Source organism: Aythya fuligula, chromosome 6 (genome assembly GCF_009819795.1).
Source record: "Aythya fuligula isolate bAytFul2 chromosome 6, bAytFul2.pri, whole genome shotgun sequence".
Classification (NCBI taxonomy): Eukaryota; Metazoa; Chordata; class Aves; order Anseriformes; family Anatidae; genus Aythya; species Aythya fuligula.
Window position 1 is genome coordinate 25,217,467 of NC_045564.1, and position 60,948 is coordinate 25,278,414.

Genomic DNA, 60,948 nt, shown 5'->3' on the forward strand with positions numbered 1-60,948 from the left:
TGAATATTCTTGTACTTCTGCTGCCACCTAAAGGAAATTTCTCAAAAATGTTCTGAAATGTTGTGGAATAACCATACGTACGTTTCCATGCTGGGGCAGGCTTCTAGCTGGAGAAAAAGAAAAAGAAAAAAAAAAAAAGATCCATTTGGAAAACAAAATATTATGTTATGTTACGTTGTTATGTTATGTTATGTTATGTTATGTTATGTTATGTTATGTTATGTTATACTTCTCTCTTCCAGGAATCTGCTCCAGTGTCCTGGTAGGCCTGGTAGGTTTCGGCACGACCACGATTGCCAAAGGATGGGGCCAGGGTACTTGTAGTGCCAGCACTGCAAGGACTCCAGCAGTGACGGTCTTAATGGCCATGGTCTAAGGATACAGATAAGGGAATGTTCATAAACAGACACAATATCTTTAATTACACAAGCTGACCTAAACAGTAAACAGCTTAGTCAGAAATATTTCTTCATCTGGGGTTCAACACATAAGTTCTTGTTAAATGGATCCTTCTGAAATAGTTTTCCTTAAGGCACTCAATTCCTATGTTTGAGTTTTCCTCATTATTCAGGGGAGACATTGGGTCCTTTGCTGCCTTTGAAGAGACGAGAAGGTCAGGCAAGCTTTAGAAACCTGGCACCATGGCCTTTCCCTGACATTGGCTTCCTTTAATGCAGCTCACTTGGTCGAATCCATTCTTCTGGGATTATTTTTTTTCCAGAATTGGGCATATTCCAATGGTGCTGCTGGTAGCTGGGCAAAGCAAAGATTTCTAAAAGGAAATGTTGTTCCCATACTGTGCATAAAATAGCAATAACTTTGTTTAAGCTTCTAAGCTGAATAAATGCCCAACACCAGAAGTTCTGTACAGTCAGCACTAGTGAGCCCAGGGAAATATTAAATTGCCTCATAAACTGGAAGCCAAATGGAACTATTACTTAAATGCTCAAAAAGTATAATTTGCTGCTGCAGATCAACGAATTGCCTTATTAAATAGAAGGAACATTACTATATGAGTGAAATTGGCTTTACAACTTTAACTGTGGAGTTCACATTTTAATAACCTTACGTTTAAGGGGTAACATAACATAGCCTATTTAGCTTTCCACCACGTATGCACATGAGGGCATGCATGGACAAGTGCTCATCTGACATTCAGAGTGGTCAGAAGTACAGAAAGTTCGGAGTGGCCAGAGTACAGAAATAGCATTGAAATGTATCAGAGAGTAAGAGCACTTCTCATGAATGGGACCATACCTCTAGTTCAGGACACTAGGGCAACCAGTCCAGGATGAATAAGTAGATGCTTCCTGATATCCCAGTATGAAGTGGCATGTTTGTCAAGAACTGGTAGCTGTGCATAAGCTTCAGTGCACAGCGTGCCTTGATGTATCACTCCATGACGTGAATGTCTACTGAACTTATTACCTTCCTCACATATTTACTTTTCGGGACGACTGAACACTGTGTTGTCCTTATTTCACAGAGAGTTAAGCTGAAATGCATATGCATTAAGCAATTTGCCCCAAAGTGTCATATTGCCATGTGTCATTTGATGAGAGCTGCTCTACCCTGGTGCTATTCAGGAAGCCGTTTGACTCCCAGCCTGTGACTAATGTCTTGCCTGAGCAGTCTTGTCAGGAGATGTAATTTCTACATATGCTTTCCTTCTCCCTGCGTTCCACAGAAACTGCATTTACCCAATTTGGTCTAATACTTTCCCCATTTATCCTCACTAGGGACTTTTAGCTTGTCTCGATACTGGAAACAGAAGCTATCTAGGTCACCAGCCATAGATGAATATGACCTTTTAATTAGCTGATCTGAAACTGCTGAGGAATTGGGAATGGGAGACAATAAGGATGATTTTGAAAAAGAGAATGAAATAAAGAAAATAATGCTTCCAAAAAGGATTGTCTCCCTGTGATGCCTTGTCTTGCTTTCCCTCCCAGAGCACACCACAGGTGCAGCCAATATCCCCACGAATCCTCAAAGCAGAGGCTGTACAGGTACGCTGATGTGCTGTGCTCTGAGGCTCTGGGCAGCATTAACTCCCCAGCCAGCAGCTCGCGTGACTGACGTCAGAACATGTTTCAAATCAGAAGATGAAAACCAACAGGGAAATCAGAATGATGGGATTTTATCATACCATTTTACTCCCCAAATGCCTGAATTGGAAAATATTTTTTTCTCCTGTACTAATGAGCATGTATTTTCAGTTCCTTGCAATGGATGGTATTCATGCCTACCCCCAGTTGCCCTCGAGGAGTTGTCTGCAGAATACAGGAATTCCCAGAGTCTGCAAGTATGGAAGCAAGCAGGTAACTCCCACTAAATATCTGTGCAAGCGTGATCACAGCCATGCAACACCTCTGACTTCTCAACCATCCAGAAGGTGAAGCTTGCTCAGCATACATTTAGGTGGCTTGCAGGCAGGGGAAACGACTCCTGCCCCAGCCGAATCAGGAGGCTGTGTGCTGAAGTCCTGCTGAAACACAGGCATGGGGGCTACTCAGAACACTCCCCACCTCTGTTTTTGTTTCTTCCAGAAAGGCAAAATAAATAAATAAATACATGCACGGATAAATAAATACACAGATAAATAATTAAGCAAAGCAAATAACACCACACACACACACCGAGACAGGAGTATGCATTTCATATTCTAGCGATCCAAAATGTGTCCCTGAGGCCTTGGGTAGCATTTACCTCCCAGCCAACCAAAATTAATTTTGCTTGCTTCTAACATCTCATGAAACAGTGTCTCTAATTCTTTATTCCACCATGTGTTCTTACCTACATCTATTAATTTTTGTAATGGCAACCAGGAAAAAAAAGCAATCAGGTTTACTTGCCATGCTTTGACTTTAAAATCAAAAGTTCCCAAGAGTTCTCAGTGGGTTCTCCTCCCCAAAGCAAAAGCCCTCACTCTCTCTTGTGTTATGCCAGAACCGTAATTACTGCAACAGCACAGCACTTGGTCTGAGTCCCCTCCACTTCAATGCAAGCTTTGGTGCTCCAAAATTCAAGCAACAAATCAGAGCAATACTAGGCACAAGATGCGCTGTGTACATACCAGCACTTAATGGGCCTGAAAAACACATCTGTAACTTCTGAGCACCAGGAAGATGTAGTCACATTGGCACAGCTTTCTTGGCTTAAAAAAAAAAAAAAAAAAGAAAAAGGCAAAAAAAAAAGAGAGAGAGAGAGCCATAATTGCTCCTCAAGATCTTTGCCCTTCTGAATAACCTCAGAGTATTTCAGCTATCTGGCCTTTCTTGAGTCCCCAGCAGAAAGTTATCCTGCTAGCATCATTATTGCTGCAGACAGAAAAGCAAGACAGGAAGTTAGGTGACAGATCAGAGACAAGAAAAGCACTTTATTTTGGTTCAGCAATGTGAAGGAGAAAGGTCTTTTATTTTCACTCAGTTAACAAGTTGCTTGTGGAGATGTTCCCTTCCTGTTAGCAGCCCTGTGTCCGGATGAAGAATTTCTGCACTGCATGTAGAAATATTTACGTGGAGGTAAGCCAATGTATGGATCAGAGGACAAGTTCTCTGCCTGGGATTAGAGGAAAATTATCTGTGCTCTTTATTCTCTGTTTAGCATGGCTTGCTGTGAGGTGCCTGCAGGCAGCAGCGGGAGTGATGCTGAACTGGATGAGGGTCTTTTTGGCATCCCCAAGCGGTGTGGTACAGAGCACACCCCCAGGCTGTGGGCCAGCAGAGCCAGGCTGTGGTTCACGGGGAGTGGCTGCAGCAGATCTGACACAGGCACGGGCTGCAGACTGGGGTGTGGGATGAAATCCTGCTCGGATTTGTTCCTGGTACTGGAGGAAAAGAAATTGTGTGCATACATTATCACACTTCACGTGCTTATCCAACCGGGATCAGTGACAGCTGCCTAACACCAGGCTGGCACATATAAGCAGTGACACCAGATACGAAGAGGTCCATGAAGCAGAACAGACCACCACGTGGATTCAGGCTTGCTTTGGAAAGGCTGATCTGCAGAACATGCTAGTATCCTCCGCTATCCACTTCCATCAGCAGTAAATTTCCTTGGATTCCTCACATCATTAGTGCAATACTGGCATAGCTTCTGTTCATTTATTATTTTTTTTCTAACGCACACATTTAAGGTTGGAAAAGGGATAATGTAGAGAGACCTGTGCTCATTTTCATGTGCTTCAGAGCCCACAGACAGATTCACCACTCTGCTTCCACTGAACTGGCATTGGACCCTCTGAAGTTATAAGCCCACTAACGAGAGAGAACAGCCTTTTAGTACTTCCAGCAAGGCATCTTTCCTGTCTGCAGGTGGGAGACACCCACACGCCCAGCTTCACTGTAGTGAATGCCAAACAAGCCTGATAAGAGACAAAGTTAGTGCCTGAAATAACAATAGGCCATGGAAAAGGAAAGCTTGTCTGGCATTGTGTAAGAGGAGCCTTTGGAGCATCAGTGGCAGAGACAGTCTGAGGAGCAGAGAAACCAGGTCTGTGCCCCTGGATGCCCTCTCACATGCACATGTCCATGGGCAACTCTTAAAATTACTGTTTCACCTGCTGAGAGCTCAGTGTTAATTACAGGAGTCTAGACTGAGAGCAAAACCCAAGGCATTAGAGGCCAATGTGTTTAGGCCAGAAGGTAGAGGAGTACAAGCAATAAAAAGAATTGTATTAAAGATATGAACAACCTAGCAAGGGGACTGGAAGACCTATAAAAACAAGGAGAAGTGAGTTAGGAAGATTATTAAGGAACCAGAAAGAGATATTGAGTATCAGACTTACAGAGAGGTTCCCAGAAAGCACTGTGCACTGTGGACAAATCTGCAGCAGACAGAAAGTAAACAAGACAATTACTCCAGTAAAAATCATAGGGGGGAACTGGAGTCAGCAGGTGTTGAAATGGGGGAATTTATGAAGCAATTTTTTTCCTGCTGCCTCTTTGAAGGGAGAGGAGGGGCCCAGTGCTGTGACAGGGGCTACATCTCTGGAAGGGAGAGGGCTGGATAATGCACGGACAGTAATAGAAATGGTTTGGGAAAATATAGGGCATTCACCACCTCCAGATACATGAAACACCTGCTTAAAGGAGAAAACACACCTAGCAGCTGTGCGGGAAATGAAGGTAACAGCCAGAGAGCATCAGGTCTGAGGAAGGAGCACAATGGAAGTCACATTTTGATTAGAGTTAGAAAACACTCCTACTGCATTAGCACAGCACTGAGATACCCAAGCTGGATCAGGGAAGGAGCTGGGCAAGCCTGTGCCATGCCAGCAGCAGGCTGTGAGCATGGTGCCGTGACCCCATGAAGCCCCATTTCACTGGCACTTAGAGCTCCAAGGTACGGCTGATCCAAGCACAAACAGAAAGAAAGGCAGGTCCAGAGCACAGAGGAATTGGCAATCTGCACGTACCATTACCCTGAGGTGGTCCTGGACAAATGGGTAAAGTCTTTTCCCCTAATTCATAATATCCAAGCAGAAAAAAAAAGGATGTGTTTTGGATGTGTGTGGCAGCCTTACGGCAGGACAGCAAGAAGGTCTGTGCCTTATCCTCTGGTCGTGACTCTGAGGAATCTGCCATTAGCTCTGCCCGTGAGCCGCAGCAGTCCCACTCAGGGAAACAAGGCTGTAAAGGTGGGACAGGAGAGATTGAGGCACAAACCTGTTACAGAGGCTTGGCCTCTTCCTTCACACAGGGAGCCCATGGAGCAACTGGTGATTCCTTCTTTAGATCTGTAAGAACTCCACTCAAGCCAGAGCAATTACAGGAGTTAAAAAATAATCCAATCCACTTAACTAGATCTCCTGGCTTCCACGCCAGATCTCAAAAATCCATTTTCCAGTCTGACAGCAGATTTGCAGGGCAGTAAGACACAGTATAGCAAATGGCTGTGATTTTACCTCTTCCTTAAACTCAGTTTTCTGGGCTGTAAGCCACAGGTGCTGGGAAATGATGATACAAAAATACCAGATTATTCTCAAAGGAAGAGTCCCTCGCCAGTCTCTGCTCTTACAAACACATCTGTGTGGGGTGAGCCCTACTGAACAACTCAGCCTTGGTGAAGGTGTCCAGCAAGGAAGAAGTGCAGATATCCTGAGGCCTCGTTTCCCGCTCACTTTGTGCCTTATCTCAGGTAACGCCTGTATCCCCACGTCCACACAAGCAAGGCTTTCCTTAGAAACAAGGCAGGGTTGTTTTCCAGATCAGCTCTAAAACGTCAGCAGCGCTGTGCTTCCTAAAAGCTGGGGGGGCACCTTCAGGTCCGTATGATCAGCAAGGCAATGAATGCCCAGTGTCGTCATGCCTATTTGGTAGCTGGTTCATTTTTCCTGACCCACAGTTAGCCTCTAATTAGTACTTACCTAGTCACTAGTGGTAGGGATTAATAGGATGAACTGCCACTCAGGAGACCTAATTTCCTTCCTGCTTATTCTGCTGTCTCTATATGGACAGTGCCTTCATTACAGACTGCGCAGAGTGTGTCCACCTATTTTCAGTTTTTGTGCCCATTTCCATGGCAATGCTGTTCAGGCTCAATTTTCCAGGACAAATGAATGTTTTAAATCGCATTCCCCATAAGCATTAGCTCTGGGGACCGTATGTGGCAAATTTACAACTCTTTCAATTTGTCTACAGGAAGATGAGGAACATGACTGCTTGTAAATAACAGGTTTGAGGATATAAATCATCGCTCTGCTTCCATCCATCTGTCCCGCAGACTCTGCAGCTAAAAATGCACAGTTCATTACCACCTAGTTGTTAGCCAAGTTCCAAGCGGTGTTAATACGCATCTTCGTGCATCAGTGGCAGACGAGGTCGATCAGCTCAGCCCTGCTCCGAGCACGGCAGAAGCGGTAATGCTGCCTGGTGGAGAGACTTTGCAGGTCCTGCGTGTGCTCAGGACAGCCTCTTTCACCCGTTCCCCAACGTGCTGAGGCTCTGAGCATTGATTTGTGTGGGGACGAGGGCAGAGCAGACGCTGCTCGAAGCGCAGAGCAGTGTCTAGCAGGCGCGGGTAAGCAGCTGAGTGATGGGTGCTACAGGAAGGCTTGCAAGTAAATAATATATCTGTCTCTTCTCTGATGTATGTTGCACAGCAACTAATTCCTTCCCCTCTGCATAGCTGCCGCTGAAGTATGGTGGCTGACTACACTCTCGGCGATGGCCTGCCCCTGAACATGGGGTAGCAATGCGGAGCCCCGCCACGCTATCTTGACTTTGAAGAATATTACAGTAGCTTTAAAGCTCTCAGACATTAAGAGACCATTACTCACTGTCTCCTCGGAGCTGATGGAGTCCTTGCCCTATGTGTTCTCCATTTAACAAATGTCACCGACTGTTTTACAACACGCTCCGCCGAGGAACAGAGGGATCTTTCAATTCAAACAGAACGGCGATAGATTTAAGCAGCAAGGAGCGCTTCGTGCTTGCTTGGGAGCAAAGCAGTTCTGCAGGCAAAGGGGAGGGTAAGAGGTCCCAAAAGAGACTGTCCTGAACACAGAGGCTTTCTGCAGGCAAACCCTGTCCCTTGCAGGCTGAGAGATGCACCCAATGTCATGCAGCAAGTCTGTAGCAGAATTAGGGCTCGTGTGCTTCAGCTCTCACCTAACAGGGCAGTGCCAGGCTTCACGAGTTCTGGATACAGCAGCCAGGCCTCCAAGGTGCCTGAAGCAAGCAGAGAGGACAACACGGAGCTGCCAGGTGCTTCCCATGTGGGCAGCAGCAGCTCAGCAGCGCTGTTGTTTCAGCCTCCAAGCTGTGGGAGATGAAGTTGACATCAAATCTTCATCAGTTCAGACGATAATTAATGCTTCCCCGTGTTAACCCAGGAGATAATGTGGAAGTCTATAAATGTAGTCAGTGGTAATCATCAACCTACATCCCAGTAATGTTGTGAAGGAGAATTAATAATTGTACTCTTTTTAATACAGAGAAAATGTTATATTATAGCTAAGTATTTTTTTTTCAAATCTGAACTGGACAAAGATAAAACAGCACAGCCACTCCACACTATCATAATAGCTTCCATTCCCTGGGCATAACGGATTTAATATCATTATCTAGAGATAGTATGTGTTCCCATTCTTCTGAAATCACCTACTCTTTGTCTATGGTTAATTACTTTGTATGAGAGCTGCTTAAAAATTATTTCCCCAAGTGGAAAATTTGGATGAAAATGAGAACATTCTGGTCTGGAATCAAAATTCTCAGCGGAAAACTGATGTGTTTTTCTTTCTCCCTAACTGTGCAAAGCATTGTATTAAAAGTTTTAAGTTTGGGTTTTCTACTGAAAAGCATCTACTTTCTCTGGTTTTGTTTTTGTTTGTCAAAGAAAGAAGATGCCTTCCATGAGCTGCTTTTTGCTATGACAAAACTAATTTATTTTATTTTTTTTTTGCTTTAGATCTAACCATTGAATGGGTCTTGCTGCTACAGCAGCTAACAATTACCCCAAAGGACTCAGTATCTCTGACATATACTTATTTTTTTAATGTTCTCACACTGTGCTTTGCACCAATGCCCCGTCTTGTGCTCACTGGAATAAGCTCAGCACAGGGGAAGTGGATTTCCAGAATCAAACCCAGGGCCGGAGGCGGGCGATATTATTTTAACCTACCTCCTTGTTCCTTCAGGACCATGCCAGAAGCAGTCTGGCAGTTCTCAGCGCTTGCTTCTGCAGGCAGAGCGAGTCTCTGCAACCACAGCTGGAACAGCCTTTTTCACCTTCTACCCTAGGACCAAACAACCTTCCCCCAGGCCTCATCAGAGCCAGCCGATTGTGAAATGGCTGTGCAAGAGGGGTACGAAAGGCAGGAGGAACTTGGACGCTGTTCCAGCCTTAATGTAATAACAAAGGTGCTGCTGAGGAGTGATGTATTCTGTGTCCCTCAGTCCCTCCAAGATCCCAATTAATACGATTCCATTAACTTCAGAAGGTGTGCTAAGTAGTAATGCTCTGGGCCATTAATTCCAACAACGTCAGCATGCTCTTGCTATGACATTTGCCTTAATTAGTACCATAACCCACTACTTGACTGCAAGCCTTGCAGGTAATAACTCATACGCCAGGCCCCCATAAACAGAACTTTGGGTGCTCTCTGCTAGAAGCTGTAACCAACCTGTACATGTTAAAAAGAGGTAGGCAGTGGGACACGGGGTTTACAATGCGGTAAGAGAAAAGAAAGGGGTTGAAAAGGATGCTGCTGAAGTTATTGTAACTCTATGGGCCTTGGTTCCCCCCTAGGGGTCTGCAAGGCTTCAGAACTGACTGTTTGTGATGTTCTTCAGAGATCCACCAAAAAGCAATAGGCTAGAGGAAGTGTCCTTGGATGGCATCAGTTTGTAGTAAGCTCTAGGCAGCTTGTAAAATCTTCAGATGGATTAGATTTGGCTGAGAAGGATTTGGTCCCTTGAAAATGAGAAGCGAGGTCCTTATCCACCCTGTAAACAGTCCCTGAACTAGTCAGACTCTCTGCTGCCAGAAATCAGTATGAGGCATCTTGCTTTGTTTCTCCCTCGGTGATAACAAGGCTGTCCTTGGGGAGAGGAGGGGAGTGGAGGGGGGCAGGATTTGTAATTTAGAGTGGGGCAAGAACACTTAGTGGCAGAGAGAAGCAGCTCTCAAGGAAACTGAAGTACGTTGTGCCTCTTAGAAGTAATCTCTTTTCAGATGACAACGTATTTCCCAATTCCTAATGAAGCAGGCTGCAAAGCTCCCTTGAGATGTGTTTTTTGAACACGTTTTATCTCCAAGGAAAGCCAGATGTGCAGGGAAGGAAAGGAGCCTATCCAGATCGCCTATTTTTCAGGGACAGAGCTCAGACTTGTGTTTTAAATAGGGGACAATTACCTGTTCCAGATTATCTATAGCTTTGCAGGTGGAAGGTACGACATACACCTTGGAGAAGAGCACACAGGGATCTTCTGTGGTCACTATTGCAAGAGTAATAAGCATGAGCCCCCCACCCAAAAGAAACTATTTGGGCACTCTGCTGGCTGCCACAGACAAAGGGTTTGGAAGGACAGAAAGCAGAATGCAGTGAGGACCACCAGATTTGTTTGCTTTCCAACACAGCTTCTAAAACTTAATAAGTAATTCGCACTGACAACAGTCAGCAAAGCAAACATCATTCTAGGAAACATTTTCTGGACGAGCCAACCACAAGTAGCATGGGAAAGAACTGGTGATGCCCCGAAATATCCATGCTCTTGAGGTTGGTACATTTTGGCCAGAAGCCTCCCAAGAACAAGCAGCCTTGTTAAGGGGTCAGATCTCCAGCAAGGCACACGGGGAAGGTATCAGCATGGGATGGCAGTGATGCTAGTGGGCATGGACCAGTCATGCAGAAAAATGCAGGTTGCTGGAAGGACACTGAATATCGAATAAAGGCAGGAAATGTAACCAAAGATGTCATCTCCTTCAGACTGGTCCGTTTGGGATCAGCCCTAAAAAGCAAGAGATTCTGATGCACAGAGTGTCTTCCAAATGTTATCTCATTCTCCACCTAGGCACGACAAACAGATGTTCCCAGTAACAACACCTCTTGCAGCTAAATGAGATAACACAGTTGGCTGAGAGGTGCCAGAAATGTTGTTCCCAGCCCATTCATTCCTTGTCTTTCCAGCTGAGACTGACAAGAAGAAAGGCGCTGACTGCCAGTTAGAGTTTCTGAAGGCAACGCTACTCCAGAAAGAATTCAGATGAGACGAAACCACTCATTTCCCCCAGGACTTCATTTTCATCAGCAGGGAAGAAAATGTAATACATCCCTGCAGGCCCTTGACACTGAAGTCTGCAGGCCTCGATCTGATCTCTATTATACTCATGTAAATCAAGGCCCGCTTGTACCACAGAGCCGGTGACACTTCACCACTTCAATATTAACAAGGCCCCAGATATCACTCTCCCTGTCATGCAGTCTGAAAGGAGGTGGAAGATGCCTTGATTGCGATTCAATGCCCTTAATTTCCACGTGTGAGTTGGCCAATTGCTAAAAGAAAGGAGAGAAAGTGCTGAGGCCAAAGGGGAGGTCCGTGCTGGTGCAGTAGCTGGAGCAGGTCTCCTCTGTGCCAGGACAGCGCAGTGTCACTGGGGGAAGATGTTAACCGAGGGGAGGAAGGGCAGCAGTCCCCACGAGGGCAGCATCACCCACCAGACTGACATCCCCCCATGCCCACACCTATCCTCTGCCCCCTGGACTCTCAGAGTCCCGGTGTGCTCGGTGCTAGAAAGAGCTCTGGGTGAGGTTTAAGCCACAGGATTTCCAAACAGCTCCAGCACACTTCAGGAAGGCTGAGGCTGGCCTTTGTGGCTTGACTCTTACTGCCAAAGAGTTTTTTCCTCAGAGGCTAGTCCAAGTCTGGGGATGGTGCAGCCTGCAGGACCGAAAAGCCCCAACAAACTGCCACAGCACTCCCCACAAGGGCAAGGCCCGCTTCCTGGCAAGGCAGGTCCCTGAATGCTGCTCGTGTTTAAAGGGAAATGGCTGTGCTGTCTTTTTGAAGTTCTCCTTCCACTATCTTCCTCTGGGGAGAGGAGAAAAGTGGAAGCATGGGAGGAGCTGCTGGGTGTCCTCACTCAGTGCTGGGCTGAAAGGCAGGCTGCTAACAGCACCACCAGAGGGCCAGATGCCCGATGGCCAGTTAGAAGGACCTACAGCAAACCCACATCGAAGCTCAGTAATTGATCCTGGTCAAAACCACCCGCAGGAGCCAGGAAACTCTGCCTGTGTTCTCAGGAGTGTGGCAGTGGCCCCATTATACAAATCTGCACATCACTCTGGGAGCAGCCTATCTGCTAAAAAGAGTCACTGAACAGAGGAGCCTCTTGTTTCAGACACACGTTGCTGGCTCGGGAAGATGTCAGCTCACATAAATTAGTCACTATAAAATGGAGAACCCAAGACTGGGAAAAAATGGGAGGAAATAATATGAGAGGCTTTTCTTGGTTCATGACTGGAACAGCTACTGTCATTTAAATTTTATTAGGAAAGATTAAAAGGAGCCTTGGAGTGAAGCTGCTGTGATGAAGTGGTCCCAGGGTCTCTATAACTGTGATTGGCACCATACTGATGTGTCAGCCTGACAAAGTTATGGTAGTTATTACGCTGGCCCTCAAACAGACCCTTCCACTTGAGGCGAAATAATAAAAAATGAGGGAGAAATCTCCAGAACGCAGGAAGACTCGATCCAGTTGGGCAGAGATATACACATTTACCTCAGCCTTATTTTTTTCAGAGGTGATATAAAGTAGACAATCAATACTGGCAGATCTGTGCAGAGCTGCCTCTTCCTGGAGATGTCATCGGAGCCTGCCCCGTGGGCTTGATGTGTGCCTGGTCCATACCTGCCCTCCCCTACAGCCGTGGGGTTCCTGGGACGCAGGAAGCAGCAGGCTGAGAAGCCTCTGGTCAGCTCAAGGCAGTGGCTGCCTTGCTTATCCTGGCTGTTTCTGTGCCCCCAAAATGGCACTGCACCAAGCTCTGCTGCTGGCTAAGCAGCGCCTCTGGTTTTACACCCACCTTTACCCTCAGCCATCGGTAAGGGACCTGCCAAGGGTCTGGTGCCGCCGCTCTGAACCTCTCTGGAGCGAGCTGTCACCTGCAAGTCACAAATGCCCACCCCTGTTTGACCAGCCCTGGCAGTGCAGCTGTAAAAATCCCAGCTTCTGCAGGCTGCTGCCTTTGAAAGCTCTGCCTGCCCTCAAGATATCTTCTGACGCACGCAACCTCCTCGCTGACCATATTACAGCACACACCCAAGCCTTATCTCTGGCCCCAAGAGACACGGTCTGCATAAGCACAGCCAACAAACAGGAGCATAATGAGCCCTCCTCACCACCCCAAAGCTGAAGGTGAGATGCCTTTTTAATAATAGGGTATTTGGGAGGATTTATAGGCGCTGGCTGTTTCAATACACAAATGACAGTATCAATCAGAGCCAGACAGCAGAGGAGGAAAGCAATATACCTGCTAGGTGAGGGGAATGCTGATGTGAGGCACAGGCGGCAGGGGCTGTGGCCAGCAGGAGCTGAGGCTGGTGTCTGTCCCTTCCTGCCTGGCAAGAGAGGTTGTAGCTAGCAATAAACCTGAACGAAAAATTGCATTCTGCATCCTAAAAATGTTTGGGTTGTACCTGAGGACCAACTGAGCCACTTTGGTTCTGTCCCTTTCTGTCTCAGGGACTCTCTACTTGTTGCCTGTGCAAACCAGAGGAGCTCACAGGCCAGGGAAGAAGCTTCTTCCAGGTCTGTCTGCACCCCACAGCCCCTCGCTGCTGCAGAGGTGGTAGATGCAGAGGGATCATCACACGCTGCAAAATGGACACACGTCTGTATGAGAGACCTGGTGCCAAGTAAAAGCCCTACGATTCCTCTACCAATGTAAAGGCCAAACATGCCAGCCCAAATCCATCTTCTTGTCCAGAGGCTGGAAGAGCAGAGGAAGTCTGGTTGCAACATTCTTTAAAGACACCTCAAGGAAAGAAAAGTGATTTGAGGCAACCGGTGATGTGTGAGCAGGTGACAATCCCCCGTGGCTGCATGTGCATCCTGTACAGTACTGAACACGAGTTCAGGCAGCCTGGGGCAGTGTCTGAGCTGACAATCGAGCCAACTGGAATCCACAGGACATCTGTGCTGGTCCGCCAGCCTTTGTGTCCTGCACACGGGAGGGGAATAGCTGTAACACCAGCACAGGGCAGAGGATGCTCTGACAAGGGCCACAAGGTTAGAGACACTGTTTGTTTTCACAATGCTTGATCGGCAAAGCCAAGGCAGAACAGAAGCCTTCCTATCCAGCAGGATTATTTTAATTCAGATTCACCCAGAGAGAATTGTTTAATTTGAGCAGGTCAGGGGTTCAGCTCTACTCTATGCTTGCCTAGCTATTGAACAGATAATAAATACCAAATACAGTTTGAAAGGAAAAGTTGCATTCATGTATTTTTAAAGATTTTCAGCAAGTCTTCTAGGCAATGCTCCCAGTTTGGGGCTTACCTGGAGACCAGAGAGAGCTATTAAGTTGTGGGTTTAATTGTCTTGCTCCATTAGCTGTGAACACCCTGCACAGTAACCCTTGAGTTCCACTCCTGTGGCCACTCTGCTGAAACAAGTGCTGGTAGGGAGTGGGCTCCCAACACACTGACTCTGTTATGACTTTGAAAAAAAACATTTTAGAATAAAGCCCAGGCCCTCTCAACTGCTTTCTGAAAAAAAAAAAAAAGAAAAAAAAAAAAAAAATTATGTGTACCCTGGTGGCTGGGGGCTATCAGCTGAGAGAGACTCTTCAATCCAGGCTGACCTCACAGGTCTCCTGCATGCCACTGCCTGCTGGAGCCTCTTCACACTCCTTAAATATCAGCACATCAGCTGAACAGTGACCTGAACCCAGCCCTCTCAGGGCAACCAAGTACAGCTTTTCTACAAAGCGGAACAGCTCCAGTAGGACAAGTTGATAAAACCCACCCCAAAATTGCCATGAACCTGGCGCATGACGTAAGAACACATTCATCCCGGCTCACGTTCAGCAATCTCCCACATTTCCTGATGCCCAGACAAGTGCTGTAACCCCCATGCTATTCACTGTAACAGAGCACGCAATTGTTTCTCTGCATGTCTCTGATCCAAGTAGAGTTTAATCAAAACCACCTCTCCTTTTTAGAAGTATTTTCTGAGCAAAACTATTTCATCAAAATATTTTCAGCCCCTTCAAGTGCAGCAGCTCAGACCCATTTGCTGCATTGTGCATACTCTGCAATTTAGCAGATCAATAGGCAATCTCTGCCTTTGTCGCTAGCTACAGTGAGACCCTTTGCTGCTGCAGACTCCCTTCTTTCTGTGTCCCTTTAGCAACATTTCTGCCTCCAGCTTCTCTTTGCTTCCATGCACTTCACTCACACTCATGAGCAAAGTCGGCATCTCATTCACAGGACAGATGAGGGAGAATAAAAAGAGGGCTGAAAACACACCTCTCTTGTAGAAGGGAAAGCTGAAGTCTCTGTCATTCTGCCGGGCAAACAAAGAAAGCACCAAAGGAACTAACTTTCCTTTGGTAACAGCCTCAGTGAAATACAGCTCCAAGCTGGGACACGGGGAGCACACTGTGAGCAACTGGGTTAACAGAGCCAGCTCCCAAACGGTGCAGGGCTGCACCTGTCCCCCGGTGCTCTGTGAATTGCACCTGATGAATTCCTTCCACGGTTCCCCTCCTTTCTCCCAGCAAGGTGAGAGCACCTGTCCAGCACCCCCGTGTAACCAGCACAAACCTTGCCAGAGCTCATCTCTGAGATTTAGCTGTGCTTTCAGTGCCACTGCATGGCCAGACAGGGGACTGGCATTAGCTCCACTAACTTTGCATCCACCCACTGCAAGATGTTACAGATGTGCAGCCCAGTTCGCAGAGCTCATCGTGAGTCACTGCTGCGTCAGGGACACAGTCTAGCAGGCAGCAGAGACTCCTTCTCCACGGACGTCTGCAGTCTGATGGATGAGCCAGGCTCTGAAGATGAGGTTATTCATGTTTTCCAGACATTTGGTCACTCCTGGCCCTAAATAATTAAGTCCTTACAGAGAGATACCTCAGTTTCCCCATCAGCACAGTCAAACACAAATTACTGTAGTCACCACTCTCCCTCTGTTTCAAGAAAAAGAAAAAAGAAAGAAAGAAGAAAAAAAAAACTTGTACTATTTCCCGGCATAAAGACCTTACAGTCACCTCACAGATCTTGGGAAAGAGCTGCAGCAATTTCTCCCTCTTCCTCCAGGGCTTTAGGGCTCATTACCAAACTAACAGATAGACTGGGTTCGCACATTAGGAGCTTTTCCATAAGACAATCTATCTGCAATTCAAACAGTTTAGAGCACAGCATGAACAGAACACAATTTATCTTAATTGAAAATGGCTCCAATCTGGCACTGTTTGTCTTAGAAAGTGGGTCTCCCTCCCAGGGTTATTCAAGTTACACAAAGCTCTGTGTCACCGCAGGTGTGTGGAGCCTGATGCTGAGCACTTTCTACTTGAGGGGAAAAGCAAAGCATGCAGTCCTTCTGAAGGGTCACTTGTAGGACACCACCAAATCCCTTCTCCTGAGCAGCTGGAAGACAGAGGCACCAGCTTTAACCAGCTCTCTGGCTAGAACATGCTCCTCCTCTGCGCTCCTAATGCCAAGGCGCAAGACAAATTCTTCCTCTTCGGTGAGAGCAGCAGCAAACTGTAACTCTGAGATAAGGGAAGCATCAGAGACTCCTGTCATCAGCCCAGGTTTATCATGCTGAAGACCCAGAGGCTTTGGATGATGGCAGTACGAAAGATCATAGCAAGCTGTAAAACATCCTGACCCCGGATAATTTGAGGATTTTTTTCAGGATTTTTCTGTCAACTCCAAGACTTCTCCCCTGCCCAAGTCACATTAAATGCCTTGTTTCCCTCCCTATAATTTATAATGTTTTTAAATACATATCACTTTCTAAAAAATGCATCACATTTTATTCTGAGCTTGTCAAAGCAAAACATTTCCTGAAAAATTTCTTCCTCTTCATTTTTGGCCCAAACAATTCACTGAACTTAGGCAGGTTCCCAAATTTCTTTCCATAAAACTACTTTTCAGTGAATTAACTATTCCTCAAAAGGCATTTCCCCCTCTGCTGATGGAGTCTACCATTTTCTTCTTTGATATGGCAAATAATAAAAGACGATTAAGTGAGAACAAAACACTCTTTTACCACTACAGAAGCAGTTCCACTGCTGACCACTTTTTCATGTTAGGCACAGGCTCCTCTGGCTTTCAGAGACCCAAAGGTTCTCCAGAGAGAGGAAATTACTTGCCTACAGCCACACAGAGTCAATGGCAAGGCAAGAGAGATCTCTTGCATTGCAACACTCTGCTTGAACCGCAAGACACCCTTGAGAGGAAGAGATTTATTTCTACAGTTTCCTGATTTGCAACAGAAGTACCACCACAGGGGTTAGCGAGGAACAATCGTTAGCAGAAATACCAGAGCCTTGCCTAAAAGCACCAGTTACGACAAGTGCTCTGTGCAAGATGTCAGTCCTGCACCTGGTGAGAGACAGGCCTTGGCACGGAGGGCTTGCAGTCTGCGAAGATGAGTGAAGGATGCAAGGGGAAGCATTAGCCCCCTTTGAATGCGGACAGACGCACTGACTCTGGGGCTGCACAGCATCCACAGCATTCATTCCACATTCCCACAGCAGCAGCCCAGCAGTTTATCTAGGCCAGACTTTCTCCCCTAATATATATTAGCTGGGAAACTGCACTTCATCTGTGCAAATCTCCCACTTCTCCCTAGCTACCACTGAGACTCCCATTAATGCATCACTCCGTGCAAACTGCCTCCTTCCGTGCAGACTGGCAACGATCGGGGTGAGGTTGTGTGGAGGATATTTCTTTTTAACCCATCAAATAAAAAACAAGGAAAGCTCTATAGGCTAACCATGATGGGACACAGTACATCACGTCTGTTTCTAACTCCTACAGCTCTGTGAAATCTCATCATAATTGTTCAGCCTCATTCCCCAGAAGCCCAACACCAGTCAGTGCTCAGCAATGACTGAACGTTATGCCCCTTGCCTCGGTGGGGACCTCAGTTCAGGCTGCTGTCACATGGAAATCTCACCAGAATCTGCCCAGATGGACAGATGGCCACCAAGCTCCAGCCAGCCTGGCACAAACCCATTCCCACCTGGAAACATGGCAGAGCTGGCACAGAGCTGCCCCGCTCCTGCTCATGCTCGAAGTACCTCTGTTTGGCTTTTTGCCACTGTGCTGCGCAGATATATAACTTACAGATGACCTTCCATGCTGTGTTAATGCTGATAGCTTTTGGCAGCAGTGTTAAATTGGGCACCCAGATGCCTAATAAGTTTGTTCCCTCATTGGGTTTCGTTGGTCCAATGCACAAGGACAAACAGAGCTTTTCCCCCTTCCCTTCCACCTTTCCTTAGCTGTAACAGATAACAACCTATTATCGTTATTTCTCTAGACTCCGATTAGAAACACAAATAAGACTGGTATGTTTTCTGAACTGCTTTTTTATAATTAACATTCTGCTGGACATTCCAAGCCCGAGGAGTTCCAAGGACACGGGGACGACACAGCACCGCAGCTGCACATGAAGCCTCATCACACGAGCGCCAGCACGTAGCCAGCAAGCACGATGTATCACTCTGCCCATGAACTCTTTGAGAAACACAACTCTACAAAGGATAAAAGCCCGAGTTATGGAGCTATCAGCGACACTTCCCCGTGGCTCCTCGGCCCCGTTTTCTGCCCCCTCCTCAGAGCCCAGAAGATGGCGCCGGCCCCTCAGCCATCGCCGCCCGCAGCGCAGAGGGAGCCACGGGGCGGGCACCTGCGAGGCGCTGAAATAAAATATGACGGAGGAAAGCTCCTTGTCCCCCGGGGCAGCGGTTAAAATAAAGCAGCCCCTTCCCATGCCCGCGGGGGAACAGGAGCCATCGCCCACGCTGCTTTTCTTGCAGGTCCCCTGGGTGAGATGCGCCCGTGAGTGCCAGCCGCCTGCATAAACGTGAACCCGCTGACACCCCGGGAGGGCCCGGTGGGGATGCTTATCATTTTAATTTTACATAAAAACGTGCTAGTTGGCACTTGAGGCGCCGTGTCAGCCCCGAGGTGGCCGCCTCCAACGTGGCCTTGGCTCAGCAGCACTCCCCCAGGCCCAGCCAGCAGCCAGGCAGAGCCTCACCCAGGCCCCCATGCAGGAGGAGGTGAAAGAGGAGCATAGAGAGTCAACCCCTTGAGGAAAATGCCAGTTTTTCTGTTATGACAGCCTTCAGCTGGCAGGATTAAAGCATGACCTAAAGAGATCAGGATGTTCGCCAGCTACGGAACAAGTTTTCTGGCACCAGATGGAACAGTTCGGGGAACCAGCAGTGAGACGGCCTACAAACGCCTAGGTCTGGATCTGAGACTGGGCAAATTTATCTTTGCTTTGGATCTGGCTGCAAATGAGTAACACACTTTCCATGGCACTGTCCTCAGTCATCACCACCTCGAAATTGCCACTGAGGATTGCCAAACAGAAACACTGCAAATTTGAGTTGCCAAGTTAGCCAAAACCAGGCTGGTGCTTTCAGGCTGTGACAGGAGCTATGTCAAGGAACACTTGATATGACAGCAGGGATTAGGTGCTTGCGACAGACCTCAGGAAACACAGGAGAAGACATCCACTTGCAAACAACACAAATGCAGCATAAAGGTGTTTTTTTTTCTACACGACTGGTTCTTTGGCACAGCTGCTCTTGGGAAGGTGATCCTTGGGACTCATGGCGGTCTCTGGTGGAACTGAGGGAAGGAGATGGTTTCCTCCAGGAGCTATTATCTCATATATACATAGATGTATACATACAAATCAACAGCAAAGACTGATTTTTCAACAGTGGCAAACAACATCACAAGTGCGGCTGAAATACTGAAAGCACTTTTAAAAGGAAAATCAGAGATCTGAGATCCTAAACACCGGCTTTCTTCAAAGACAACAAAACTCTGGGCAGCTGTCCCAAGTCTGGCACCTGGCCTAAGTGCAAGACCTTATCGCTGCTGGAGGAACAAAGCAGGGGAAATTCCTTGAGTAGGAGCTGAGGAGAAGAAGAGTAATTTCTTCTCTCTCTTTTTTTTTTTTCCTCTTTTTTATCCCAACTTTTAATATACTTCAGCTCCTAGATGCCTAATACCCAGCATCCTGATTAGAGGATCTGACAGCACCTTCTTTCCCAGGCAAACATTAAGAAACCCATTAGTAAAAGGTCATGGTCTGGACTGCTCTGCGGAATAACCCTGTGAAACCCTCTGAGTTCTGACAGTCCTAATCGATACCTAAATCAGCTTTCATGGTGCTGGTTCCTGTCCCAGGCCTTTCCACTCTCAGTCTGGGGTCATGGAAAAACTGCCTTCCTCGGCAATTATCAAACTGTGGTTGCACAAGCAAAAAAGCATGGAACATACTAAAATAACAGATGTAAGGCTAGAACGTTGTGGGAATAGGCCCCAAACCAAATTGCTTCAGATTTCCTGGCAGAACAAGAGTCCTGGTAATCAAAACATTCCTGAATGCAGCACCGTCTTCTGTTGTGCACACAAATCCCTCAGTGCCATGTTATGCACAAAAAGTTAGGTTTGCCAGCATTCAAATGTATCTCTCTGGAGAAAGACAAACTCCTGGGAAAAGGTGTGTAACTGCAGAAACTTGAACTTAAATAAATGCTTGCCCAGAGAGGGTACAAATGTGTGCTCAATCTGGTCAAATTGGTTGAACTATGTGGGAGGCCAAGTTCAGGTTTTTTAAACCTGCAAGCACATGAAATGCAAATATTTTTACCAGATGACGTGCCTTTTAATTTCAGTTTAAAAAAGAAAAAAGAAAAAAAAAAAAAAAAAAAAGACACCTGCTTGTCCTGAGGACTAGTGAGGAATGCCTGTTCCTCAGGGTACAGGGAACTGAGAGCTGAGTGTGGTAACACAGCTGGGAGAGATGGCAGCCTTGTCAGTGAGGGCCTGCCTTGCTGCCAATCCTTAGAAGAGTGAAGTGCAGGAAGACCAACCAAACCACACCAGTCATTAGGAATAAGCTGGGAAAGGGGACTGCAGACATCCTTGTGCTTGTGGAAATGCCTTTTCAGTGCCCTGAAGAATGCCACTTGGATATTTGTAAATTCAAGTCATAATTTTGGTCACGTTGAGGTGAGTTTGAATTTTGCAATTAATTTAAACGATGGTCAGAATTTACATTCCATATTATTACCTTAAGGCATTTAAAGCCATTGTAAATAAAAAATGAAAACTATCAGCCTACTTCTCTCTTACACTAACCAACTGCCCTTTGCTGAACAATTGCTGTGTAGCAGTTGTGTTCATCCTGTTGAAGTTGAGACCAGAATCTACTGCACCAAACATTCTTTCTTCAGAGCTATCTGTACCTCAGCACATGTACACAAGAGAGAGAGAATTAACAGCAGGCCTTGCAGGCACATGGTTTTATCTTAACAGAGCTAATGCATTATCAGCTAATTCTTGGAAATTCAAGGCAGCTGGGTCTCGGACCCTGCTCACACATGTTGCTTGTGATAAGAAGCCACACTTCTGTATTTGTGTATGTTTGTCAGTGTGACTGAACAGGTAAGCTGTTTTACTGCTAAATGTGTCCTGACAGTCTAATTTCCTCCAGCCTTAAGCCTGCATCTCTGAAGAGTTATCTTGGCACTGCTGTTCACTAACAAACAGCCACCACAGTCTAGTCTGGGGGAAGCTGAATTATGGCTGAAAATTAGTAAATCTTATGCTATCCATACAGGGCCTCACAATTAAATGCTTAATTGTATCATATCCTTAAAGCCTCAGAAGAAGCTATTTGAGAAAGCAGTGCTCTGATTTCCAGCCATTTTCTTGTTTAAGAATTAGAAATGCTGAAAGAGGGACCAAGATTCTAGTCAGAAAAATGTGTCTCTGCATATCTCCAGAGATACGCAATTAATACTAAACTATCATTAACCCTGTGTACTGCTTTACAAAGCAGACTGTAAAGTAATACGAGATTGTGCCCTTGCCAAATTCATCAGGACATGCCTTTTCAATACAAAGACACGGTTTTGAAACAGCTCCTAATGAGTCATTTTGGGACACAGATAAATTGTTTCTGCCTCAAGGGATTCAACTCATGTATGTCAGATTCAACAGTAGCAACAACATATTCCTGCCTGGCTTTTCATGGTAGATGGGCTGATTTTGTGCTCACACCCTGCAAATCCAGCCAGGCACGGGTCTGGGGAGCCATTTGGGCAGAGTGGCCGAGGATCAGAGCTGAGAGGTTTCTGCTCCAGCAGCCCCTTCCTCCAGCACCAGGCTTCAGCACAGCCAGGCTCGCTTCCTGCGGGACAAAATGGGAGCAATAATTGCCTGCTGCTGGGGTAGGTTAGTCAGCAGAGCCTCGCCTAATCCTGCTCACCCACCCTTTGTTTGTGACTCAAACGTTTGCATTTTATGCTTTTTCTTTCCTCATGGATGGGTAGTGCTGGAGGCTGGGAGACCACGCAGCTGGGTAGGTTATGCCCTGACAGGACTGAGGGCTTGGATGTGTGACTAACCCCGTCCCCGAGGGAAAAGGCCTGCCCAGCATGGCTCCCACGGCTTGGCTCCCTTCGGAGATGCTCCTTCTTTCTGCTTTGAAAGTGGCACGTTTAGGAACACTGGGCCTTATTCCCTTTTGTCAGAAGGGGTACAGCAATGATGTAAAATGCTATTGCATCAACTGGACCAGAAGGCTCTGGGGAGAGCTTACAGGGGCTTCCAGTACCTAAAGGGGGCTGCAGGAAAGCTGGGGAGGGACTCTTTGTCAGGGAGTAGAGCAGAAGAACACGGCATAATGGCTTTAAACTAAAAGAGGGGAGATTTAGATTAGATATAGGGAAGAATCTTAGGACGTGCTACCTGCCACAGCTGCAGGTCTGCAAGGAAGCAGTGCTACAGAGCTTCCCTGGGCCAAGTCAAGGAGATAGGGGGGGCCAGGGAGGGCACACAGGAACTCCATTTTTCTTGTCACCTCACTGGAGGCACCCCGACCACATACCACCATGCAAAGTAAGCCAGATTTTGCCTTGTGTCTCCAGCCTGACTCACAGAATAGTCATGCTTCAGCTTGCAGAGATGGGACCCGATGTAGTCCTTGCTGCTGAGGTTGAGGGACAGGAGAGCCATCTCCACCTCCCCTAGTCAGAGGCAATGGAGCAGCTGCATCCATGGCAAACCTGCTTTTAATTTCCTCCCTGAATTCAACAGGAAGATGGATGGGAGGAACTTCAGCTCTTTACACCATGAGACCAGGCTAAGGAGGTCCCTGCAAAGCAAGGAGTGTATTATCACTGCCCCGTACCAGATTCAGTTAGCACCATCCTAAATACTCTCTCCCTTGAGAAGAGAGGAGCGAAGCCCACGCTACTCCTGCTGCCCATAGTGAGGAATCATTGTTCCTTTGGGGCATCTCCTTGCTCTACCTGAAGCAGCTGCTTCCTTAGGTAGCTGGTGTTTCATGGCAGGAGCAGTTCAGGCTTTGCCTCACTGAGTTTGGAAACTGTATGTATAGAAGCTCCGGGGCAACACACAGCTGAGGATGGAGCACAGGATGAAAGGTGTTGACCATGGCCAATGTCTGTGATTTGTGCAGCGTTCACCTCCCTTAGGAGCTTGAGCTGGGGAGAAGCCTGTGAGATGGTGACCTGATCTCACTGGAGCAGTGACGTGTGCCAGTTTGGGAGGGCTGTAGCAGCACAGCAAGCTGGCAGGGTGCTAAACTGCGTGGTTGTGTCACCTGAGCAGGGTCCAGCAGCAAGACATCCTGCTGCTGAGCAGCTCTGTGGCCTTGAAGTCACATCACCTTACTGTGGGATGACCAAAATATTTCCCTCCCTGCTGAGCACCCTGCCACTATCCCTGCAAACTGGAAAGCCCTGAGAGCTGCCAAGGCAAGCACACTTGAAATTACAGTTCTCATTCGGCTTGGAAAACAAATTCACCATTTGTACAGCCCCTCCTCCTTGTCAAAGAAGACCAAGTTGAAGAAAACCCAGCTGCGAGGCAGCCTCTTGCAGCTGAGCATCTCTATCAGGCAGGAGGGCTCAGCGTGGTGTGAGCTGCTGATAAGCCCCAGGAGGCTCAGAAGCTACCGCAGCAGCAGCAGGGAGCCGTCTGGCATCTCTGCCCTCCCAACAACCAACACACCTGCCTGGGGTTGCTCGCAAGGTCCCAGGAAGTGTCAGATCGATCCACCAGCACCACATACACATCCGATGGACGGGAGCTGTTTGCCAACCCCCCGTTGCGGAGCTGATCCCATCTGACAGCAGCTGAAGTTACCCGACCGTGATCGCTCCCCAGCGTAGCGCAGACAATCTCACACGTATTTGTGTTAGGTTCAGAGAGATTTGTGCAGCATAAGCACTTCTGGTTTCCAGAACAGAGGTCATTTGGATCAAAGGCTCTGATGTAACGTGGTAACTTCTTTGGCTCGCTCGTCTCAGTCTCTCTACAGAATTACAAATATAGGCAAGACATTATTAAAATGTTAACAAGTTTCTCTCTTGGGGACCTCAATTATTCACCTGTGAGTAGCTGTTGTTTCATCACCAGGAGGGAGTCAAATGGAAAGTACACAGGCAGGGATGGGTTCTAAGCTTTTAGCAGTAGTTTTGTTTTACAAATTAACGGGGATAAAAAGTCCCCGCTAAGCTCAGTGCGCTCCTTCCAGGTGGTACTTTCTAAAATGCACTCATTGTGGCAAGAACTTCTTAAATAGCCTAACGGTCCTGCATCCTCAGCTAAACATAGCCACGGCCACTGAGCACCAGCATCCTTGACAAATACCGTATCCGGGGGAAGGCAGCTAGGCAAAGTCTGGCTGTGTTTGGTAGGGGGAAAGTGGCTCAAGTATGGGAGCCACACAAGTGTGGCTGCTAATCTGCAGGGAGCTTTCCCCACCTACATGCAGGTCACATTTGCCTAACATTATTTTTATGAACATTAGTTATATATATTTAAAAAAATACGAAATGTTAACTACGTGTTTCCAACGGTAACTTTTGCACAGGGCAAAAAGAAAAAAAGAAAAAAAAAAGTTATCATGCAGAACTGGAGTGGAAGTTGTTCCACAGTGTGATGGGAGAGCCCACAAACCTCTTCAGAAGAGTTGCTGAATTAGGACAGCTGACTCCAAACTTTCTTCTGACCCTAATGCCCTGAGTGGCCCATTACGTTGTGCTCCTGCTGGTGTGCCCATCCATTGTTGGGATGAGAAACTCCTTGGAGCAGCTTTTTGCCACAGGGTTAGGTGTATCCCTGTGCAGAGGTGTCGGTGTTACTGTGAAGTAATGTGATAAGCAGCCTGGCTGTGCCCATGTCGCAGGCTGCACTCCAGGGCTTGAACCATCTGCCTCTACTCTCATTATTCCAGCAGAATCTGAAACTGGCACAAAACCTGTTAATTTGACGGGGAAGTCTCAATCAGACACTGGCCTTTAAATGTCCTTAGCTTTTATGAACTGTGGGGGATTTTTTAACACTCCCATAAATATTTGGATCAAAACCCTGGTAAAAGTATAGCTCTTTTTCATTAATTGTCAATGTACATCACATCAGGTGTAAAAAGGAAATTGGTTAAGAGGTGATTTGGCATTTCAAGCTGCATCATCTCCCATTTCTCTATGAAAACTGTATATGAGGACATCTGCGTGTATTTATTCCAAAAGTTGTGGCAATGAAAAGGTGCAGGAAAAAATGGGGGTTGCAGAGTTTACTGGAAACTCAATACATCGAGGATCTTAGAAAAGGTACAGCCAATTAGGTGAGCTCAAGCTGAATTCTGCTGGTTGTTACGAGGAAATCATTGTGCAACTGTTTTGCAAGGGCATTGAAACTGGTAGAACAAGATACACGGCATGTGGAAGTGAAACTGAAGAGATTAAAGAACAGTTTGGGTTGTTGCTGGGTCTTCTTTAATTACCTTTTTAAGACACTCCACTTTTCTTTAAATAACAGCATGAAGAAGGCCTCATCTCTGAGAGGGAGCAAATAATCCTCTGTCATGCGTAAGCACGCTTATGAGAACAAGCCGGATATGAATTTTCAGGAGACAAACCAAGCTGCACAGAAAGGACAGCACACGGGAGATGAGAGATGGAGAACAGGTTCTGTAACAAGCGCCCCTGTTTAAAGCGAGTCAGGAGAGGTCTCAGCAGCTAGCTCACCGGGTATGTGTTGTACATCAACAAAGCCTGCTCTGTTGAATGAAAGGCTCCTTCATCTTTGCCTCTAACCTCCATTCCTTCCTCGCCACAGCAGAGGGATTTGCTTTTCAGAGAAGGAAAAATCTGAGAACACACTCATTTCTTCTATGGATTCAGAAAACCACAGAAACAACTAGAGCCCAAGCCTTTGCTGTTCCCAGCAGGCCAGACCCTTCACTACAGCAAACATAGCATGGTTTCTTATGAAACCCCTGTATGAAACTGGTATCTCTACTTAGGAGCTGAATAAATCTTCCTGCTGACACAAACTGAGCTCTGAGTCCTCCATTCAGGAGCTTTTCTCCAACACCAGAACCTGCAAGCTGGAAAGTAAAGGCCACAGCAACATCCTGTTAGAGCTTTCCACCAATTCAGCCCGTTCCTGTGTGTAGTTAGCTGGTAGCAGAGAGCTCCTGCCTGCAAATCCCCTAGCCATCATGAATTATTCTTATGTAGGGGGCCCCATGATCATGTGGGACGGAACTGCTGGGCAGTTAACAAACAGTTGACGTTGTCACAATGAATTTATTTAACTGAGCAGAGTCATAGCTGAAAGATGAAGGTCTTCCAATCCTTCCCTCCACAGTTCAGATTTCTCTTGGGTATGGATGACTGCCCCTATCTAGTTTTAGGTCTCGACTATAAAATAATTCATCATTTCACACTTTTTCTCCTCATTTCAGTAAATTTCAGCATTGTTATTTCATTTCCTCTACCTCCCCCCAAGACAGCAGGAATATATATTTTAACAAATTGCAAATACTCTTATTCAAAACATCTCTCTTCTTCATTCTTCTTATTAAGGCTCTTCAAAAAGCTGGTCTGAACCTCATATCCTGCTAGACAGTCCCCAGTGCTTCCCATGGTTAGCTGAATGCCTCAAAAAGTGGTGAGAGTAGGATTTCACATGTAGACAAGGATTCAGCCTAGGAACCATTGCAAGCCAAGTCATCTCTTTCCTCCTCTGGGCTTTCACTTCTGCCCAGCCTAGGCATCCTCGTCTCTGATGTTTAAGAAGGATCCAAGAATCTCTTCTTTAGCCGTTCTCAGAAACCTTTGTGTAAAAATTCTGAAGAAAATCAAAAGTGTTGGCCAGAAATTATACAATAATTTCTGAGCCCAAGATCTTGAGAACCAGAGCAAACTGTTATCTGAGTTGATCTGTTCATGTTTGGTTCCTCAGAAATCAGTCAAGAACGATCTAACGAATAATTCTTCTTCAAAATACTGCTGCTGTGTTCTCAAGATGATTCACTGTCTGTCAGCATGGAAGTGACTAACTGAAGTCCTTTAATCTGAAAAATTACCTCCCATTTACCTCAAAAAAAAAAAAAAAGAAAAAGAAAAAGAAAAAAAAGGTTCACGTAATAAAGCTGATCATATCAGGTACCTTGACAATAAACTCCACAGTGAGCTCTGCTCTAGCTGATATCGATCTCAGGATTTTGATGGAGCAACTGCAGTAGTCCATGCTTAGATATCACGATGATTTTCAGAGATTATGCAGGAAGTAAGGTTATTGCTTACCAAACAGCTCCATGGACATTATATTGAGACAGATGTTCATAAATTAGAACTTCCTGAAGGCACATCACAGCATTATGGGCAAGGATCTCAAGAGTGAATTACAGACAGACATAAAACCACAAGTAAATGGCAATCCCAGTGTTAGTCGTGGAATACAGCAGTGCCAAGGCTGCCCTAAAGAGATCACCTTAGCTTGTCCCTCCGCCCCAAGGCAGGGTTCATGGAAAACAAGAGTAGGGCAAAGACCTTACAAAAACTGGAAGCTGTCAGGCAAGATAGTTACAGCTGGCAGGCACGCACTGTCACCATTTCAGGATTTAACCAGGGTTGAATGCTGCAACCATGAAGAGGTAGTTCCTGGCAGAATTGTGCATGCATCAGGTGCTGTGCAGAGGGAAAGGCTCGGGTGAGCTGTGCTGGCAGTAGTCCTTAATGCTGCAGTAGTCACAAGACCAAACAATTCTGAAGTTTCCAGTAGCGTTTGGAAGATTTTTTTTATTGATAAATGTAAATGATATGCAGATGTGTCCATAACCTGGGGGCAGTACCCTCTCACTCTACTCTCCATCCAGCAACCTTATACAGGTCACAGAACTGTAGAAACACAGAATGGTTTCTGTTGGAAGGGACCTTAAAGACCACCCAGTTCCAACCCCCTGCCATGGGCAGGGACACCTCCCACCAGCCCAGGCTGCCCCAAGCCCCATCCAGCCTGGCCTTGGGCACCTCCAGGGATGGGGCACCCACAGCTGCTCTGGGCAACCTGTGCCAGGGCCTCACCACCCTCTGAGTGAAGAATTTCCTCCTAACAACTAATCTAAATCTCTCCTCATTCATTACTAGTTAAACTGACATGACAAATAAAAATGAGTTTAAAGGAGAGGAATAGGATTTTTCAAATCAGGAAAAAAAATTAAAAAAATCTGTTTTCCTGTTGCTAGAATACCTCCCTTATTCACACTTCTAGAAGTCAGCCCAGCTACACAGGACAGCTCACAGACCAAGCCATAGGGGAGTAAATACCCACAGCAGGTGAGGAAGGAGACCCAAGCCAATCCCCTCCATAGTGACAGAAGCAGACAACCTCTTTAGGTTACCTGACTGCCTGATACGTGAACAAAGGGAGTCAGATAACACACATTTGGGCTTGATCCAGCATACAGTACTTTTTTCTTCACACATTTAAGGTCTGTTATCTTTTTTCCCCTTATCTCTATAGGAACTCTGTTCCAGAATCTTATCTCCAGCCCTAATATTTAGAGGGAACCTTTCCTGAATTATTATCACAACCGTGTGTTTAACAAAATACACCCATTTAAGTCACAAAGTCACATACTTATTTAGACTGGGTAGTGACTGACTGGCATCTAATCACTTTGCAGTGCTGTACAAAAGCTTAACTGAAGCTCTTCCCATCCTAGAAAGCTTCTAGCTTGAAGACCAAATCCTAAAGATAGCATAGGCTTATTTACAGCCCTGAGTCTCAAGAACTTGGAAAGCTGCTTTACCCCCAGAGCTATATTTAAGCACCTGTATACATGTGAGTTCAATTATGCATCAAATACAGGTAGGCTGCACTTGCCAGGGTTGTTTTTTGTTTGTTTGTTTGTTTTTTATCGTTGTAGGCTTTTTTTTCCTCCTCTCTTCTGAGGGAGAGGTGATTATAATACATGAATACAGACACTTGCTCTGTGATTTAGATCCTAGCCTGGTCAGTGCTTCCACACACCTGCTTCTTCGCATGCACCCCAAACGCATAAATGCTCAGAAAAATCAGTGGCATTCTGGCTGGCATTAGATTTTAGCATTGGCCTAAAAGAAAGCTTTCATGCAAGCCATCAGGGACAGGGGGAAGCTGAAAAGAAGACATTTCACTTTAGGACACTGATTTATCATGAGTCTCTTTCTATTTAGTACTCAGGGCTGCTCCTAAGATCCCTTGTAACACATCTCAGAGGTCCTCATGCCACAGAGCAGACTTTATTAACAGCAGGTGCCAAGAACCAAGCAGTCTGGTAGAGCTCCCCCAGCAGCAGTTATAATGCATCAGAGAACTCAATCTCAAAAAAGTTTGAGGAATCTTTATCTACACAGCATCCTGTCTTGAAGTCACCCCTTAGCCCTTTTCTTCTCAAAGACCTGCTTATCCATGGTCATTAACTTGAGCTTTTTACTTTTAGTACAAGCAGTTTTGCTTCTTATGATCCCAACTTTAGGAAGCTGGGACACTATAAAGCTGTTACCGGGTGTAGGCCATGGCCAAGTGCCATAGTTTGAGGGTAGAATGCGCTAGGTGGGGAAGGATGAGGAAGCAGCACTTCCAATATTTCATTCCTGCCCTGTGGTAAGGGGCAGACATTTGGCTTCAGTCTGTCTAGAATAAGTATGGGCTGGTACTACCAGCAGTTGGGAGAATGAGCCAGTCTAGTACCATCTATTGTATACGCTGAATATGCATGTCATGTCTTCACATTCAGGCTTACATGTAGAATGCAATCTTCATGATTTAGACACAGATGTGTGATCCAGTCACTGCAATCTAGAAAGTGAGACTTCTGAGCAAGACTGAGCAGATTTATCTCATCAGAATTCATCCCACGGATACTTCCCATTGTTAGTTAGGAAACTGCTCAGCAGTGAACTTCAGCATTAAATTTTTACCCTTACCTGGGGTTCACAAATTCAAATGTGGGGAAAAAAAGACCAAGCAAACACCTTCTCTTCTGTAGCACAGTATCACTTACCCACTGCATCTGGATATAATCCTCTATAAACGTTCATTTACACACTGGTATCACTAAACTTTCAAGACGCTCTTACCTGGACTTGTCCCAATGTATGGAACAGCAATAAACACCCAAGTCTTGCATGCTTGGTGGGGAGTGCTTATTAGCTACCAATTTTACTATTACTTTTTTTTGCCTGACCCTTTCAGTGGCATGCCTACTGTAAGTAGAATGTGGAGTTCTTAACCAGTAAAAAAACAAATCAGACAAAATGATAAATATTGCTTTATTAAATTACTTTTATACTTCTACAAAGAAAAATTTCTGATTTCCGTTATAGAATTACATGAAGAAAAATCATTGCTGTCTCCACAGTTATCTAAATTTAGATACAAAAAGGTTGTAAAAAGACCGGCCTATTCAAGTTACATTAAAAAAAGGCAGAGAATAGACAAGTTCCCTCAGGAATCTTGAGGCTCAGAAATATAAAGTCCTATAATACAATGAAATTAAGGATTCAGCAATGTGTTGAACAATTGTAAACTATAACTGCACTAGTGGACCACATTATTCAGCAGTTTCCTTAAAGGTATGAACTGTGAACTGAACAAAAAGTGTAGCTGACACAGCAGACCTCATTTAGTTGCTCTCCCTTTTACACCCTCCAAGTTAAAGCTGTAAGATCAGCATTCAACATTTAAATGATAGGAAGGAAACTTGCCTCCATAAATATCAGAAATTCCTCCATTTCATAAACTATTTATATAAAGTAACTAGCTGTTACAAATCAGTTTCAAGTAAAACAGGTGGCTGAGGCAAAATAATCAAAATCAGATCATACACAATTTTACTGTAAATACAGTAATTTGAAAGGTAAACACATAACCATAGCACTGACAACGTATCAATGCTGCTGTGTTATAGACACGATGTGTCAGTAGAAAATTAGGATGTCTTTATTATCAAAATCGAGGACATTCATTCCAGTCTCTGGTAATTTAATCTTAGTGCAAAACAGATGCTAAGACATATTTAGCAAAAAAGGTGATATGTTTAAGGCCAAAACTTTGTTCAGTCATCACTATCGCTTCCAGATTCACTCAGCTGCAAGTCATTTCCTAAAGAAAAAAAAAAGAGAGAAAGAGAGTCATCGTATTAGTCATTTTCAAGGAAACACTTTTCTTCTTTCGAGATTTTTCCCCTTTACCGATTAAAGGCTTACAAAAACTAATACCAGGCAGGCTGAGAGAAAATAAATAGGTGTCGATCCTAACTCCTCGGTGACAGAGCCTTAGAGACCACATTTCTACAATTTTAGAATCTTAGCAGGAAAGACATTAGCATATTTGCCACAAAAGCATTTAATACCACTGGATAACAACAGATGACACCTAGCTATCCTTGCTAGCCACATTTTCATGTTTCATAAATGGGAACACTGCTGGTGAATGCAGCCTTACCAAAAAAAAAAAAAAAAGTAGGTGTGTTTTTGTTTGTTTTTTTTTTAAACTTCTGAACGCACTCAGCTGTGCTGGAAAACAAAGTGATGTCTCAATCAAGAGCAGCAGTTCTTTGATGTACCTTTTAAAGATGTATCAGTGACCTACTATTTCAAACAGGTTTTGGAACAAGCGAACAAACAAAACATCAAAAGCAATTTTACCCAGCACTTTAATTTGGAGGCTATATATATATTTCAAAATGGGAAAGCAAGAAGAAAGACTACATTGTGCTCGCAATGGCTACCCATAAGCTTAGTGGGGTGGGAGTGAAGGAATCTTTCCAGGATCATAGATAATTAACAACAAAAAAATCAGCAGCATGCTATAGAGAATCTACATCGTATCAGCAGTTTCCCACATATTTTAAGAATTTCTTCCAGCTAGTATGCTTTTCTTCACCCCTCCCTTGCCAAACAGCCATGAAAAAAAAAAAGAATGCATCTCTTTCATTGAACAGAAGTGGCCTAAAAACAAATAAAATGACTAAAGCTGAGTAGGCACTGTATTTTTACATGCTCTTTCCTCAGCTACAGCACCCTTCACAGATCACTTTTGCAGATGGATAAAAGAACAACCTCAACAGGGTAAAACCAGCGAGACATTCAGATCATATCTTTTATTATCAAGCATATCATTTCTGCCAGAACACTGAAGTCTTTAACATGGCTGCATTTAGCCTTCCTTTGTTTTCCACTATGTCATCACTAAAGCTTTGAAAGTGGTACATGAAGCTCTGCAACAAAGCAGAAAACACTGTTTATATAAGACAAGAAGAGTGAAGATGGCTCTTTCCAGCAATCCATGAAGTACTACAGTAGTCTTTTTTTTTCCCAATCCTAAAAAACAAAACATTTACAGCCATATTATTTTATATTAAAAAAATTTTGAAAGACATACGATACGGTCAAGAACAATTCAGGACAACACATTATCCTGAGAAATAATATTTGAAGGCAAATAATGGCATTAGCAAATTAAACTTACGCATTTATCACTCAAAGGAAAACAAGCAAAGAGTTCTTGGAACTCCCAACCCTATTATTCACTACCTGCTCTGGGAGATGGCTGGAGTAAGAACAAGAAGATAACCTTCCAAAGAGTGACTCTGCAGCCTTCTAAAGTTATTTCAACATAGTTAATAAAAATTACACAAACTGTGTAACACTAGCCAAAAATACCAGCGCTTGTGAAAACCAGCAGATGGGAAAAGCCAGTACTTCGAGTTCCAGAGTTAGAAGTAATGCATTGGGATATATTTCAGGGTTATGAAAATGGGCCAGAAAGTTTCCCTCTCCCTAAAAAACACCTTCAGAGAGGTGGCAAAACAACAGAGCCTGCAGTCGGGAGTTTTCAGGTGGATTTGGTGCAAGAATAGAAATTTCATTTAGCTAGGGCTCTGAAGAAGCATCTATGCTCAACTGTACTTTGCAGGCAGCAATAAAGTGGGGGAAAAATGTGAATTCAGTCTTCCACAGTGCCAACTGCTTATTAGCAATATCAGTTTACCACAGAATGGTTTGGGTTGGAAGGGACTTCATAGATCATCCAATTCCAACCCCTCTGCCCTAATCTGATGAAAGAGATTATACTGCAAATTATGTTTCCTAAACTTTTAGATCAGTGGCTGTAAAATATTTAATTGAATTCATGAGTTTCCCTGTCCCCAATAACTTGCGTAAGAGCGATCGGTGTTTCACAGATCTCATTACACCAACACCACAGAAATACAAAGCAAGTTTCATGACCAGCTGCTGTACCAGCACCAACTATCAAAAGAAGTGAAGTTGTATTGAGTGCTGTGTACATAAAACTCTGCCCCAGAAGAGTCTGTGTTGATTTTTCTTGGGAAATAAAGCCTTATTTAGCTTTTACTTCAACTAAAAGTCAACAAAGCAACATATGATCAAATATCTACAAAGAAGAGATTCATCAGTGCTACCATTTACAAACTGTTCTAAGGCAAGTCGTGAGCTTAAATGATCAGCTTCTGACAGGAGGAGGGAAGAATCCAGATTTTGGGGGAGGACCTTGCTGCTGAAGGTGAGGGGCAGCTTTGAGTCCTACCTCCTCAGGAATCCAGATGATGTACATCTGACAGAAGTATTTGGTTACCGTGCCCTAGGACACCACCTCCTGTGTCTTCCAAGTTCCACAAAAGCTCAGCTGTATGATTTCTACGTGTAAGATGAAACTCTTCTCCCTAACCCTTCCCGCAGCCTTCTGCCTGCACGCAGCAAGCCAAAGGAGAACTTCACTAATTACCCAGCACAGCCCTGATTCTGCAGAGGTGCACAAAAACAGTCACGCACAGAAGCGGACCAACCTCCAACAGGATTAGACAAGCAAACTGCTTGTGCTGACATTTGTTGCTTCAATATTTTCATTTTTGTAAAACATTTGAGATGGAAGAGATGACCGCACAGGACCCCAACAGAGAACTCCTGCCATTCAAGCTGGAACCATGAGCTATTCATTTATATTCCCCAGGTTTTGCTGTTATTTTCCCTCTCCTGCCAAATTTCCTCAACAAGCGAGCTGGAGAAACATTCTCCTTGGAAGTGGTTTTTTTTTGGTCTTTGTCTAGTTGAAGTAGGTTTTAAATGTTAAAAGTACTCAAGTTATGAACAGATTTTTTAAGCAGTAAATAGATCTGTAACCATGACAGAAGTAAATGGAATTAAGAATTAAATATCTGTGCAAGACAGACAAGCCCAAGGCTCGATGCTACAAAGGTTCCACCACAAGCACCATCAAGTCACCATCTCCCCCCATAATAGCTTTGATGTTGTCATGTTTTATGCAGCATTTTCTCACTATGACTGTTGAAACTAGAGGAGTTGGCCACCTGTACTTGTGAGTTTGTTTCTCAGTTGAAGTTCTGTCAGCTGGGATTTTGTCACTGGGGATAGAGCTTAATCTCGTTTTCATAACAGCTTTAAATAAAGCATGAAGAACGGGAAATCTCATTTGTGAGTAAGGGTTGAAATAAATGGCATGCTGAAGTTATGCAAATTATGAGCATGAAGACATTGTTCTTCACAGTGACAGTAAAATGAAGACAATGTTTAGTTCTTTACCCATGAAGTCACAAGACCTTTCCATCTGATCTTATCTGTTAATGCAGTACACAAATAACCAGCACAGATATTTGAGTATTTAAATACTAGCTACAAAAAACACCAAACCTGTTCATGCTATCATTAAGCACTGAAGTGAAAGCAGACTTGCCAGAGTCTAGAATGTCAGTATAATCAGTTTACATATAAAAGATAAACCCTGAAGTTCTTAAACAGCACACCAGGCTTTATGGGAATCTCTTCATGTTGTGACCCCGCAGCTAGGCATCTAATTAAAGATGTACTCACTTTCAAAGCATCACCATAGCTGAATACTCACAGCTTCTACATCTGAACACTCTGATTTAGGTAGCAAACTTAAGACCCCACCTACTGTTCTCACCCCTCCTTCTCTGTCCAGACTCTCCTCTCTTTGGACTACACCGAGCATCCAATTCCAAGCTGCACAGCGACCACCTGAACAACATAGCAGCTCCTCTTCGTATCACATTTTTAGTTCGTTGAATTGGTGGAGTAAGATAGCATCACCTGAAAGCAAACCATCTCCTCACTTACACACAGAGGAGAGTTCGTTCTGCTATGCTGTCTGGTGGAACAGTGCCATGAATAATAGTAACTAAAGTAGCTAAGAATATACTATCTCTTCTGTAATTCCAAGTTCTGCCAGCGTAGTATCTTTCCCGTAGTTTTAACCAAGAAATTATAAGCATATGTTCTGGGAGTGCCCTGTTAGCTCAAGTATTTTCATTACAAAATTACTGTTCTGCAGTCCCAATGTATATAGCTGGGAGGAAGCCAGGAAGGCTTAGGAAATATTTTCAACTACCTCAGCTTTAATTTAGTATCTCCTGGGACCAAGAGCCTTCTAGTCCAGTGCCTAATTCAGACCTCTGCTGAACAATCAAACCCTAGCATCACTTCCCACAGTTTTAATTATAACAGAGACATACTTAAAAACAATATGGTTTCCTTTCAGCATCTCGATGTCTGGAATTGTGTACTAAGAAAAGAACAGCCTTTGTACTTACGTAGTGTATTCATCATATGACCACTGCTCTCTTGGGATCTGTTATGACTGGCATCTTTGTCAGGGACAGCCTGTTGTGGTATGGCAGACACAGTAGGCTGTGGCTGCAAATACGGCATGGACAGAGGAAGAGAGGGCTTCGCTTCCTCGTCTTCAGAATCACTGGAACTATTTTCACTACTGGACGAAGAGGATGAAGAACTTTTAGAGTCAGACGAACTGTCAGAGCTGCTCAGCTGGTCCATGATACTGGCTTCTGCCTTTAGCTCTGTGAACGATACAATTTGTTTCTCAGTTAGCAGGCATCATAGTTGAAATATAAGAAAGATTAAAAAAAATAACAAAAATCAACAACAAAAATCAGGTACGTCAGTCAACACATTACAGCAACTCAAGAACAAAAACACTGCAGAAAACTCCAGAACAAAGAAAAGGGTACAAGCAAACATCTAGCCTGTCATGTGGTTGTCTTCCCCCAGAGCTTGGGCATTTTCTCCCTTTCAAGCCAAGCATTAGAACAAGAGTAACTGTGCACCCAAATGCTAACACCACATTAGCCTTTAATTTCTGCAGCTGGCAAGTCTTCTGTATTTTCCTCAGCACCCTGAAGATGCCTTTCACTGAGTAAGCACTACAGTTACAATCACACAGATAAGTTAGCAGCAAGACGTCTGGAGCTGCACCCAAAATGCCTCCCAGCAGTTCAGCAGAGCAACCAACGCGCGTGGACATTACGACATTTTGCTGAAAATGCAAAGCACACAGGATATCCAAGGGAGCCATTTACAGTTTGCTATTAGGAAAATTTCACCAAATCCTTACTCTCTTTATAGACTTGTGAAAAAAATAAAGCTAGAACAAGAGAAAGACAAGAAATACTGGAAGTTAACACATCAGTCTGACTCAAATTGCATTCTTGGCAAAAAACTCACCTGACTCTAATATTTAGGATGGCATGACTGGTTAGGTTGTGTTGCACAGTATGCATTTCTGATATATAGTAGCTGAAGTGCCACACAGAGAGAGTTATGTTTTGCAGAAACTGGACACAATAATTACACAAAACATGGGTGCTGCTGAGGGAAGAAATCTGAAACAGACCACCGAACCCTGCTGGATTGAGATTTTATACAGCAACTTGAAGAGTTATCCAGAGTGCAGAAGTTCATCATCACACAAAACCGTAGCTACCCAGCCAGTTGCTAAGACAGCCCTACAAGCACTCAGAATACTTCAGGAACAGCTTTGATATAGCAGACATGAAAAGCAAATAGGAGGGGACCTCATCTCGCTTCAAATCTCCCCAATACAGAAGAACAGGTTGAAGATGAAAGTGATCGAGAAGAAAGATTGTTCAGAACTTAATCAAGTGAAGAAAGGAGAACAAAAGAATAAACTTCAACACAAACTTCCATGAAGCCTCCTAATTCTGTGTTATCAAAGGCCAGTCTAAAGGAAAAAAGGTGTTCAGGAAAACTGGAATAGCGTGGCTGTAAGTACAAGGAAAAACTAACCTGATGCCAAGGAAGAACAGAAAGTACAATAAGGCACCATATTGGCCAACTGACTCGAACACAAGGAAAAAAGAGGTAAAAAGCTGGAAGCATCCTGCAGCTAGTAAGGGATGTAGAAGAGAACATAAGCTGATAAATCAAGCTAGAAAAGCTAAGGTGAAAATTAGGATGCAGCTAGCACAAAGATCAAGAAGTCACTTCAAAATTAGTTCTAGAGGACTGATCTACCACCCAGCTGGGGCCATAAGCTCATCAAAATGTAACCCAAATCCTATGCACTTAATGCCTCTTCCTCCCTGCTCTCACCTGTGACCAGTAATAAAGGAAAAAGCTTCAAGCAAAAGACTAGCAATTAATACCAAAAACTGAGGAATGGGATCTTTGCCTGGAATTTTGAAAGAACTTAATTCTCACAGAAAACTTAAATATTTTCAGTAAGGGAAAGAAGGGCTATACATACACCGGAGGACAAATGCAGAATGACCTTCCCCCCGCCCCAGAAAATGAAGATAGTAACAAGTTCAAAGCAGTGTACTTAAACAGGAATAGTCAGTTACACAACCACAGGATGAAGCATGATTAAGCAGGCAACACTTCTGAAGAGCCTGCGAGTTACAGTGGGTCGCTGAGCACAGTCCTGCTGTATCGTGCTGGTGCAGAAATGGCAAGCATTAAACTGGGACGCGATCCTATTTGGTCTTTTCGTATGAAAATACATACTGCCTGTCAAACATTCATCTTACTCGACTCAGCACTGCTAAAACCTTAGATAAAACTAACTCATTTTGGGCGCTACACTTTAAGTTTTTGGACTAGTTGGAAGACAGGAGAGTGACAATGATTCAGGGATCTAGAAAACTTAGCTTCTAAGGAAAGACTGAACCAGCTGGCATCACTTTGCACAAAGAATCAGAAAGCCATAGCAGCTATTGAGCACCTGAAGCACTGCTTAAAAGCAGCAGAACAATCTGGCCTATACCTGCATGATTAATATTAAAGTAGCAATGGACTTACTGTCAGATTTCATTTATTAGGAATAACCTGAACTTTAAGGAGAGCAAAACTTGGATTAGATGCCAGAGGGAACACATGATCTGTCACCAGAGAGCTCAAAGAGCACATTAAAAAATATGTTAGAAATCTGACTTTAGGACAGAATGATGGTCTAGATGACCTTAAAAGGTCCCTATCAGCCCTGTTTTTCAGTTACTCTGCATTCTTTAGTAACCATCAAAATCAGACTGGCAGTACAAAAGAGTTTGATGTGTTTTGGCAGCCACTTTGGTGCCTTGCAACGTTCAACACTCCCACTCCCCCCAAAACAACCAAACACCAAGAAAAAGCATCATTTTATCCCAGGCACTCAGGTTCTTTGTCTTTGCAACTCAGGATGCATCCTAGTACTCTTCTGTAGTATAAAAATTTCTGGCCAGAGTTTAAGCCCCAAATGAAAAAAATCTTTATAATGACACATCTGAGAAACCTGCTTAAAGGAATTCAAAGCATCTCGGGAGATAGACATCAATTCTGATCAATGAAACTGCCACCTGGTCGTATTTCTCTAGCAAGTAATTACCACCTGCCATTTCCCTTGTCCTCCAAAGTAACAAGGCCTGCTCCTAAACAAAACACGAGTGTCTCACCAAACCAGTGTCTCAAGAATGCCGTACACAGCACTGTTCAAGGGTTGATTTATGCAGGCTTTTAGCTGTCTTTTCCACTTGAACATCATCTTTCACAAGTCCCATCCGGTAATTTACAGTTGGAGATGTAAAGCACCACAGCCTGTATGTTTGCTGAGCGCAGAGCACAGAACGAGGAGCGATGTCAGAACGGGAAGCGACTGGCTTGGTTTTGGGTTTCTGGGCTGCAAAACTACATGCTCGGTTAAAGAAGCAGCAGAAGAAAATCTATAAGACAGCAGTGAAACCCATTAGCTGAACAGTCCACCTGATTTTTAACCTTAGTAAGTCTCAAATACTCCTCAGTTATCATTTGAGCCAGAGCAATCACTTCCATACACTGATAAAGTGCTTATATAGTCAGCTTCTGGGACAAACCTCCTCTAAAAAACAAAGCTTGGCTCTTAAAAACTAATTGCTAATTAAGAGCTTACCTCGTTCAATGTCATCCATAGGAGAAGACAGAAACATCTTTTCTTTTGGCGGAGAATTTTTAACGTTGTTTGGAGTCTTGGTTGCATGTCGCATTTGCTGCTGTTGCTGCTCGATACGAGACTGGACCTTGCTGCTTCCTTCAGCTCTGTGTGAAAAAATAAAATCAAGTTACTCTAGATGACAAGACGCAAGGAAAAAGGCAGGAATACTGTACCTTAAGTTACAGAATTATTTGTCTCACGCTTTTCTAAATAGCATCAGTAGATTTCTAAGTATATTATTTTACTGGCATGTAATTAGATTTATTTTATTTTTAAATACGGTGCCAATAATTTGTAAACTCTTTGTTAGTTGATTTGTTATAATACCCAGCTACCCAGGAACACTTCATAGCAATTCTGCTGAAAGCAAGTTCTGTGGATTCAGCAGCAGAGAAAAAATAACAAACACGTATGGGGAAAAAAAACAAGCCACTACCATTACTGAAAACAGTCAATTAAAAAAAAAATTGCAAGTCAGGATAACTACTGACTACTGGAAGTAGGGAAACTACTTTTCCAAAGAGATTTTTTTTCTCCTCTGTGTTCATCAGGTAATTGTTACCACCTCTTAATAACAAGACATCTTTTAGTCAAAGAAAAAAATCCTATTTCTTCCGCTGGTCAGCACTCAGAAGCTGCAAAGTCAGTGTGTTGAGCAGAGGCCTTTTACCCTGCTGAAGAAGGCTGGGGACCTTCTAAAAATGCTGCTTTGATAAGAACAGTCATGGGCTGCAGCATCACACAATGTAGACCTAGGAACAAACTGATTTTCGTAATGATTAAAGGATAGCTGCTGCTCCTGTAAATCACCCACCTCGTTTTTTTCACAGTGATGTTGCTGCTGAGTTTCTCTAGGCGACATTCTCCAGTGTCATGATTGATAATTAAGATACATTCTTTTAGGTAAGGCTTCTTTGAGCCCTTGAACACAGTCACTGGTGGAGTTGAGCCCTGTTAAGTCAGAAGAGCCCAGCGAGTGTTACTACTGCAGTCTTTTTTTTGTTATCATAAACAGAAAGCAATCCATTAGTGATGACAAGTTCATTATAAGTAATCACTGCTAGCTTTTAAAAACTTTATCAGTGAATTCAAATTAAACTCATCCCAGCCAAAAGCAGCTGGTGACTGACTGGAGAGGGATTTCACCTGGCTTAGCTGAGCATTTAATCAGTTTCACACTTATTTCCAAAGGAGAGCACGCTCACTGTAGGGCTCCTTTTACCAAGAGGGGTTTCAGTAATCACATCAGCAGAGCAGTAAAGCATGGCAGGTAGTAAATTTTCCCTTTCCAGTCTTTCCTGCTTTAGAACTGCACTACAGCAGTAAATACCAAGGGGAAACTTGCAGTGCCAACATCCACACGAAGCTCTGCTGTGTACGCAACACTTCAGGGTCATCCTACAGCATATTTCCAATGCAGTGAGTACACTTAAAGCTACAGCACAGCTGCCCAACCTGTAGGTCCTCTGCAACTTCACTCTTTTAGAGCAATTATTTTTATACTCTAAGTGTTACACTGTCAGCTGTGAAACAGCATTAAAGCTTCATCTCCTTCTGTACTCGGCACGTATTTATTACAAAGTCAGCCCTCCCCCTATGCCTGCCATGCCTCAGCCACCCCACTCACCTCGATATTTGGCAACGTTATCGTCACCTGTTCCCCCTTGCCAACCTCCAGGTCTCCTTCACAGGATGTATCGATAGACGCAGGCTTAAAGTCATCTAAAGAGACAAACCAACTTGGTTATTTGCAGGCTTTTCAGCAATCTTATAAACGCAGACACCTTCTGAGCAATAGAGCGCTTGGAGGCTATTAAGCTAAAACCTTTTTTTTGCTAGCGTGTCATCTGCCATTCCCCCGAACAAATCACTCCACAAGTCAGCAGAACTCTGGGGCAAGCTGGTTTCTCTCCCTGTTCAGTGTAAACGCTAACTACCACCTTCCCGATAAAATTAGGAGAGTGCTTTTGGGTGTTAATGGACAGAAAGCTGAACTAGCCCTGTTCTACTGCAGAAGATAAATCCTCCCTTCCTTCCAGCAAAGCAGTAAGTAGCTCTCGAAAGGAGCTACTCCCCCCCTCTGCTCTGCTCCTGTGAGACCCTCCTGGAGCCCTGCATTCAGCACCAGAAGGACGGGGACCTGCTGGAGCCCCTCTGCTGTGGGGTCAGGCTGGGGGAGCTGGGGCTGTGCAGCCTGGAGAAGAGAAGGCTCCGGGGAGAGCCTACAGCAGCCTGCCAGTGCCTAAAGGGGGCTGCAGGAAAGCTCAGGAGGGGCTTGAGATTAGGTATAGAGAAAAAACTCTTCCCTCAGAGGGTGGCGAGGCCCTGGCACGTCTAAAATCAGTGGAAACGCACAGAACGCCGCGAGTTGCCAGCCCCACTGCCTGGTTTCACTACATGGGGCTGCACCTCGGCACGGCCCCATAGGGAAAGGGCTGAAGCAGAGCCCAAACCCTCACTGGGAATGAGGCAGGGTGCTGGCTGGCAGCTCCAGCAGCGGGTGGGTGACGCTTTGGGCCGCCTTCGGGACCCCGCTCCCCGCTGTCACCCAGCGCCCCCCCAGCCCCATAACCCGCCCCAGAGCCTCCCCCGGTACCACGGGGGCCGAGCCGAGCCCCGGCGCGCTCACAGCGGACAGTGTGGAAGGCGCAGCGCGGCTGCTTCTCGAAGGTCTCGCCCAGCTTCAGCACCCGCTCCTTGGGCTCCAGGAGCGGCGGCGGGGCCGCGCCGTTCATGGCGGGGGGGGGGCAGCGCTCACACCATGCCCGGCACCGCCACCGCCACCGGGACCCGCACCGGGACCGGGACCGGGACCGCCACCGCCGCACAGCCCCGGCGCCGCGGGGGCGGGGCCTCGCCGCCGCCCGGCCACGCCCCCTCCGCGCCGAGGCCACGCCCCATCTCACTCTAAGCCACGCCCCCTCTCGGCTCGCTGCCGGCCTATCCCCCGCCAGCCGGCAAGGGGATATGCAAATGAGACCCCTCCTCCTTCTCTCTGATTGGCGCGGGGCGGCCGCGACCACGCGGCGGGGAGGTGGAGGGGGGTGCCGCGGGGTCACAGCGGGCGGGGCCGCGCTCACGCCCCCTTCACCCCCTCCCCTCCCCCCCTGCCGCAGGTGGGGCGACCCCGCGCGGCGCGTTGGGCGGGAACGCGGCTCCCCTCAGAGCGCCGCCGCCATGTTGGCGGCTCCCCACGGGGACCCCGCGGCTCCGCTCGGCGGCCCCCGGGCTCCGCGCCGCGGGCCGGCCCCCGCCGCCCATGGCCGCGGCGGATCCCCGGGTGCTGGCCGTAGCCGCCCGGGTCGCTGAGAGCAGGGAGCGGGACGTCCCGGTGCTGCTGCTGGCCTTGAAGGGTAACGGCGCTGCCGCCGCTGAGGGGTGGCAGCGGGGCAGGCCTCTCGCCGCCTCAGCGGGCTCGCGAGGCCCGTGCTGGAGGGGCCGGGAGCTCGGGCGCAGCTCCCCCCGCCTGCCCTGCCCCTCGCCACGCAGCCGTCGCTCGTGGAAGTGGCCGGGACAAGCCAGGGCCTGTGCTAAATCGGGATGTAATTACAAGGGAGCCGTCCGTGCCGCGGCGGTTGTGGTTTTCTCTCAGCCTAGGAAGTTCGTACAGATGGGCTGTGTCCCAGATAACGCCTGTCTTACTGCCCAGCGTGTAACGAGGCAGTGGAAAGCCCAATGCAGCCACCCTTCCCGATTGTCACGGGGTCTAGCGAACAGGTTGTACCTGTAGGATAGAAAATCACCGGTGGGATAGTTTATGTTGTTGGCACTTTCAAAATTACTTCATATTTTGAAAAAGAAAAAATACCCAAATTGCACCTCAGAATCTAATGCTTCCCTTCGCCACTCTCGTGCTTTCTTCCCACAGAAATTTTAAATAATCCTTCTTTGGGACGTAAGGAATCCGAAAAAGTTAAGCAGGACATATACTACTATGATCTGGCTCAGTACTGCGTGCTGGTCCTCAGACAAGACTTTTCTCGAGTGCGTGGAGGCTGGGCTACTGCTGCCCAGCTAGCAGAGATACTGAGGTAAAAAAAAAAATCGCCAAGAAGTTTTCTTCTTGTTTTCTTGCAGGCCTTTCATCTTGCTCTTTTTCTTTTGAAGCTGTAACGCGTTGGCTTCCATCCAGAACAAGGCTTGTTGTTCAGGAAAGGCCAGGGTTAAAGTGCAGGGAGCAGTCAAGAGCAGAGGGGTCAGGCATAGCCTAATTGGCCCTGTTTAATTCATTCTCATTGTGTTTCGTTGAGCTGGGTAAACTGTTTGGTGGGAACGGTTTTTGTGTTGGGTTTACCTTTTCTGTGGTCAGTACTCACACAGGTCTCAGTTTTTGCCAAGAAATTGCTGATTTTGAATTGCAGTTACTTTAAAAGAAAATCTATTTAGTTTTATTTCATCCTGCAAAAATCTGATTGACTCACAGCTTGGCTTGGCTCCATTTAAATATCTATTTTTAAGTATCTGTTTACATTTTCAACATAATAGAGGGCACAATTCATACAGACTAGAGAGCTTGATGTAGTGATATCGTGAGAATGGCACGATGAAGTTTAATTCATAGCTAGTAAGTAAGACAACTGTAAACCCCCATCCCCAATGACCCAAACTCAATTTTTAATGTCAGGAAAAATAATACGTTTTAAAATTTCCCCACGTTGTACTTGATTTTGGCTTAACTAGGAAGCAAAATTCTAAGGCATGAAGCAATTAGGCAACCATCTTTTATTTATGCCATATCTGCAATGTGAATTTTTAAAGTGAGGAATTTCACCAAGAGATGCAAGATTTATCACCAGAGTTGCATGAGACTTAAATAATCTCTTATTAGCTACTTCAGTTTGCAGAAAAAAAAAATGAAATTTATTTAGCTGTAAAAATGTCCTTTTGCAACTTGTTCAATCTCAGCTTTGTGCTTAGATTGTGCTGTCGCAGGGCTTAGGTAAGCAGAGCTTTACGTGTACGCATTCACAAAAAGCTAACAAAGATTAGATAAGATGTCAGAAAGCAAAATTCATAAGAAGCTAGGAAAATACTTTTGTTGCACTTGTATCAGAGTGGAGCACAGAACTGAAAATCTTTCCAGTTGTAAAACTTGCAGTTTCTTGTAAACAGCCTTCCAGAAATGACCAATGTGTCTGTGGTGAGTAAAACAAGAAAACTGAGATCTGAAAAACTGATTTCTAGCCCACATGTATTCCTCAGTTAGGGGGAAGTTGTAGACAGACTCACTCCGTTTTTTGTAGTGAGTAATATTTTTATACGTATTTTTGTTGCCTGATCTGGACTGCCTTCATCAGTTTTCCCTTATCATGTTTCTGTTTGCCTTTGCTTTTTTACCTTATGACCATCGGAGTCCTTCCCTAACATGTGGAACAGGCCTGAACAGATCCTATGAAGCTAAAGGCAAAAGTGCCTTGGATATGTTTTAAACTGAGACGTGCTCTAATAAGCGGTATTACACTTGCTGTCTCCAGCCTGCCAGTGATAACTCTTCCTTCTACCTCGGAGCTAGTCACAGCAGTTAACTGTTGTTCGGTGCTGAATTGTCCCATTGCAGTGAAGCATTCCTTCTCTGATGACATGACGTTCATTCAAAACTGTTCAAACAGGCCCTTGAGTATTCAGTTTTGTTTTGTTTTTGTTTTTCATTTCAGTCATTGTTGTGTAGGACTAGAGGTGAAAGAAGATCCCGAGGAATTTTACACAAAATTTCTTCCTTCAGCCATAGACAACCTGCTGCTTTTGGGAAGACGCCTGCAAGCACGATTTATCCGAGCAGTCAAGGTATTTACATTTCATAGTTAAAAGAGCAGAGAATCTCTGTAAGCTTTCCAAGCTCATGTGCTGCATAAGCAGGATATTATTCTAGGGATGCTGTATTATGAACATGTATTTTGCAGAAATTACTTTTTCTTTATGCCTTGGAGCTTTGAAACTGAAATTTGTCATTGTGGAGCATTCAGTCCATTACATGTGCCAAAAGTAGTTTGTTACCATAAGTTTTTTTAGAGAGTTTGTTACTACTTGTAAGAGTTTTTTAAAGGGGTTGGGAGATTGCAATTAGGCGTAGGACAGAAGAAATAGAACAGCAAGGTAGAGAATACAATCCCAGATGTTTTTTCTTACAAAAGGCAGCATCCCAGTCACGGTAGTGTCTTTTAACTTTGCATATAATTAGTTCAGTCTTTGTAACTGCTTTGTTCTCGCTGCTTTACTCAGCTTTACGGAAAAAGAAAGTATGGTTTAGGAAGGCTTAAGACTTTAAGTCGGATATGTTGAAGTTTGTTTTGCAACAGAACTTCTTCAGTGGAATTGGCAAAAAATTCCAAAAATGCCTACTGCTTCTGAACCAGCATGTCAGGATCCCTAAAGGCAGGCTTTGTGATTTAGTGGATGTGAACACTTTATCACATTACTCTCTATCTTTGCAAAGAAGGATTTTGCCCTGCTATTTTCCCTCATGTTTTTGAGACATTCCGAGTTCCAGAACAAACCCCCCAAAATGAAAAAATAAATACCCAATTTCGTGGATTCTGATAGTTTCTCTTATTATGCCTGTTTCGTTTCGTATCTCATTTCCTGTCTCACTGACTTCTTGCACTTGCTCATAGTTTTCCTACAGACTCTTGTTCAGGACACCACATACACAATCACTTCTCAGAAAGTATCAGCAGAGTGACGTATTTTCTGTTTGTTCAATACTTTGTAAGTGCATTTAGTGCTTAAGAAGCAAGCTTCCTGAATGACATCCCAGGAGACTCGAGTCTTATCTGCAATATGTAATTTCCCCCACACTTTCTTATTATGTCTCAGCCTACATGCTACTTGAGTCATGCTTGTGGGCAAAGATTACTTTTGAATGCAAATGCAGTCCATATTATATAGCTAGTATTTTGGCTTTTAAAACTTGTGGTCTCAAAGGTGACTGGGCAGCCAGACTTGATGCTTGCTCACTAGAACTTGGGAAACCCCACTCTGCCAGTGGAGATTTGCAGTTTATTCTGCCCTCACTTGCTTTCTGTACAAGCTTTTGAAGTCAAGGGAAGTACTTAAATAGCTTTTAGAAACTGGTGCTCTGCCAAAACACACAACAGATAATATTGTGCCTTAACTTATTACTGTTATTTCATATCTCTCGTTGTCAGTAAGTACCAAACACAGAGTTAAACCATGACTGATGGCTGGGACTTCCAGCACAGATCAAGGAATAGACTTCCCAGAGTTTCGCTGGTGGAGGCTCAACAACATGGGAGTTATCACACCCAAGTGCCTTATAATAATGTTTATCAGCAGTGTAGTACTGTCAAAAGACACTTTGCTGTCCACACAGCGAGATTTTAGATTTCCAGTGGGCTGTGGATCTTACCTGGAATACAGTCTCCAGACTGTGTATGTGTGTGTGTGTATTCACATATCAAAACCTGGATTCTTCCTGGTCCTTGTGTCCGGTCCAGTGTTAGCACAGCAAGCACGAATACATTCGGTTTGGTGTTTGCTGCTGTTTCTCCAACTAGGAGGTGCTTCTGAAACCTCACCATGGCGGTTCATAGGAACCATTTCCATTTTAACAATATTCTTGTCCACTTCGTACCTGTGGTTTCTGTGTTTTAATCTTAAATAACGTATTTCCCATTTTGTGATTTGCATGCAAGTTGGTTTTTTTTGACTGGTTCCTATGGTTTGACCAACCTCATTTGGGAAGTTGATGGGGTTGGCCTCCAAATAGCTGAAGTATACAAACCTCCCACTGCATCAAGCTGGAGTCCTCAGTGAGGATGCATACGCGTGCTTTTACCTACTTCTCTTGTTTTGTTTAGGATGAAGAAAACCAAGATTTTTTACGCTGTTTCCGAACAGTAACCGATGCCATCTGCTGGCTGTTTGGTGGGCATATTCAACTGACAAAGCATGGTAAGGTGAAAAGTAAATTCATAAAACACCTGAGTATTTGTCTAGACCAACTACAGGTATCAAGAATCAGTCACAAGTCAACCTGCATCTAGTTTTCCAATTCGGAGTAGGTGTTAAAGCAATCTCTTAAAATATTCCGTTCAGCAGAAACAGCAATATTTAAATTGGAAAAGATCCAGTAAAGGGAAATATTAAAGAGTTCCTTTTCGAGTCTTGGAGACAAACATTAAAAGTCTTCTGCAATTTCCATTTGTAATTATGTACCTTTAAAAAAAAGTTTGTTTGTTTCTGATAAAATACTGTTGCTCTTCTTACCTGTCAGTGGTTAATATATGCAGAAATTTGACCAATGTGCATTGCAAGCCCTAATGGGTAGAACTGAAAAAAGTGGATTTCTCGATTTGTTGTCATGCCAGAAATTTCTACAAGTATCTAAGAAATTTCTCTAGCAGTTTTGACCAAAATAAGCTTTCAGTTAAACCAACTTAATATTGGCACATTGATTTTTAGTTAATAATAAAAGACAGAATTTGTTTTTAACAGAGAATAGTAACTTAAGGATCGTAAGATACGTAGCTAAAAACACAAATGGCTAGAAAAATTACTGAGTAGGTAGTCACTGAGTATGTAGTCACTGGTATTCTGGAATAAAAAAAATGGTGCTTCAAGTGGACTTGCGTTAAATGAAACTGGTTTAACCAATTGTCAAGGTTGAAGTGCTTATCTTTTCTGGATATTGTTGCCCCAGTGATAATTCCGCTGCTGTAATAAGAAACTGGTGCTGGTGTAACAGAGAAGCTTTTAAAGTTTTTATTACATGGCAGTGCCAGTGCCTAAGGGATATCCAAAGGCAGAAAAACAGGACTCAACGTGTTTTTTGGATGTTGAAGCAGTTTACTTGTTCCAGTAAGCTTCCGTGTAAAAATTATAAAAGATGGCATTTGTTACAGAAACAGTATTTGGTTTTACTTGCTATGGCTTATGTTTCATAATAAAGTTTATTTGTTTAATGGTATTTTTAAGTCTGCGGTTCTGATTGCGTGACTTCTTGTTTGTTTTTGTTTTTTTGCAGTGCTGCAAAATGATCACTTCCTGCAGCTGCTAGTAACAGACGATGTTGAAACAGCAGTTATAATGATGTCTGTTTTACACAGTATTTTGGGGGTCAATAGGTTAGTTGTTTTTATTATCACTGATTTTTCTGAAGTTTAAATATAAAACTCAATTCATTACTGCTTTGTAAAATAGAACATTTCATGTACAAGGAGTATGGCGTTTTTTTTTTTTTCTAGTCTTTGCTGTAGAAATGGAAAAATAGGGCTATTTTCTTTATCCTGTTGTTAAGCTGAGGGAATGGGAATCAGTTGAAACAGTAGGAATGCTTCTGCCACTGAGTCAGTAATACTTGTTTTTTCATTTTAGCTGGAATAAATGTGGAAATACCAATTCATTGCAGGAAAAAAAAAAAAGCAGCATAGAACAAACATAACTATTCAATTCCTTTTCCTTCCACTGTGGCTCAGATTGCTGGTCCAGCTAGCTGGCCGTGTTGACTTGCTGAATCTTGACCTGACATCTATAATAGGAAGTCACTGTTAAAAAGCTCAGTTTATAACTAATATTTCAATTCTATCCTCCTCTTTCCCTCCAGTTCTGTCTTGCTTCAGGTTGAGGAAGAGACTCTTCACTCTGTTTTGGATGAGCTCGTTTATAAGCTTTCATCTACCACCAATCCTGTCATAGGAAATGCTGCTACAAAACTGCTGTTGTTGATAGCGAAATTTTGCAAGCAGCTCCTGAATTTACTCACAACTCGCTATAAAGGTTTGTAAATGTGCATGGAACCAACCACTCGGCCTTGCATTCACCTTAAAAATACAAAGGAGGAGGTTACCCAGTGCTCTTCTTGTTCATTAGCCATCTGATACTAGGGAAACTGCAGTGCTCTTTTATTTTCCTTCTCTGTTTGTTTTTGTTGTAATTTAAGGTGCTGCTCCTCTTTCTGTTTCCTAGATTTATTTTCTTCTATGTATTGAGGACTGTGCGTGTGGAAACTTGTCTCTTCTAGCTGTAGTTTGGCACCTTCAGCCTGATGGGTGTCACTACCTTCTACACAATGTTCTGTAATTTTTTTATTTTCTTTTCTGTGAATGCTGGATGACAAAAGACCCTCCTAGCAGGGTGTCTGTACTGCCCAGGTAAGAGCCGTTTTTCAGACATCTGCCGGTGTGCCAAGCCTCGCTAGTCCAGTAGCATGGAAGTTTTACTTGTGCCAGCTTCTGACCCTGGCTGTTACGGGTCTGCTTATCTGATAGCTGTGGTTCTGTCACCAAGGAGCTGGCTGTCTTTTGACGTCCAAGTGATTGGAATGAACTTCTTCCAAGAATTCATGAAATGAGTTTATTGTTTTGTATTGCTGCTTTTAGATGAGGAGAGAGAGCGTGCATGTAATTTATCTTACTCTATGTTCTTCATTATGTAATCTAGTATCCCATTCAATGTTTCTGTCTCTAGCCTAGCAGAGAGCTCCAGGAAACACCTTTATCTTCTGTCGTGTCCATGGAGACTAGGGAAAAGGATTTGATGTTTGCCGAGTCTTTTATATCCTGGTTATTACTGATGGTCAAAACTACTTCTGTGCAGCCTCTGTTCTTTTGAGAAAAGGGTAATAAGAAGTGGGTTTGCCACACAAAAAGGCGCAATTCTCCTTTTTACAGTTGTGCTAACTACTTGTTAGGCAGAACCAGCTAGATAGATTCCTGGATCAGATGAGTAGCTTTGGCACTTTTTTTACCTACAGAATTGAGAGAGGGCTTCCTTGCAGTGTGAAACGACATGACATACCTAAGGCTGGCAGTGTGTTGTGGATTCTTGTGAAGCTGCTGTGATGATCTGACCATCCCAGTTGTAGAATACTGGCTTGTCTAAAGAGGTGCAGGTCTCAGTCAAATAACTATGCTTTAGGGGTCATGCTACTTTATTTTGCTTGGAATTGACAAAGTGCCCCATTCATTTAAAGGCTCTTGATCTTCTGTATATATTTCCTGTTTCCGCTAAGGAAAAAAAAAGCTCTCTTTTTTCTTTTCTTTTTTATTAGAGTCCTTATGTTAGCTTTCTCTGAGGCTTTGAAATCTTGTGGATGGTTTGAAGAACAGCAGCTACAAATAAAGCATTCCAGCATTTCCACCAGCTGGCCATCTCGTTGAAGTAACTTGGCTTCACAGTGGTTCAGAGCTGTTGCTGGTATGAGGTGCTTCAGCGTAAGCTTTCTGTCAGTAATGTCAAAGTGCTAGAATGAGAAAATACCCTAAATCTCCCAACTCCAGGCCCAGCACGGTCTTTACATCAGGATTGCAGGAGAGCCTGTCTTTTTATATGCATGGATCTTGGAGGCATGCTTGTCAGTGGCTGGAAAGGGAAGGGGCACATGGCTATGTAGCCTGTGCAGAAACCGGCAAATGGGTCATGTCAGACCTACAGGACCTCTGTGAGGGAACTGCTTTGTGTAGTTATGTGATTTTTCAGGGTTCGGGCAGGTTTAAGGCAGTGACTGACTCCGTTTGTAGTCTCAGCCATGTCTCTCCTCACATGTTTAACCATCATCGTTGTTCCAAAATGGTGCATGCCTGCTAGAACAGAGGTGCCACTTCTGTGGTTATGAAGGACTTTGTGGTCCATATGTGATCCTATAAATGCACACGATGTATTATTTCTTGGAGTATATCAAGGCTGACAGAAATGGTCCACACTTCCAGACAACTTCTGACAACACTGAACAGAAGATTGAAGTGAGTGCCTGCAGATGTTTTTTTAGCTTTTCTTTGGTTTGCTTGCTTAGAAGTGGGGAATTGATGGTGGTTTTTTTGGCTTTCCTGTTTTTTTTTTTTTTTTTTTTTTTTTTTTTTTTTTTTTATTATTTCTTCCTCTTGCACCAGGGGAGACGTAAAGATCCAAAGCAGCTGAATATTTTATACTCTAGTTTTAGAGAGGTATGTTAGTCTATTTCCTAACTATGGAGAAAAGCTGTCTAGTTATTAGCTCCTGAATAAAATTAAAACAATGTAAGAGTGCATTATCTTCTCAAGCATTTGCAATACTGTTAGTGTTAGGTCAGAGGTTGGACTCGATGATCTTGAGGTCTCTTCCAACCTAGAAATTCTGTGATTCTGTGTGAGTCTGTGAGTTGCCCACTATGTGAATATGCTTATAGACAGTGATTTGAAGATAGAACTTGTCTGAATCTGAAGTTCTTCAGGAGCCTTTCCAAATACATGTCTACTTCCCGTCTTCCTTCCTTTCCCCTCTGACTCTCTGCAGAACTCTCAAGCTCTGGGATTTGTCTGATAGAGATCTAAAAAACCACTTGTTACTGTCCTGTGCACAGCACAGGGAGTGTGTGTGTTGTGAGGAGAGCACACGTGTGCTTTGTAACTACTGTGCGCTGAAAAAGCCCTATTGTGCCAGGGATTGGAAACTCGTATACCCGCAGTGTGATTATGCTGTACAAATAAGACATCAAAGAATTCCGGTCATAAGTAAACAGATTTTATTATAAAAATATGAAAGCAGTGCTCGTAAAACCTGGCACTTGTGTAATGCTTGCTATCCTTTTAGGACTTCACAGTGACTTACGGCTAAGACATTGAAGGTACATGGATAATTTAACTGCCAGTTATGTAGACACAGTAGGTAGTGACTCGGAGATAAAAAACGACAGTCACTGTAGAATACTTTGCTGTGATGATTGGAACACCAGTTTTTAATTGATAACATGTAAACCCAAAAATGAGAGATTGTGTTCATCTTCAATCTAGTCTTCCTTTACACAAAGAATCAGATTTATTTTTTTTAATTTGAAAATTGTTAGTTTGAAATCCTCAAAAGAAAAATTTGCCTTAGCTGTATTGCATGCTTCTTCTCTCTTAGGATTGAAAGTGCTTTTAAGTAAACAGTGGACTGGCAAAGGATTTGACAGGGATCTCAGTCAACTTTTGGACTTGCTATACTTGGAACAATCCAGTGGAAAAAAGGAAATGCAGGTGCTGAATTTTAATGAGACTTTCCTATGTGAAATCCTAGTTATGTGTAATTTATATATGACTAGAAAGCATTTACTATATTGCTTTGTCTAAGCTTTACAAAGCATATGCTATTTTTTTCATGGTATCAATGGATTTTTAAAATTTCCTATATATTCTTTCATTTGTGTCTTTCATTTTTTAAGACCTCAAGAAACTGTCCAGTTATTAAGGTAAGGGATTGTCGGGACTGTGACTTGAGAGTTTGACTTTTTTTTTTTTCCAGATTCACAAAGTAGTATGAATTCTTACAGAAACATAGGGGGAAAGGTGATTTAGTTATAATAACAATAAACCAAAACCAATTGTATCCGCTCATCTCACATCAGTAGTACAAATTCAGGTTTCTGAAGTCTTGGGAACATTCAGATAGAATTAAAAGTCATGTAGTGGAAACGTTCGGTAAGAATGCCCTTCTGTGCTGTGTTCCCAATAAAGGAGTGGATGCATGTTTTAGGAACTTACCAAAATCTTACATGCAGGTTTTTCAGAGACAGTACTTCAAAGGAAATCAGAGTTATGTTTGTAGAGACCTGCTTTCACCTTAAACACAGCAGGGTGTTTGCTTTGTGTGTTGCTTTGTTTTCCCCTGAAAAAATAACATTTAAGAATATAATTTCTTTTCATGTTTGTTGTGGCTGATGATCATAGTGCCAATGTAAAAATTTTCCTGCTATTAGTTCTCCAGATTTCTCTTTCTATCCTGTCTGTTGTAGGTATTTTGACTGAATCAGCACTTGAAATATCAAGTGCTTCAGACACTTTAAGTTCAAATTTCTAACGCTAACTATTAAATTTTAACAAATTAACATTAACAAATGTTTTATATTTGTCCCGTGAATGTATTTGTTTATCAAAGAGAGCATTGATCCAGATGATCAGATTAGCTCTCTTTGGGGCTCATACAAGATTTGTGATGATAATTGTCTTTAGGACCTTAACTGCCCTGCGCCATTACAAATATTGTGCGTTTCAGTGCATTGGAAAACTGTTTTTTGGCCAAACATTGAGGTTGATCCAAATAGGCAAGCCGTAGCAGTGTGGTTTTATATGCAAAGGAAATATTGTATTAACTATTTTTATAAATTTCAGAGACTGCATCAAGCAGCTTGTATAATCCAGGCTGCGTGGAGAGGATTTCAGACAAGAAAAAGGCTGAAGAAACTACCCCAAGCAGTGACCATTTTACAGAGGAGCTTCAGGTAAACAGCATTGCTTTGTAAAAAGCACTCAAGAGAATAGATTAATAAGGTTCGGTTTGGTTTTTCTCAAGTCAGAATTCTTTTATTAGAGCTGGTGGGAATATTCTTTGTTACAGCCCTTGACCACTGCCTCTTGTCCTTCTTATGCTTGCCTCTAAGAATCTGGCTTTATGTTCTTTGTAACCCTTCCTGTAGTTAGTGAAAGACAAAAAAATAGATTTCCCTTTCTTTGTGCTTAAAAAAAAAAAAGGGGGGGGGGGAGGGGGAAGCATCTCCACCTGTCCTTGTATACCAAATGCTACGTACCCCAAACTGTCTCCATCTGGACAGTCCCTGTCCCTCCAGTTTGTCAATATCTGTCTTCTACTGGGTGGCCCAGTGAAGTATGGGCAGTATTCCAGGTGTGCCCTCCAGAGTGTTGAGTAAAGTGAGATAATTTCCTTTGACTTGCTGCCTCTTTTTGCTAGTGCAGCCCACAATGCAGCTAGTTTTTGTTACTGCAAGGGCACACTACTGCCTCGTCTTGAACTTGCCATCTACCAGGACCCCAGGTTCTTTTCATGGGAGCTGCTGTCCAGGTAGTCAGTGCCCAACCTGTGTGATTCATGAGGCTATTATGTCCCAAGTGTAGGACTTCACACATGACCTTCATGTGGCTTCTGTTGACCCATTTTCTATGTCCGTGGTGTTTCCTTTGAGCGTCAGCCCTGCCCTGCAGTGTGTGGAGGACTGATGACAGCCTTGCTAAAGTCAAGGTAAATGACACCCAGTGCTCTCCCCTCATCCACAGAGCCACTCAGCTCATCACAGGAGGCCATCGGGTTGGTCAAACATGATTTGCCTGTGATAAATCTGTGCTGGCTGTTCCTGTTTCCTTCCTGTCCTTCTTGTTCCTGGGGAGAGCTTCCCTGCAGATCTGTTCCTGTATCCCAGAGAATGTTTGGGTTGGCCAAGACGTCCTCCATCTTGAAGATGCCTTTTGCCAGTCAGCTGTATTTTCTGAAACATGAAAGCAATGTAATGTCAATATGAACTATTTCACTGCAGATTATTTAGCAAAAACATCCAAACAATGTGCTTTTCCAGCAGTACCAAGCTGCCACTTCTGGTGCCAAAAGCTCCAACTGTCCCTTTCCCAGCTGCCAAACATTTTCTCCATGAGAAAACCTCATACTTCTGTGATGTTTTTGTGTGTTTTCTTTGTAAAAAAATTATGGCGTGTGGGACAGTGCAGCACTTCATTGCAGTAAATAGCCCTAGAAGATGATGCACTGGTGGCAGAACAGCTAACTGGTCATGGTTAACTTACAAAATTCCATCATAAATTAAATGTGGCACTGTCCTAGAGTTTCATGTCATGCCAGAGTGCTGGAGAAACCATGGAGTAAAGTGCTTGCTCAGTATGCCACTTGTAGGGCCTTGTTCTCAATTAATATTTGAGATCTTTGACTCTCAGAAGTGGGGTCAATTCAGTGACCTAGAAATAGTATCTTCTGACCTTGGAGTAGCACAGAAGAATGAAGATACGTAAAAAATGCACGTTACTTGAAGTATGATTTCAGCATGATTAGGTGAACTCTTTTCGGAAGTCTAGTGTGAATTTTAACATAGAGTAAGGGACCTAAATCAAGACAGACCCCACAGCAGGTTTAATTCAATCTTTTTTATTGTACATGATAAGTACTACCTTGTCAAGACTAGATCTTATAAATCAGATAGTGAAATCACTTTGTGTTATCACCAAGGTGTTAGAAAGCAGACAGTTGTGGTTTGTCTAGGCTGGCATTAAGAAGGTACTGGACTCTCTGGGGTGTAATCTAAGTTCAGGAGGATTTGCAGGGGATGCAGTGTATCCACCAAGGACCGCTAGCCACTTCAGCTTCTGTGCTGTATGCTAAGAATGCCATCCTTATGACTGCTTTCTGCTGCACCATACATATAGTTTGAACCAATATTTCTGCCCCCATCAGGCACCTTGCAAGCCAAAATCACAGCCCAGAAAAATTGTGTGACGGGATAAGGCGTGACATGCTAATGCAGAAGGAAGAGGGTGGCGAGGCTACCAGCAGTCAGCCAGCTGCTTAACATTCTTGTGTCATGTTCTCACTATGGCAAGCATTAGTGCATGCCTCTTAAATAAGTAGTTCTTGAATCATTTAAATGGGCTCTCAAATGTGTTTAAGATTGAGAAGAATGGAAATGTATTAATATTTTTACAGTCATGTGTTTCTGGCCCAGTCAGTCCCATTGTACTGAGTACTATATAGTAACTGTACAGCTCCAGTGTTGGTTTTTTTTTTTTCTTTCTAGGTCAAAGCTGCAGGTAGCATTAAGATGAAAAATAAAAATGGTGTTTGGAGTGCTGTGAGCATGACTTTAGAAAACCTTCCAAGAGGCCTTTGGAATTTTTAACAGTCAGTGTTTGGTTATATACATGGATTTGTTTTAGGATAAGTACGTTTAAATACTGCTGAGGCTGAAGCTCCAAACTTGGCTCATCTGCAGCTGCAGTAGAAGATTTTAAACTCTACAAGTTAGATACCTCTTAAATGCTGTGGTTTCAGAAATGTCTCCTCAGTGAATATTAAAGCTTGCAGTCTCTCCTTGAAGTTAGTTTGCTTTTATGTAACTAATTGTAGAGTTATTACAATGGCAATAATTGGTATTAATCATGCCTCATAAATCAAACCATTGCATGTATGTGTATATATATATATGCATTTATACACGTAGATGATCAGAGGGAGGTTAATCTGTGCTATGAACTGCAGAAGGAAGCTTGGGTCTTAGTCTCTGTGTGTTTTACTTCAGTTCAGAGGCATTTTTCTGTCAATGTGGTCTTGTGGAAACAAATTATTTATTTATTTATTTATTATTGGGAGACGCAGGGAATGAAGAAGAATGTGTACCTTACAGACTACATGGGAAATAAAAATTTAAATACCTGACAAACATTGTTGGTAGCTTCACAGGTGCACAGCTAAGTTCAGAAAACATGCTTGTTGATTCCTGCCTAGTGGAGCTGAGAATTTTCTAAGGAAAAGTATTAACAGTTTTATCAAGAAAATGGCATCAAAAGTCCTGTTTGATCCTGTGGCATTGTTCAGCTTAGAAGCATAGTATTGCCTTCTAGGATTAAAAATGCAGAGGTTTACAATTGTAGTTTACAGAAATATGTGGGCTGAAGACCTTGAGACCATTCTGTTGCAGTCACGTGTATCGCGATCTGTCTCTGTAGGTCGATGCGTGGGCACGCTTCAAGTCTGCATTACTGTCATAAAAGGATTATGGTCTCTTTAGATCATGGTGGAGGCTGTTTATCAGTTTGGGCCAGGTCTTTAGATCCAGAGCATTTCTTTTACAAAACCGCTTCCATCCTGTTTCCCACCACCCAGTTACAGAGACTAAGGAGAAACTATAGTTCGTGGAAAAATAAGTATTATGGAAAGCAGGTGCCATGCATGCTGATGGGTGCACTGGAAAAGATGCATGCTGGAGCAGATGCTTAATGTTGCTTTACTTCTTCCCCAGATGATGGAAACAAAGCAGTTGTTTTCTAGTTCGTGTTAGCTGTGGATGTCCCACCTGAAGCATTGCTCTTTCAGCGTCCTTAGAGCTGTATCCTAAGTAAAAATACATCTTTTGATTTGACAACAAATTGGGTGTCTGGCTCAGAATTTTCCTGCTTATGGGTAGTGGAATAATTTTTTAGCTTGCAGGTAAGGTAACATCTCATTGCTTGGGTTGATCCTGCAACCAGCAGCTGGCGTGGCAGCTGCAAGACCATTCAACATAAAGAGAAAGAGGGATTTTTAAGAAATGTACAACTTAAGGTAATCATTAATGTTTTTGTGTATTGCAGAGCTAAACGAGAACAGGAGCGGCAGCATTTAGAGAAACAGAAGGAAGATGAGGCCCTAAAGCTGCAAATGCAACTACAGAGACAGAGGGCCATGAGACTCTTCCATGAAAGACAGCTGGCCTTACTGGAAATAATCCATGCGAGTATGATTTCTATTAAAGTATATCAAAAGATTAAACTGTCTGGGTCTCCTTAAGAACATTTTCCCCAAATGTATTTCCTAATCTTGCGTGTCTGTTTGCACTGTGGTTTTACCGTATCTTTGCCTGACCTGATTATCTGACAGAGAAGGTGTTAATTCCTCAAGGGCTCAGTAACTACTGATTGACATCTGCTGCCTTCAAAATGGTACAGGAGAAAAGGAGACCGTATATATAAAAAGCTCCATTGCAGCTACAAGTCTTCTCTGAGTAGTCTACAGCTACTGGGCCTTTGACGAGGAGGGATTTTTAACTGATAAAAAGCTGGTGTTTTAATATTATCAAGTTTAAGGATTAAAAATGTAAATTACTGAGAGGTCACAACCCATGAACTTATAATGGGGTCTTTCTCACATTTGTAGGTCAGGTAAATAAGCACCTGCAGGAAACGGAGGTAAAATCAGCATTAACTATCCAGAGATTCTGGAGAGGGTATAAAGCAAGAAGAAGTTTTCACCAGCAGAGACAATTTCTTAAGGAGTATAAAGCAGCTGTCATCATTCAGAGAGCAGTAAGTATATAAACTTGGTTCTAACGTTAGATAGGATAGCACCTTATAGTGATGCCTCAGAAAGATCCGTTTATTTACTTTTCTTAATGTTGATTTAGCAGAAATTTATTCAAATATTAGTCAGAGGGATATTCTATAGCCACAAATCACTTAGTAGGGTTGAATCCTGCCTAAAATAAAAAGTATGCTACAACCTTCTAACTAAAATACAAGAGCTGCCACTTTGAAACCAAAGGTTGGGATTTCAGCACACCACAGGTAAGTCAGTAATTTATTATGAGCATTTTAACATTATTTAGTATCCGTGCTGACCGTTGTATGTTGCCTTCTCAGTATCGTAGCTAAGGTTACGCTTTAACAGGTACAGTGTTAAGACATTTTTTTCCACTGATTGATTATAAAATGAGACAAACTTCTTGTCTGTGATTCCTGTATTTTTATGTGTTCTTTACAAAGGCTTGCAAATTCTTAGAAAAACAAAGAAGTAAAAGACCTCTGTCTCCTTGGAAAGATCCCAAAGGATTGACTGATGAGCAGAGACTGGCTTTACAGCAGAAGGTGGATGACTACATCAAATTGCATCCGGTCTGTTTCTTAGTCATTTCATAATTTCCATTAATGATGCAATGTAAAATACTGTTGGGATGAGGTATATTCAACTTCATAAATTCTGATCAAGATAATCCTTGTGAGGCGTGCATATATTAACCCTGCTTGTTTGAGAGCAAGGTACTAGGATATTGGGGACTTGAACTGCTAATTGAATAAAAAGGGTTACAGCAAAACTGTAACTGGAAAGTCACGTGTTTGTGATGATGGATAGCTTTGGAGAGAACTTCAGAGGAAGCAAAATGATTAAGTTAACAATTAACAGCATTTGCGTTCCTTTGGACACTAATCTGTCCCCAAAAGATTTAAAATAACCAGCTCTTAATGGTAACAAACTGTTATTTTCCTCCAGGCTTCCCAAATGTCAGAAGAAATGAGTAAAGAATTACATATGCAGGCCCAGGAAAAGCTGGCACAGTTCATGTTGAGGAGCAAATTGGATCAGAGAGCAGCGCAGCGGAGAGAGACGTTACTGGCTCAGGTCAACACTGATGTGGAGCTGCTAATGAGTACGTGACTGCTCTGGTCATAGTTGTAATTACCATTTGGATTAAGCTAATTTAAAGAGAAAACTAAAGGGAACAGCAGTAGAGTCTTATTTCAAAACTGAAATATCTTTTTTCCTTTGCCATATGATTTATCTTGAGATTTTTCAGGCTTTGCTAGAAATCATACAGGTATTGCTGTAGGTTAAGTATTATATACCTGCTTTGCAGGGAGCATCTCATTTTATTGCAGATGTTTTGTTTCTGATATGTTCACAAGAAAAGCAATGGCCTTGTAAAAGGCATTACAGTTTCTAAAGGGATCTTACACAACCTCTTCCTCTACATTTTTGTTTTATTCTGTTTCCTTGTTTTCCCCAGATGAAGAGGGAAATCTTTGAGCTATGAATTTTGAGTCAGGTTTTCATTTTGACTCGCTTGGCTTTATTTGAAATAGAATTCAGTGTGGTACTAGCTAAATTCCAGACAAATAATTTGGAGTGAAAGAGGGAGAATAGCAAACTGCAGCCACCAGAGAGCACCCAAGCAGGACAAAATTCAGCAAGTTACTGAATTCCATGACTTAGCCTGTCACATGGTGTGTCACTGCAGCTCATTGCTCCCTGAATGGGCAAATCAGCAGCACACTCCCACGTTTTGCCGGGGCCCCCAGGCAGGGAATACGCAGTGCTGCTGCTGCGCCAGAGCTGTGGAAACGGTACACTGATGTCACCCTGCACCAGGAGCGCTGATCCAGCAGTAGCAGCCAGAGCTCCTCTTTCTCCTAGGTCACAGTTTCAGAAGAAGTCGATTTCATGCACAGCACTACTGCCCTGGATGAAGCAGTCCTGCTTGCCACCCATACTTTCCCTCCCCTTGTTCTGCATTTATTTTTTTCAGGTTAGTCTTAGTTTGGATTGCTTCTCCAATCTTGGTTTATCACAGAGCCATAAAATTGTAGCCCCAGCAAGGGGAAAGGAGGGCCTTAGGATAGTAGCGGGAGAGTAGCAATCCTTTTTTGTTTAAAATACTTGTAAATCTGCAGCATAAGAAACAAAACAGAAAATTTTTCTCCTTGTTCCTACAGATGCTCCACGGTTAGCAGAGACCACAGAAAAAGATCTTGCTGTCTTTATGAGTCGGTCGATCCCTGTAGCTACCAAGGCCAAACAGTCCCACAACGCTATGCTGAAGCATGCTCGCTGGCCGTGGTGGAAGAAGCTCGGAGATGAGTTTGTGGAGGATGATGTCATTCCTGATGATGCCCTGAATGCAGAACTTGGAAGTCTGTTTATTGGTGGAAGGAAATCCTATTAGCTATTGGTGGGAGCTAATCCGTTTACAGGCAGAAGTATCTGTTACTCATCCAGACGTGTAGCTTGCACTGTGAATTCAATTGCATGTGTTTTTAAGGAAGGAAAATACTTGCATTCGAAGACGTAGCACTGAAAGAGACCAACGCCATATTTTAGTGCATTTTTCTAATGTTACTGAGAATCTTTTCCAGTGAATTTGCAATAAAATCCTATTGATTGTGCTGTTACAAAGAGGATTTAAATACTGTCGTTGTAAATGAGGATATTTTATAACTTACATTGCTTTGAAAGTACCTGTATAACCCTTGACTTTCCACTTATTATTTGAATCAGTCCATTGTGAAAGCCTGGGCTTTTATAGCAAAACATTTTATCAGGTGATGTGCTTCAAGATAAAGATGGGTTTGGAACAAACCAAGACGTCAGT

General features: G+C 43.8%; 2 protein-coding genes across 2 annotated transcripts; one reads left to right on the forward strand and one right to left on the reverse strand.

Annotated features, from left to right (window-relative positions):
- Positions 1-30,419: 30,419 nt before the first annotated feature.
- Positions 30,420-42,082, reverse strand: EAF2 (ELL associated factor 2). The gene is made up of 6 exons (XM_032190270.1): positions 41,977-42,082; positions 40,975-41,069; positions 40,162-40,298; positions 39,306-39,451; positions 35,677-35,943; positions 30,420-31,187 (listed from the first exon to the last, which is right to left on the reverse strand). Exons 1-6 carry the CDS (start codon positions 42,080-42,082, stop codon positions 31,141-31,143), a joined length of 798 nt encoding a protein of 265 aa, XP_032046161.1. The 3' UTR covers positions 30,420-31,140.
- Positions 42,083-42,596: 514 nt separating this feature from the next.
- IQCB1 (IQ motif containing B1) lies at positions 42,597-60,748 on the forward strand. The gene is made up of 13 exons (XM_032190378.1): positions 42,597-42,700; positions 43,216-43,378; positions 45,002-45,131; positions 47,165-47,258; positions 48,331-48,430; positions 48,910-49,082; positions 52,185-52,297; positions 53,429-53,538; positions 57,401-57,543; positions 57,963-58,111; positions 58,568-58,696; positions 59,073-59,229; positions 60,293-60,748. The coding sequence occupies exons 1-13, from the start codon at positions 42,607-42,609 to the stop codon at positions 60,520-60,522; spliced, it is 1,785 nt and encodes a 594-aa protein (XP_032046269.1). The 5' UTR covers positions 42,597-42,606; the 3' UTR covers positions 60,523-60,748.
- The last annotated feature ends 200 nt before the right edge of the window (positions 60,749-60,948 follow it).

Bases quoted from the DNA above. Each gene is read 5' to 3' on its own strand.
- IQCB1 (XM_032190378.1), top strand. From the start codon at position 42,607: ATGGCCGCGGCGGATCCCCGGGTGCTGGCCGTAGCCGCCCGGGTCGCT. The intron at 47,259-48,330 runs GTAAGGTGAAAA...GTTTTTTTGCAG, and splicing joins TATTCAACTGACAAAGCATG to TGCTGCAAAATGATCACTTC. The intron at 49,083-52,184 runs GTTTGTAAATGT...CTTCTCTCTTAG, and splicing joins ACTCACAACTCGCTATAAAG to GATTGAAAGTGCTTTTAAGT.
- EAF2 (XM_032190270.1), bottom strand. From the start codon at position 42,082: ATGAACGGCGCGGCCCCGCCGCCGCTCCTGGAGCCCAAGGAGCGGGTG. The intron at 40,299-40,974 runs GTGAGTGGGGTG...CTGACTTAACAG, and splicing joins TAACGTTGCCAAATATCGAG to GGCTCAACTCCACCAGTGAC. The intron at 31,188-35,676 runs GTAAGTACAAAG...TTTTTTCTTTAG, and splicing joins TCATATGATGAATACACTAC to GAAATGACTTGCAGCTGAGT.